The 61,595-nt window shown below is 40.2% G+C and overlaps 1 long non-coding RNA gene across 2 annotated transcripts; it reads left to right on the top strand.

Annotated features, from left to right (window-relative positions):
- Positions 1 to 1,219: 1,219 nt before the first annotated feature.
- LOC137638234 (uncharacterized) lies at positions 1,220 to 26,984 on the top strand. 2 transcript variants are annotated; one of them, XR_011043936.1, is made up of 4 exons: positions 1,234 to 1,316; positions 4,613 to 4,754; positions 21,264 to 21,383; positions 25,634 to 26,984. It is a non-coding gene; the product is annotated as an uncharacterized lncRNA (long non-coding RNA). The 2 variants fall into 2 exon arrangements; XR_011043935.1 differs by lacking the exon at positions 4,613 to 4,754 and having other exon boundaries at positions 1,220 to 1,316.
- The last annotated feature ends 34,611 nt before the right edge of the window (positions 26,985 to 61,595 follow it).

The raw sequence follows: 61,595 nt of genomic DNA, 5'->3' as shown, positions 1-61,595 counted from the left end.
TGGTGATTATGTCATTACGATTCCCACCGGTGAGAAAAATTGACGCTAAAAGCCCATACTTATACATGCTAAGGCTATTCGGCCAATTTCTTCAAAGAAAACTTTGAAGTCCGTTTTCTCGAAGCTTAAAGTTTTAAAAGTTGCATCTACTTTTTTATTATTGACTAAATTTTGCTGGCGGTAATTTTAGTCTTCTGGAAGCGTTTTAGACGTTATAGAGCCTGTCTTAGCAAAGATCTGGCAGTAATTTTAGTCTTTTGGAAGCTTTTCGAACGTAATATCAAAGATCTGGCAGAGATTTTAGCCTTTTCTAAACTTTTTTTACTTTTCGAAGAAACGAAAGACTTTCCCGTGAATAATAATAATATTTAAAGAGACTTCTATATATTGATAAATTCATTTGTAAAAAAATAAGTAAATAAAAAGTGCTATTTTTGCATATCGAATTATATACCAGATGCTTTTTAAAGAAAAGAAGTTAGTTGTGGAATAGAAAAGTAATTTTAGGTAACCCCAAAAAGTCACTACAAAAAGAAATTTCTTAACCAAACTGTATAATTTTTTGAAAAGCGTTATTTTCTTACAGTAATATAATCAAATGAGGCGTCATTAACCTTCGATGTCAGGATGCCAGAGAACTTTGCATCATTCACTCATTGCATCAAATGAATGAGTTACTGGTAAATCTCTAAGTTTGTGCATATGATCTTCACTTCTAATAAAGTGTCAATGTAGGCCTAAATGTAAATTAGGTATGAAATGGAAATGGAGAGGTAAAAACTTATTTATCGAAGTATATATATATATATATATATATATATATATATATATATATATATATATATATATATATATATATATATATATATATATGTGTGTGTGTGTGTGTGTGTGTGTGTGTGTGCGAGTGTGATTTGCATATGTATGAGGACATATGAATGGGTGCATTCTGTATGGGTATGTACAGGAATTTTTTTCCTTGCTTAAATATTTTAAAAAGTCTGGAAGAAAATGTCGGAAAAGTAGTTCATGATATATTTACCCTCTGATCGTATAGCCAGCGGAATTATGTGTGCATTTAAAGTAATATTTGTTCTATCGTTAAATTCATGACATTGAAAAGAAAGACATGCTTAAAGAATGGATAAATAAGAAAATATAATGTTTACACGTTCCAACAATCCTGGGAAATGTATTGTTCCGCAGTCGGGTATGTCATTACACTCCCTGTTATAGATGGAGGAAGACAGAAAACGAGACTATCTCTTCTTGTTTCCGACATTTTCTGCAATTTAAACGGTCCACGTTTTCCAAAGGTTGGTAGCGTTAATTTAGAAAAACAGTTGGGGTGTATTTAAGTATCTTCAGAGTTATTTTCAATTAAAAGGTTGATTCATTGTAGGTTGAAATGTTGATTTAGAGCCGGCAGTCATAGGCCAAGATATTTTGGCAATGGCATAACTAAATAAGTCCAAATCTTATTTTCCGTGCGGTTGCAAGTCTTAGTGTATAATGATTATTGATCATAATAGACCAAAGAGCTTTTGAAACTATTTCAAGACGTATTTAAAGGATTTATCAGTTCGTTCTATGTGAAATTGTTTCATTTTCGAATTAGAAACCGAAATTATGACTGCAAGGGTACTGGAGTATTTTGACCACACTTCGGTTCATCATAAGGTACCTATAAGTATAAAAATAATATACTGGCTATTAATACATTATTTTTTCTAAGTTATAGATCATGTCAATTGAACTCTAATAATATATTTGAATATTATTAATTTACATTTTTTCTTTCATATGACGCTCAGCTATTAGAAATATGTAAAATTATAGGGTTTTATGTATGAAAGCGGCCACCTGTATGTATGATGACGGCTGAATAAGCAACGGGACGTTAGCCCCCCACCCGTTAGGAAAGTAGGTAAGGACATGTCTTGTAGGGTAGGGTGGAGGGCCGGGTGAGTTTAGGTTGGTTGGTGTCCATATTTTATGCTCGCTGGAAGAACTGGCTGCTAATATCCAAAGGCTCCAAATTACATATATATATATATATATATATATATATATATATATATATATATATATATATATATATTTATTTCTAACCGAGACCCAATTAAATTGAAGGTCGTCAAATATTTGTAGTTGCTATGTTTCTTTATGGTAATAGTATAGAACACCACGCTCGCCATTTACTTCAATATAATGTAATCCTGCAGTTCTCACCTTCTTGCACAGTAATTAGGGGGTTATTTAAATTCTAGGAAAGCAATAATTAGCAAAATATGTTGAAGAGGGGGGAAGGGGTTATAAAAAGAAAATAGCTCGGTTTCCTCACTAAACGACTTGGAACTGACATGTCAACAAAGTCAACTAAACAGGATTCGTGATGCCAGTGTGCATAAATAGAAGTTCGTGATGCCAGCGTACATTTGATTTACTGTATATTAAAAATATACTTAATTAAAAATTAATTAATTACTTAAAAGTGTCTTTAAAATATGCAATTTACAAATAGTGACACTTTTGAGTAATCACAATTCTTGATTAAGTATATTTTGAATATACATTAAGTCAAATGTACGCTGTCATCACGAACTTCTGTTTATGTACGCTGGCATCACGATCTGTTTGGTTGGCTATGTTGACGTCAGTTCCATGTCGTTTAGTGAGGAAACCGAGCTATTTTCTTGTTATAACCCCTTCTCCCCTCTTCAACATATCTTGCTAATTATTGCTTTCCCAGAATTTAGATAACCCCCTAATTACTGTGCAAGAAGGTGAGAACTGCAGGATTACATTATATTGGAGTAAATGGAGAGCGTAGTGTTCTATATTACCCTTTTTGTTGTTACAGTTTCAACCAAGTTCGGGTCTGTTATTTCTTTACTTATCAAACATTTTTGAGATTTGTACGAAAAACCTACTCAAATCTTCGGCAAATTAAGGGTAACCGAAATAGAGTCCTTTCAATACACGTCATCAAACTTCCGGTCCGCCATCTTGAAGGGCATACAAAGACGCGTTCAGTGAATAGCTATGGTTGAGCTGTTGAATATTTAGCCATTTCATCACATTCACATTCACACAATGCCCAGTTTTTGCGCTATTGTTGGCTGTGGGAATCGAGGACGAAGAGATGACAAGAGTTTCTACCGCATACCGGCAGTTATTCAGAATCAGGACAAAGATACAGAAGAATTATCCAAGTGCAGACGTGACTTGTGGTTGACCAGAATATCACGGGCTGATCTACGTGAATCCTCACTACCCTAAGCACGTATCTGTTCTGATTATTTCATATCAGGTCAGTCTCGGCTAGGCCCTAAAAGTATCATTATTCCTGTGTAAACATGCTATATCCGATCGCATGGGTGACTTCAAAAGTATCATCGTCAGTTCAGTGTGTAGTGTGTGTGGGGGAGGGGGCATCTCAATTTTTAAACATCAAAAGTGGCATCTCAGATTTACAAAACAAAAATTAAAAGCGCCCATATTGGCTATATTAACAAAGGCTACTTACCTAGGTCTCTTTCGCCAAGGTGCTCATGCCTATATATAATTAAGTGTATATTTATATTTATTTTAATTTGTGTATTAAATTGTGCAGACATACAGGCCTATGTGATGAATAAACATTGATTATAAGTAATAATAATAATATCTGAAAGCTGGTTTAATCCGAAGGGGTCTTCAGCTTATATATGAAACATCGAAAAAATAATTAAACTTGCGCATTTAATTGCAAGGAGGCAAAACGATCATCCAAGAGCATTACAATAGAGTTTGTCCATCATATGTTTATATGTATATAAGAAATTATAGCATTTGTAACCAAACACAAACACAATGGTTAGGCATGAACCGATAAAGATTTGACATAATAATGCAAAACTTTTACATACATTTTGACAATAAAAAATTATAATACACAAGGTTAGGCTAAATGATCAATATTAACATTATAATTATAAACACTCTCTTCATCGGCCCAGTGTTTATCTAATTTTGGACTTAAAAGCATTAAAGGGAAAAACAACAAATTCTGGAAGCAGATTATTCAATGGAAATGTATGCCCACTCATGTTCTGGGTTGGCCAACAGTACCAAGTAGTTCACCATATCAATGTATGAAATACTGGGAAAATCCTCAATATTTTGACTGAATGAATTCTGCATCTGGCATGGATCTAGGCCATCAATTAGATTGAGTTTCTGCTTGTAAAAACGCTTATCATCACCCGACAATTGTTTGACAAAGTCGCTCTCATTGTCCATATTCGCTGTAGCAGCCGCCATGTTTTCGCTTTGTATGCCCTCCAGCATGGCCGCCGGCGATTCCCAGTGACGTCATTGAAAGCACTCTATATTTGCCGTTAAGTATTATTCTTAAACGGTGTCATGTTAGTTTGTATACTGATGATAATGCATTGTGGGTAAAAATGTCTAATCTTCGTTTGTGTTTTGGTTATGATATATGGGTAGGTCTACAGTAAAAATGCTGAAACCTGATTGGTTGTTTTGGTTCAAGATTATCCAATTACTGTAATTACAATTTTGGAATTTATGCCCTAAAAACACAGTTGACTCATCAATTCCATTGCAGAGGTGCAATGGTTGTTACTCTTCATATCTTGACATTATTGGCCGCTTTTATGGACATTACCATGGAACTCCAGAAGTAGTAAAAAGGTTTTGAGTGAACATTCGGTGCTACCTAAAAGTGTTGTGTCTCAAGTGTGATTCTGGTAAGGATTTATTTGTGATTTACTTTAACATAATGTAAGGATTTTATTGTGATTTACTTGCAATTTGTGACCTGAGAAGGGGAGTCCGGGGTCTTGCCCCTGGCTAGGTCCTAGACCTGGGAAGGTTTGTGACCAGAAAAGGGGGATCTGGGAGGCTTGTCCCTGGCTAGGTCTGTGACCTGGGAAGTGGAGTTCGGGGGATAGGTCCGTGACCTGGAACTACTATGTTAGGTTAGGTGGTTTTGTTATGTTATGTAGCCTTTTATAAATTTCGGAAGTGTTAAATAATGTTTTGTCCTGTTTACGCACACCCATAGTCCAAGCTTCCCACTTTAGGTAGAATTCATGGAAAACTATATTCACTCTAGAAAATATATACTTTTATATCGGATATCAAAGTTTGAAACGGATTTTACCATTTATTTTTCAAATGAGATAATGCGGTCCTAAGTGCTACATGTAGGTTTAAGCTAAAGTCAATCTGTTTAGTCTATTAGATCCTTAAAAAAAAAAAAAAAATAGAATAGGCATTATGTTTCGCACGGCCTAAACCACCCAAAAATCGTCTGCATCACAGCTCCCAGATTATGGAGGATTTGGGTGGGAAATCTGGATTTTACAGCAGGATTGAACTCATGTTGAATGCAGTGCACTAATTTAAAAAGGGAAAATTTCATAAATTTCATCATAATCACATGAAACATTATTGTTCATTATGTAGTATTGCAAAATAATGGACAATGTGTATGAATACACCGAGAGCAATAGGGCTACCCTGTCATTGGCACCAAATCCTGGCCTAGCTAACCTGAACTCTTCCCACCGAGTAAAGCCTAAAATAATGCAAATTGAGTAAGGTTAGTTAGGTTCAGCCTGACATAACTTGCATAACCTATCCTGCAATTCTATATACCCAGTACTGCAAATAAATGAATAAATCTTGGTCCCAACATATTTAAGGCAACCCTTTCAAAACATTACATGGTGCTTCCTGTTACATGAAGCAAAAATGGGGACAACTCGTATGATTATACACAAGATATACCGACTTTCCCTACCCAGTAATGTTAACTAACCTTAACCCAACCTAAGATGCTACATCCTTACCTAGCTAGACTAAGACACCACCCCTACCAAAAGTTATTTACAATGCTGTAGATAGAAGCAATTTGAGGATATATATCAACTTGACATACGGTACAATGCTGAAGATAAAACCAAATTATGGATGGATATCCAAACTTGACCTACTGCACGACGCTAGTTCAAAACATAACTCAAACAGTAATCAGAATATTATTTTATTTCAAGTTCTGCAATATTATACACCTTGGCTGGTCAAAACTTTACTCAAGGCACAACTAAAATACTTGCACAACATAATACTTGGTAACTGTAGACTGTAAAAGTTAAATATAATGTAATAACTGCATTTGTTATGAGAAGTGTAGATTGCTGACTATTTGAGCATATTTTGCTCATGAATGTAAAGAGGCAAGAGATTAATAACTTGCATAAAAAGCAACACGTGGAAACTCTCTTTTCCGGGCATTAGAAATCGGTGGTAAATAATCGAGCCTATTACGGGTTTAAGACCTATTAGTCGGTTCGATCTCGGTAGACTACCAGCTTTCTCTTTTGGTGTAATTTATATTTTTCAATATTTAACTTAGCCGGTGATTATAATAGCTGCAACTCTGTTGCTCGACAGAAAAATTCGCCAGCGATCGCTACACAGGTAGGGGGTGTACTCAACAGCGCCATCTGTCGTCCAGATACCCAGTACTCAATGTAAACAAAGAACTCAATTTTCTCTCTGTCGAGCTATCGACAAGACGCTCTTACTCGCTGTTGCTAAACTGGAGTTTTTTCACAACTAATTGGTGAAGTACTTTATTCTAGTTTTGAGCTTTCGCTATGCAGGTGTTTTATCTTCATCTTAAATCTTGAACTCGTTTTGGATAGATTTAATTATGGTGACAAAGAGAGTATGGACTTTCTTTCACTTTTAAATGGCCGACCCTTCCCTTAGACGGAAGTGTGTTTAGGCTTTTAGTAATTATCTTATCACGTTATAGATTTTCCTCTATATATTTTATATCTCTCCGCCTTTATTAGGCCTCTTCGATTAACTTTCCATTTATTATAAACATATAAAAATAAATTTTAATGTTTTGTTTATATAGACCTTTCCTGAGAGTAGGCGGTCCTAACTTGGAAACCGAAGTTAATCAACGAAGAGCTAAGGATTTAAAACTTTTTAAATGTAATATTTTATGAAAGAATTTCTTTTGATAGTCTTCGTACTGTTTTCAAAGATGAACTAACGTTTAGTTTTTTTATGCTACGCAGTTGTTGACGTTCAGGACGTTCAACATGCGCTCTATCGTTACGATAGAGAGAGAGTGTATCACGGTTTCACTTTGCAGTAAGAGTAAATCGATTCTGACGTTTTGTTCATTCTTTCTTAGCTTAAATGTTTTAAATTCTAATTTAAAGGAACTTTTTATTTGATAAACCTTTCAGTTTTTTCCTTTAGTCAAATAACGTTTTTTTTTTGACGAAATATAATTGGGCTCTTCTCTTAGGTGCGAAATCAAGAGAGAAAGAGAGAGAGAGATAGAGACGGAGGGAGAGAGAGGAGAGAAAACGTCCCGTTCAAGCGGGTAACGTTGTTCTCGTGTTACTCGCGTCCCTAGTCGCTGTACGGGGAGGAAGGATAAAACGTTTTTAGGTTTTTATTCTCGTCCCCAGGCTATGTGCGGTGAGAGATTGAAAACGTAGTTATATGAACTAGTGTTTAGTCTCTTTCCAAGCCACTGATTTTTTTATCTTAAAATATGTTTTCTGTTTTTTGCTGGTATTAATGAGCTTGCATTATACGACTGATTTCGCATTAATACCTTTTAATGAAGGGTAGAATTGCGTGTTTCAGGTAGAAATAAGTGCAAAACAGAAAATCGAAGTGATAAAGTGATATGCGCAAAGTGTTACAGTGTTGCGTCCGAGGCGCAAAGTGTTAGTGTTGCGTCCGAGGGTTCGTCTGTTCGTGCCTGTCGTTCACCTAGTCCGGGACCTCTTACATGCTCCCAAGCCCAGGGGAGAAGTAATGTCAAACGACTTATGGGTTCGAGAGGCCTTGACCAACGAACAGACGTTTTTCCCTCTATGGTATCGGGTGTATCTTACCAAGATCTCCCCTACCATAAGACGAGAGAGACGTTGTTTCTCCCCGTCATCCGAAGGCTTTTCGCATAAGAAACCTGTCACAAGGTTTCAAAGCCCTTAAGCGAAAGTCAGTCCTTTCAGGACAGGTCCAGCGTCCTGGTTACAACCATTAGGACAGCTCTGACCCTATGCAGTCATCGGATAACTGCTCGCCGCCTAACAAAAGCGTAACACAAACTCCGAGAGTATTTTTTTGTAGGCAAAGTGTTGCGGTCACAGACGTTACCCTCGTCTCTTACCACAACCATTTAGACTATTCTACCGATTAGTCCGTTGAGTCTAGCCGTTTATCTCATCGATATCCTGGCTTTCAGCCAACCTAACGTTCCTTTGTGCTTACTGTTGACGTTGGCGTAGCTTAGTCACGTCAGTCAGGTTGTTTAGAACCACACTCGATGCGGTCTCGTGTGGTTTTTCAGCTGCATTTGGACGTTAGGCCACTTGCTGATGCTCCTGTTGACGTTCAAGACGTTCACTAACAATCGGAGTTGACTTGTTTTGACGCTGTGCGTCAACCTCCGCATTCTAGAGTTGTTTTGACTGCTCAGTCTAGGCAGTCAAAGCAGTCTCGAGTGGACGCTGTGCGTCCTCATGCACCTGTTGTGGTTGACAGTTCAGTTGTTGACAGTTCACAGACTGTCAAGCAGTTACATGATGTTGCGTTCTGGTCTGCTACTAATGCACCAGTGAGTGTGGACTCTGCTTGTAAAGCATTGCCACCACGGTAGGTCTCTCCCTTGCTTGAGACTCAGCTTTTATCGGACAAGGTTCCTGTAGATGAGGAAGTTGCTGTTCTCCCTCCTACTGATATTCCCTTGAGGACTCTGTCAGATGGAGAGGAGCCTAAAGCTGCTTAGCCTCCTATGGACTTTAATTAAATCATGATGATTTTTTTTTAAGGATCTTTGTCCGGATCTTTTTGGTAACTGCTGCTCCTCGTTCGCCTAAACGTCAGAGCTTACACTAGGCCTAGCTACTTCGAAGCCGTTGTTTTTAAGCTAGTGCTCTCTCGCTCTCCTAGAGAGCGTTACGTTGGCTAGGCGACTGGTTTTTCACCAGGAGGAGTTTGGGGGATACAGCCTTTGCTTTCCCTTCTTTTAAACTGGTTTATAGAGCGAGAGTCTGATATGACACGAGAGAAGTTCTCGGCTTGGGGGTTCATGCCTCTGCCCAGATAGACTTCTCAATTCTTGTAGACTCTCCCTGGCGCCTAGCCAGGAGACGCTCCAAGTTGTTTACAGGTCAACTTCACAGCTGTTTTCGAGCCTTTGAAGTTTTGCTGTACAATTATGTCACGCATAACAAGGCTTTCAGGGATGGTAAACGGTACCGCCTCAGTCGCTAACCCCGTCTGTTGCCACACCTGCTCCCGTAGACCCTAAATGGGCTTTGCTGCAAGACATGCAGTCCAAGCTTGCGTCCTTGATAGAGGACTTTAATGCGGAGAAGGTTGCTACCGAACCTTCTGGCCAACAACCTTCCAACCAGTCGGTTGTGCGCCCTGTTGACGCTGAGGTAACCTACTCGCGTCTGCCAGTTGAGGTGGTTCCTCCACCGATGCGACCCAGTGTGGGTTGCCAGCCGCACGTTGACGTTAAGCGACGCTCGGAGGTGGTTGTTGACGTTCAGGACGTTCAACAACCAGCAGAGGTGACTTGTTTTGACGCAGTGCGTCAACCTCAGCAACCCGGTAGGGTGTTGACTGCACAACCCAGACGGTCTAGACAGTCTCGGGTTGACGCTGTGCTTCCTCGCGCACCCATGGTTGTTGACAGATCACAGACTGTGCAGCAGTTCCATGATATTGCGTCCGGCTCCGTCACACATACACCAGTGCGACCGGACTCAGCGAGCCAGACGTTGCCCACTCCGTTGCTGTTTCCTCATCAGTTTTCGGATGAGGAACCCTCTGATGAGGACGTTGCTGAACAACAAGACGATCAGCCCCCAGAATAGATCAAACCCTGCTATCCATCCAGAAGATGCTGAAGAAGGAACGCTGCTCAGTCAGGCTGTGGATGAGTCTGGTAGGGACGCTGTCATCCGTGGAACAATTTGTGTCACTAGGAAGACTACACCTCCGTCCTCTTCAATACCATCTAGCTTTTCACTGGAAAAAGGACAAGACGCTAGAAGCGGTCTCGATCCCGGTTTCCGAAAAGATAGTCTTGTCTGACTTGGTGAAAGGACAATATCATCCTAAGAGAGGGTCTTCCCCTGGCTGTTCAGACTCCCAACCACGTTCTCTTCTCGGACGCATCGGACGTAGGCTGGGGTGCGACATTAGACGGTCGGGAATGCTCGGGAATATGGAACTCGAGTCAAAGGACAATGCATATCAACTGCAAGGAGCTACTGGCAGTACATCTGGCCTTGAAAAGCTTCAGGTCTCTCCTTCAAGGCAAAGTGGTGGAGGTGAACTCGGACAACACCACGGCTTTGGCGTACATCTCCAAGCAAGGAGGGACCTACTCTCTGACGTTGTACGAGATCGCAAGGGACCTCCTCACCTGGTCAAAAGGTCTAAACATATCACTAGTAACGAGGTTCATCCAAGGCAACTTGAATGTCATGGCAGATTGTCTCAGTCGGAAGGGACAAATAATTCCAACAGAATGGACCCTCCACAAGGATGTATGCAAGAGACTTTGGGCCACCTGGGGCCAGCCAACCATAGATCTCTTCGCAACCTCGATGACCAAGAGGCTCCCAATATTTTGCTCACCAATCCCGGACCCAGCAGCAGTTCATATAGATGCCTTTCTCCTAGATTGGTCACATCTAGATCTATATGCATTCCCTCCGTTCAAGATTGTCAACAAGGTACTGCAGAAGTTCGCCTCTCACGAAGGGACAAGGTTGACGCTAGTTGCTCCCCTCTGGCCCGCGAGAGAATGGTTCACCGAGGTACTTCGATGGCTAGTAGACGTTCCCAGAACACTTCCCCTAAAGGTGGACCTTCTACGTCAGCCACACGTAAAGAAGGTACACCAAGGCCTCCACGCTCTTCGTCTGACTGCCTTCAGACTATCGAAAGACTCTCGAGAGCTAGAGGCTTTTCGAAGGAGGCAGCCAGAGCGATTGCTAGAGCAAGGAGAACATCCACCCTTAGAGTCTACCAATCGAAGTGGGAAATCTTCCGAAACTGGTGCAAGTCAGTATCCGTATCCTCGACCAGTACCTCTGTAACTCAAATAGCTGACTTCCTCTTATATCTGAGGAAAGAACGATCTCTTTCAGCTCCCACTATCATGGGTTACAGAAGCATGTTGGCATCAGTCTTCCGTCACAGAGGCTTAGATCTTTCCAACAATAAAGATCTACAGGACCTCCTTAAGTCTTTTGAGACCAACGAAGGAGTGTCGTTTGGTTACACCTGGTTGGAATTTAGACGTGGTACTAAGATTCCTTATGTCAGACAGGTTCGAGCCGCTACAATCAGCCTCCCTGAAAGATCTCACCTTAAAGACACTTTTCCTGGTATGCTTAGCCACAGCTAAAAGAGTCAGTGAGATTCATGCCTTCAGCAAGAACATCGGATTCTCATCTGAAACGGCTACATGTTCTCTACAACTTGGTTTTCTAGCCAAAAACGAGCTGCCTTCTCGACCTTGGCCAAAATCGTTCGATATTTCAAGCTTATCGTATATGGTTGGAAATGAACTAGAAAGAGTCTTATGCCCTGTAAGAGCTCTTAAGTTCTATTTAAAACGAACTAAACCTTACGAGGCCCGTCTGAAGCTTTATGGTGTTCAGTTAAGAAACCATCTTTGCCTATGTCAAAGAATGCTTTATCCTATTTTATCAGACTGTTAATACGAGAAGCTCATTCCCATCTGAATGAGGAAGACCAAGCTTTGCTGAAGGTAAGGACACACGAAGTTAGAGCTGTCGCAACTTCCGTGGCCTTTAAACAAAATAGATCTCTGCGAAGTATAATGGACGCAACCTATTGGAGAAGCAAGTCAGTGTTCGCGTCTTTTTATCTTAAGGATGTCCAGTCTCTTTACGAGAACTGCTACACTCTGGGACCATTCGTAGCAGCGAGTGCAGTAGTGGGTGAGGGCTCAACCACTACAATTCCCTAATTCCATAACCTTTTTAATCTTTCTCTTGAAATGTTTTTATTGTTGTTTTTGGGTTGTCCGGAAGGCTAAGAAGCCTTTCGCATCCTGGTTGATTTGGAGGGTGGTCAAAGTCATTTGAGAAGCGCCTAGATTAGAGGTTTTGATGAGGTCCTGTTGTATGGGTTGCAACCCTTGATACTTCAGATCCTAGGGGTCGCTCAGCATCCTAAGAGGATCGCGAGGCTCCGTAAGGAAGACGTACTTAAAAAGGCAGAGTAATTGTTCAAGTCGACTTCCTTACCAGGTACCTATTTATTTTGTTTTTGTTATTTTGATAACTTCTAAAATGAAATAAAAATTCTTAGCTCATATGATGTAAACATATTTTGCTGGTCTCTACCCACCCCCCTGGGTGTGAATCAGCTATTATAATCACCGGCTAAGTTAAATATTGAAAAATGTTATTTTGATAATAAAATAAATTTTTGAATATACTTACCCGGTGATTATAAATTAAAGGACCCTCCCTTCCTCCCCAATAGAGACGCAGTGGACCGAGGAGAAAATTGAGTTCTTTGTTTACAATGAGTACTGGGTATCTGGACGACAGATGGCGCTGTTGAGTACACCCCCTACCTGTGTAGCGATCGCTGGCGAATTTTTCCTTAGAGTTTTTCTGTCGAGCAACAGAGTTGCAGCTATTATAATCACCGGGTAAGTATATTCAAAAATTTATTTTATTATCAAAATAACATTTTTCTCAGGTAAAACACGTAAAAACCAGACACTTCTCAATACATTATTCGTGCAAATACATAATAAGAGAGAAAAAGTTAATCAAATTACATCAGGTAGAGAATTTTTTCAAGTAATTTATCTTCAGTGCCACCACAGGGTTGCTCTCGTTACGTTCATATGTTCCCAGATTACATAACTCCACCCTATAGTTCACTGCGGCAATTTTCACCTAAATGCCCAGTAGAGCCACTCACTGAGCCTGGTGCCCTAATAGATATGCTATACCTTCTCTAAATGCATTACTATTGGCTATTAGTTTTTGGCAGGATGTTTGGTTGATGATTAGTTTATTCATGGCTGGTTTATACATGACAATTCAGAATGCTTTTCTCTCCCGTGTTTAAGATCTTTACTTCGAATTGGCCAATCACAGTCAGATATATTTTAAACACAACTTTGATTGTTTTTTTTTTTTCTTGAAATTTGTTAAACAATGCGCTTCACCATTTTTTGTTTATTTATTTCAAATGAAAAGGCCTTAGTTCAGACATGGTTACTCATTGGGGGAGATGTTATTATACTGCAGACGAAGCCATTTTACTACAATTAACTAATAACAAAGAAAGTTTCAGATTTCTAAATCCTTGACTTTCAAGAGGTGCTTTTTAGATCCTATACTGCAGGGAAATCTTAGTATATACGCTGTATGCTCAAATAGTTGATCAGTTTCTTCTTGAATGCCTTAATATCTTGTCTTTTGTATGTCTAGTGGGGGCTTATTTCATTGTCTTTGGGCAGCGTCTTTGAAAGTTCCAGAACGTACAGTAGACATGTATCACGATTCCAATAATTTGATTCCATCGGTTCCCTGTTCTCGTGTCAACACGATTTATTGGCTGCACGATATGTAGCAATTCTTGGATATTTTGGAAGTCCAGTTCTCTTTACCTGATGGGTTAATGTACATTTGTTCTGTAACTGAAATACAAACCACGTTATTTAATAAGGGTTTGTTCAGTAACAAATACAAACCACGCTATTTAATATGGGTTATTACTTCGGCGGAGCTGAATGACGAGCCATTAGATTTTAAATGAGGGTTTACTACCGCACTGCTAGTTAGCGGGGGGGGGGGGGGGGGGGTAGGGAGGGGTAGCTTGTTACCCCCCCCCCCCTTCCCTCACACACCGGTCAATACTTCACTTTACTTTTGGCTCGAGTGGAGAACAGACCTACCTGTGCTCTCTCCCTCGCTTTGACTGCCATTAATCTGTTATACTTTTTCTTTATCAGAGTGTGTGAAGTTGGCCTCTATCATCATGCGTACGTGTCCTGGTTTACCTGACCGCCCTTTTGGGACCTTTTATGTCGGCGGTAGACACGGATCCTCACACACCTTGTGTGCTCGCCATCAACCTCCTGCGCACCAGCAACCTCCTGCGCACCAGCAACCTCCTGCGCGTCAGCGTTCTCCAACGCGCCAGTGCTCTCCTGCGCACCAGCGCTCTCCTGTACGACAGTAATCTCCTGCGTGCCTGTGCTCTCCCGTGTGCCAGTGCTCTCCCGCGTGCCAGTGCCCACGCACAGCAATCGTCTCTCCTGCGCGCCCACGATCTTTGGATCTGGGCGCTGTTGGGAAGTCTAAGGTGACTTCTCCTACGCACCAGCGCTCACCAACTTGCCAAGAGCTGTCTCCAGCTCAAAATCGCTCCGACACATGCAGTCTCCTACTCGCGCCCACGAGGATACGCGCACGCGCGCCCCCGCCCATTCTCTCCTGCAGTTACGCGCCACCATGCTAACGCGCGCACACAAGATGCGCGCCCACGCGCACAGGCTTCAACTTCAAAGCCCTGATCCTGCGCACGCAAACTTTCGCCTACGCGCGAGCAAACATTCGCCTGTCCACCCACAGTCTCTCGCCCGAGCTCCTACGCGCCATCATTCTCCTGCGCACCCTCGCAAACGCCGCACGCATCAGCAGTCTCCTGCGCGGGACCCCGGGTATTCTTCATCGCTCGAGCACCATTACACGCCCCTACGCGAGCATCGATACCGAGATCCTTAACCAGGAGAAGGTTGCGAAGTGTGCTATGCAAGCCACGACATCTGGTTAGGGACCTTAGGTATCCTGATACGTTCGGAGGATTTATCCAAGGAACGTACCAGGAAAGCTGTGGAGAACTTTCTACTCTCAGGCACTCGCATGATCAAGTTTCTGGCCCACCAAGTCTCGAACATGTGGGTGAACACCATCCTGAAACGTCGGGATGCGGTGTCTGAGAGGTTCCACCAGAAGGTCCCTAGCCCCGAGATCAATAGCCTCAGGCATTCTTCCTTAGAAGGAACAAACCTATTTAAGCCTAAGGATGTGGAACAGGCTGCTGAGAGGTGGAGGAAGTCCCAACAAGACTCCTTCCTTGATAGGGCTTTGACATCTAAGCCCTATAAGCCTCCAGCACCCCAGCAGTCCCGTCCGACCAAGACCACGAAACCGTTGGCAGCAGCGAAGACAGTGGTGTCTAAGCCCTTTCCTGTCAAGAATAGGAAAGGCAAAAAGTCTTCTGCAGGAGGTAAGAATCCTAGAGGGAGCAGCTGAGGCCGCAAATCCTAGGATTGGCAGTCCCCCTGCATGTCCACCAGTGGGGAGATGCCTACAAAGTTGCGCAGACAGGGGGCAGCAACTCGGGGCCGATTCCTGGACGATTTCTGTAATCGGTCAGGGATATCGCATCTCGTTCACAATATCTCTACCTCCCCTGACAACGAATCCAGTGTCATTGAGCTCCCTTTCCATGGGATCAGCAAGGGAGCAAGCCCTTCGGGCAGAAGTCCAAACCCTGTTGAAGAAGGGCGCTCTCCAAGAGGTCCTCGGCGGGTCTCCAGGCTTCTTCAGTCAACTCTTTCTTGTAAAGAAGGCGTCTGGAGCCTGGAGACCAATCATCGACCTCTCGGCCCTGAACAAGTTTGTCAAACAAACTCCGTTTAGCATGGAGACTGCAGACACGGTCAGACTAGCAGTGAGACCGCAAGACTTCATATGTACACTGGATCTAAAGGACTCATACTTCCAGTTCCCAGTCCATCCGTCTTCAAGGAAGTACTTAAGATTCAACCTAGACAACAAAGAGTACCAGTTCAAGGCGCTGTTTATGTCTCTCCACAGCATTACAGGTCTTTACCAGAGTGTTCACCCTAATATCTTCGTGGGCACGCAGGATCGGCATCCGTCTCCTCCGTTATCTGGACGACGGGTTGATCCTAGCAGACTCGGTGTCATCCCTCCTTCAACACCGGGACAAACTTCTGAGACTTTGCCAGGATCTGGGGATTATGGTAAATCTCGAGAAGTCCTCTCTGCTTCCCACTCAAAGACTGGTATATCTAGGCATGATTATAGACACCAATCTCCACAAAGCCTTCCCATCAGACGACAGGATAGCAAGGCTGAGGAAGGTCGCAAGCCCTTTTCTCATATGAGAAGAACTTTCAGCCCAATCATGGTTACGTCTCCTCGGTCACCTTTCATCATTGGCTCGTGTAGTTCCAATGGTCGCCTCAGGATGAGATCCCTCCAGTGGCGACTCAAGTCCCGGTGGAATCAAGATTACGATTCCCCGGACGTCCTGATCCCTATGGGACCTGCGGAACGGACGGACCTCCAGTGGTGGGTGACAGACGAGAACCTACGAAGAGGAGTGGATCTTCTTGCTCCCCCCCCCCCCGGATTTGATGCTGTTTTCGGACGCCTCAAAGAAAGGTTGAGCGATCCACGTACTGCACTACACGACCTCAGGCCTGTGGTCAGAATCAGAAAAGTACCTCTATATAAATCTCCTAGAGATGAAGGCTGTCTTCCTGGCCCTTCAACAGTTCCAACAATACCTGGGGGGTCACTCTGTGGTGATGAGCGACAACACCACAGTAGTGGCTTACATCAACAAACAAGGAGGTACCTTTTTGAAGCAGCTATCCCATCTTGCAGTAGAGATACTGAGATGGGTCAAAACCCACTTGATTCTACTATCGTCATGCTTCATTCCAGGCAAAAGGAATGTGCTCGCCGACAATCTGAGCAGAGCGTCTCAGATAGTGAGTACCGAGTGGTCTTTGGATCATCTAGTAGCCAACAAAGTCCTGACTTTGTGGGGTTCTCCGACTGTGGATCTGTTCGCAACAGCCCTGAACTTCAGGCTCCCGCTGTATTGTTCCCCAGTCCCAGACCCCAAGGTTCTCTTGCAAGATGCATACCAAAAACAGTGGGACAACGTCGACGTTTACACCTTTCTCCCATTCTGTCTGATGAGGAAGGTGCTCAACAAGCCCAGAATATCTGTCGATCTTTCGAGGACCATTTATAGCTACGCTATGGCATCACGCAGAATGGTTTCCGGACCTTCCACAACTCCTATCAGAGTTACTGAGAGAGCTCCGTCCACGACACAATCTACCACATGCCAACATCTTTCACAAAGCCGTAGCTTCGACCTCACGCCTGGAGACTATCCAGTATCTCCTCACTAAGAGAGGATTGTCGCAACAAGTTGTGTACAGGATTTCTGAACACCTGCGTAGGTCATCCGCAGGGTCTACCAGCCAAAGTGGCGAGTTTTCTGTGGTTGGAGTCGTGAAGGGGTATCTCTCCACTTGATACCACTATTCCAGCGATAACGGAGTTCTTCGTATATTTGCAGGAAGAATGCGCCTTTCAGTCTCGGCAATGAAAGGCTATCGCTCAACCTTAAGTGTAGCCTTCAGGCTCAAAGGAGTGGACATGTCTTCCTCGCTGGAACTTTCCCTACTCATACGAAGATATGATCTTACCTGCCCTCAGTCGGAAGTGAGACCTTCTCCATGGAACGTGGGTTGAGTTCTCAGGTCTCTTAAGAGACCTCCCTATGAACCATTACACCAGGCATCAGATCGCCACCTAACCTGGAAGACGGTGTTCCTACTAGCTTTGGCTTCGGCCAAGCGTGTTAGCGAACTTCATGGTTTCTCGTATGACATCGCCCATTCAAGGGGATGGGGGGAGGTAACGTTCAACTTTGTCCCTGAGTTTATTGCTAAGACTCAGAATCCTTGGGTAGCGGATCCTCGGTTCGACTCCTTCCGGATTTCTAGTCTCTGTTCTGTAACAGATGACCCAGACCATCTCTTACTATGCTGCAGTCCATCCTCATGTGCCAGTATTATTCGTCAGCACAGGGAGGACTAAGAGGAGGGTCACCAAGAACACCATCTCGGAATGGATTCGTAGGGTGATTCATCTGGCCTTGAATCCAGATCCTCCTCTGTCACGTCGCCCTAGAGCACATGATGTCGGCCATAGCTACGTCCCTGTCCTTCAAAAGAAATTATTCAGTGACGCAGGTTCTTCAAGCTGAGTTGTGGAAGCGTCAGACAACCTTCACAGCCCATTACCTGCAAGACGTGACCCACAGGAGGCTCGATACGTTCTCTATCGGTCCTGTGGTGGCTGCACAACAGCTGGTTTAAAACCCCAAGCTCCTTATTGGACAAGTAGCAGAAGGTTGAGGGCATTGTTACCCAGTTTTAGTCTGCATGAATGAAAAGGTTTGACTGGCCCTTATTCTTTTCTTCATCATCCCCTCTTTTGGGGAAAGCAGAATCCTGGGTTCTCTGCGTAGCTGACCTCAAACCACTGCAGGTAAATCATGTTCCCTTGTGTTCCTAGTATCAAGTTAATACTGTCATGTCCCCATACCCTGATGAGGTGGTATTGGGAAAGTCCTAGTCTACAAGTTTCCTTCTAAAGAACTTTAGATCAACTTCCTAGGATAGGTCACACTTCATTATACCTTCACACACACAGCTTGCGTAGGCTGCAGTTCTTGCGTAGCAAGGCTCTAGCGAGGTGGAGGGACTCCTTATTTCTTGGGTGCTGACACACTCAAATAACGAGTCCCCAGGAAAAGCCAAAAAGCCAGTACTGGCTGGGACGTCCACCCTTCCTAATAGCGTGGTTTGTATTTCAGTTACGGAACAAATGACAAATTCGTAGATAATTTGTATTTTTCCTAACTATACAAACCTTAGCTATTTAATCAAACTTGCCCACCAGCCCTATCCCCCTTGAAGTCCTACCTCCAAGCAAAGTGAGCTCAAGCACAGGTGTGTGTGAGGGGTGGGGCGGGGTAGCAAACTACCCTCCCCTACCCCCGCTAACTAGCGGTGTGGGTAGTAAATCCTCTTTAAATTTTAATGGCTCGTCATTTCAGCTATGCCGAAAGTAATGGCTCTATTAGATAGCTAAGTTTTGTATAGTTAGGAAAAATACAAAAGTATCTACGAATTTGTCATATTTCAAATTCAATTCTTGCTTTAATATGCAGCCAGTACCTCCGTCAGAAATAAAAACTGTCCAAAATGTTCCTAGTTGTGCTCTTTACGTAGAGATCAACAATAATGGCTGTGTCGGTCAAGTTAGACAGACCCTACTAGAATCATACATTTGTTGATAAGTGCTATTTTGAACTTTAACCATTTAGTGTGAGCTAAGGATATGGCTGTCTAAGGGTGAGTGGGTAAAGCCCACACCCCAATAAGTAAGGATGCAGCTTTTAGGTCAGGTTAAGGGTGGAAGTTTGTTAGCTGGTGTTCTTGTGTGTTTGTCCCTTTTGAAATCAGACCATATTAAAGATTGAGAAGTCTATCTGAAAGAAAACAGTACTGGTGTTAGCTGTGGCAATTAGTCCTCTTATTTTTGTATGAAGAAACGTTTGTATCTGTTGAGTTTCTATTGTTTTATTGGTTTCTACTGTTATATTCTATAATTTGTTAGTTTAATTTGATCCAACTCAAAACCTCGATTCCCACCTGGGGTTCCGCCCTTACTGTTGGGAATTGTGCTGGGTGGTGGTAATCAGAAAAGGATGCCTTTGGTTTTTTATGAAAAATTGTTGGGTGGGAAAATACCGAAATTTTAATGTTACTTTAATGCCTATGTATTTGTAGAAAGTGCTTGTGGGGAGAAAAATATATATAAAGATCTTATTCATTTACTTACTAGCCGTCACGTCTGTAATGAGTGCTTTAACGGGAGTGCAATCTAATTATAATGACATTTAATTAGTATGTGATGTACATAACCTCGTTTTAAGGTTTTGTAAGTGATATAGCATCACCAACAAACTGGAAAGTTACAAAGGGTGAAGTCTCCAATCAATGACAACTAACTAGTACCTTAGACTAGGTTAGGTGGGTATGACATTAGACATAATGCATCCCACTCAGTTTTCCATGGCACACTTGAGTTATGAATTTTTCTAGCAGGTATTGATGGGATTTATGCTTATATGTCATTTGTATATGGTATGATGCACTTGTTTTTATGGTATCCCCACATTTTAAACATTTTCCCTGCCTCCCATTCAGGCTGACCCATATGAGGAAGGTCCTTGCCTTTAGAAAGCCACTTGCCTCTGCCAGAAGGGAGTAATGGAGCTTATCCAACCGTGGGTACCCTTGTAGCTCTAAAAGCAGAGAAAGATCCTGTTTTGGTAGCCATGGATGTTACACAGGTTTCTGATGAATTTCCAGTCCCACACTGATCCATTGCCATAGGGCTGATATAGGTAAGAAATATGCTTCTCTTGGAATCCACTCACCACCTCAAGAAAGAAGTTGAGCTAACCCTTTGACTGTTTCCCCTAGATTTGATCAGCTAGGGCATGAGTCTAGTATTTCAGATATTACTGACATGCAGGAAGTAGGAAATGGTTCAAACACCCACTCCATAAAGGCAGGAAGGAGGAAATGATCATAACACCATTAAGGCAGAAAAAAAAAGGAAATGTCCAAGCACCCAGTCCTTTCTGGCAGAAAAAAAAAAGAAAAGGGTCTAAGCACTCACTCCTTTCCGTAAAATTTGGAATATGTCTACCTTCCAAACCTTCCTAAATTCTGCGGAATACTCAGTGGTGGTCTTAATCATATTGATATCCTTATCTGATAGCTCTTTGATTAGGTTCCTAGCGTCACGAAGTGGCCAGGCCCTTCTCTTTTGTCTGAACTTCAGTGCCCCGTATCTGTAAGTTGCTGTACCCTACTGACGGAGATATCCCTTCGTTCAGCTCTAAGAGCTATATTTATCAGTGTGCTATTCTTAATGATGGGTATCATGGGTGGTAGATACACAGGCTTTTTTTTTAAATGTTTTTATCAAGAATAATTTGATCTGTAGATATTTGCCTACAAAGAATAGGAGTTACATGATTATATATTATTGTTCATTGAAAAATATCTGTCAAAGGGTAAATTAGGATATTTTTTAAACTAGATTTTTATAGATAAGTCAATTCATTAATAGCCTACCAGTGAATGGGTAATATATTTTGAAAGGTCATTTTAGATAACTATAAAAGCAAGAAAGTCATGCTCAGTTTCATTAAATGATTATACAAAATGGTTAGCGAGTTTTTGAAATGTTTTCACAAATTTTCTTTTATTTCAGGTTCATATTGAGTGATGAGATATGGGAGACTGAAAATGGGAGGTCTATGATTTTCCTGTTCGTCAATGAGAGATTGGAATTTGTAACAACCAATAAATAGCAGTAACTGGAATTATAAAAGTAAGGCTGATAAAGAGCATTGTGCATAATATTTTAATAGCATTATAAAAACGTCGACTTGTTAGTAGATTGACTTTTAAGTAAATGTTAATTGGGTTAGCCCTTTTATGAATTATGATGATTATAAATTGTCAATAGGTTGCATTGGGACAAATAGATATATGGATTGAGTAGGATTTAACTTAAATAATTTTATTTGTAATTAGTCATTCAGTGTAGAATTTACGTTTTAGTAGGTTGCAGTAAGATTGGCTTCTTGTATTGCATTGACGATTGTAAGTTGGACGAATATATTTTATCAAATGAGGGTGTCAAATGTGTTAAGTGCTCTTGTTAGAAGGTATTAGTAGAGATTTAATTGAAAATTTTATTATGAAAGTGTTGAATTCCCAGTGTTTGTTTCTACACAAATACTAACCATCGTTCTTTAATAAGAGTAATTTCAGCCTGGTTGGAACTCAGCTGTCAGAATTTATAGGGTGTAATCAGTTACTGAAGTGTGGCAGTGGAACCTCCGTCCACTTGCCAGCCCACCGAGAAGCGACTTCAATCATCAGGTTATACAAACATGTACTCAGAAATTACCAGAGATATCTTTTATGTAGATATTTTATTGGTATAATAAATAACATGACTAAATTAAAAGCCAGGTGTCTTTTTATGGAACATGTGGAAGAACTTAGGGAATTGACTTTTAAATACTGTGTACTGATGGCTCCAAATCTGATTCTGTCATTGGATTTGAAGTATATAGTAGTTCTTTTAAATGAAGAGGTGCACTTCCTCTAATATCCTCCATATTTATTGCCGAACTTTATGGCATACTAACCACTGCTGAGAAAATAGCATTGATGTAAGGTGGTAATTTTACCATTTTTTAGTGATGCAAGGAGTGTCCTTCAAGCTTTAGAAGTTTTTAATTCCAGTAACCCTTTAGTTTTAAAGATTTTAGAATGGCTTTTTATATGTGGGCTGAGAGGTATAACAGTTCAATTTTGTTGGGTTCTAGCACATGTAGGTGTGTCTGGAAAAGAGGAGGCCGATTCACTGGAAAAGAATGCCGCAGCAGAGTTACTACCTAGAAGATATTCCATACCCTGTAATGATTTTTTACCCACAATTAAGCATATTATTTATACTAATTGATTATTAGGATAGTTTAATTGAAAATAAGAGGAGAGAAATAAGTGTGTAATATCCCCTTGGAGGTATAATAGGATACCCCGAAAGTGGGAGACCACCTTTTGTCACCACCGCATTGGTCACACTCGGGCGACACACGTTTTTTGTGGCTGGCCAACACCAACTATTTTGTGACGGCTGTTTAATACCCCTGACAGTGAGGCATTTGTTGACTGAATTCCCCACTTATAGTAGCGAAAGAATTGGATATCTGTTTAAGGCTCGAGGTGAGGATGGCAGGTTCATCCTTGCCAAAATACTTGGACATGATGTATCGTACAATGCTAGTGGCATTTTTAAAATTTATTTCAGAAGCAGGTCTTCTAAATGCAATTTAACTTCGATAACATATTTGTTTTTATTGATTTAATTGAATAGTCTTTTCCTTTTTTATTATAAACGATATCGGCGTCAATGACCTTTGATGTCAAGATGCCAGAAAACTTCATATTCATTCATTCATTCATCGTGTGCAAGGTATTTTAATGAAGACAACAGTTTTTCATTTATATCTTATAACTGTAGCTTTGGGACAGCTGTGTGACCCTCCTACTGACTCCTCCTTGTTCTTGTTGTTGTACAGTATTACTGTTTGCTGTCTCCCTCATTAGTATGGCCGTTTGACGATAACGAATCCTCAGGGAAGGTCAACTCTTAGGCTACGATGTACATTCATTGAAAGAAGTTATTGCCATGTGGGATCAGAAAGGATGCCACCCATCCCCCTTCGTTCCATGTCTTCGTGATATTAGTAAGATGCTAGGGACATAACCATGTTTCTGCCTCTTTTCTGTCTTTCCCAGTGAGTTTCTTCATCGGTCTTTGCAACCCTGTGAAGGCAAACTTCAGATCATTTCCTCCTCTACCTCTTCTTTGCTAGAGCCCTGGCTGCAATTTCAGGAGAACAACAAAGAAGTTTTAGAAATCCAGTAAGTTTTACTGATAAGACTGAAGTTTGTTTGACTACAATTTCTCTCCCCATGGGAGTGTGTGGGGTACCTATTTCCATACGATTGCCAGTAATTCTCTTACAAAACGAAACATAGCAAGCACGTAAGATCTCCAATTGCAGAATCTGTTAGTGAGAAATTCAAATTTTAAAGAGAGCTAGCTAGCTCTGTGTTAAGTTGCAGTCTCCCTGATCGGTTAACAATTATGTACACTTTTCAATAAGAAAATTCTAGATTTTGCTTTAGACTGCACATTTTTCTCTTGATATTTTAACTTGTCTTTAATAACTTTAGATGCTCTAGGTAATTCATTATTTATTTAGTATGGTTGTATATACACCCATGTAACATCATATACTTCATTAAATGCTTTATATTACGGATGGAGTTATATAGAAATTCACTTTATAATCCTGATATCAGTACACAAGTCTGTGAAAGATAAACTGCCCATTTACCAAGTGGAATACAGAAGATTAAGTCCTAATTTATGATGATATTCTTATTAATGCTTAGGGTAATTGGGTAGATGACATAACCCAAACAATTGTTTGTTAATAAATCATTAGGTAAAGTATATAGCCCTGAGGTTTAGATTCATACAAAGGAGCACTGAAATTTAGGAGCTTCCAATTGTGAGTGCCATGCCGACTCTTTGTTAAAGATTTGGTGATATAAACACACTATAATATCCTGAACAATAATACATTGTTAGCTGAAGTAAAATAAGATTAGTATTTTCATTGAACAATAATAGGTATGTCAGGGGACAAAGGCAGTATAGGGCAGCTAATGGTAGGTGAAGGCAGGATCATATAATTAATGGATAAGCTTGGATATATTTTACCTTGATTTAAGGTAAAATTGTTAATCATAGGCAAAACATATATAATGTTGTTCTACATTTAATAATGTTAAAGACGTGAGTCTAATAAAACCAGGTTGTCAGTTTGTGTTGGATAGGTTAGTCCATGGGTGAAGTATGCCCAGTAAGCAGGGCCCCTAGGATTCAAGCTTCTATGAGCCCCTTGACACCCCATAGCGACCCCCTCACCCCAGCATATTTCACGATCTCTCGTAAAATTTATTAAGAAAATATTACAACTGTAGTAAATATAAGTTTTCACATTTAACACTAAAAATAAACTTTCATCCCTGGTGGCCCCTGCTCTTGGTTTCAGCTAAGTCAGCCATATGGATAATGGGCCCTGCCAGTAAGTCAAAGAAATAAATGTTGAATAAGACCATAAATTAACTAATTAAGACTAGTTTAGTGAGACATTGTGTGTATGATAAGTTTTTCCATATTCCAAGGCAGGAAAAGTAAGACGGTGAAATTGGGTAGAATAAGCTGGTTCATTAATTGAAAGCTAACCAGAAAAACCACTAAGATGAATTAATGATTGTGATAGGATACTTGGAGTTAGTTTATGGAGGATCCATACAATATGCACTACAAATTTAGTATGTCATTTCAATTACGAAAATGATAAACTTACTAGATAAATTTAGAAAGTTACATGTCTTTTAGGAGAGTGAGAACACCACATTAATTACTGTTTTGCACATTACTATACTCTTGTATACTAAGAAATATTCTACACCTGACACTATTAGTGTGGCAATAAATCTATTTTTACTCAGAATTTTTATATTTTTCGATGATTTTTTCTATGACTAGGCTTGTGTGTGACCTGGTATCCACTGTGGTGTAAGGTAGAATATTTTATTCAGAGAACTTTGGTTTATTGAGTATCCTTTGAATAAAATTGCAGGGATTAATCGAAGGATTACTGGAGTTCCTGTTTGTCATTGGATTACATGAGGCTAATCATTAGATTATTGTAGTGAAATAGGATTTAGGAGGTAATGCTTTTCCACTTTTCAAGATATACTTTTGTATGAAAAATTTGATTTAAATGTCATGGATATGTGTAGTTTGGCATTATTTTCACTATTTAATTTTAATACATCAGAATATTTTGTATTCTTTGTAATGTAATTCATCATGCAGAATATTTGACTAAAAACAGTGATATCGATATTGAAGTGCGTATTAAAATATTCAATGAGTAAGACATATTTCTGTACAATTAACATCTTTTATTTATTTTTCAGACTAAAATTGCCAGAAGAGAAGGAAATTATTCTAGCCTCCTGCTTAAAATAGAAAATTAAACTGCAAATATACACTAATGATGAACATCGATAGAGGATAATCTCGGAATTACTGCAGAAAAAAAAATCAGAAAGTTTCCAACGAAGACAAGATATCAATTTTATTAGCTTCTGATTTCAAAAGGAACATCAAGTAGTCTCGCATGAAGTGATCATTCTATTGTCAAATGTTTCTCAAGTATAAAAAGACCCTTATGAGAAATAATATTACAGTATTACAAATATCTTGAAATGTACAATTGACCAGATTTTGGGAGGTGGTGTTATCTTAGTCACTCCATTTATATCTCGTAAGTTCAATAACAATGACTAACTGAAGATAGAAAGGAGTAAGGTTACAGTAAATAAAAAATTAATTTTTTCAATAATGATATTACCAGATTAATTCTAAGTTTATCGAAGTGTCGTTTTTTCTGTAAGCTGTGAACTTAATTATTTAAGATATTAACTTTTATTCAGTTTAGTAGCAAGTATTTCATTTGCCATTAGTTTTTACAAAGTCAGCTCATATAAAGTTAATTTAATTAGTTTTTAATTCTATTTCTAATTAATTTTCTAATTATATAGAAAAAATAAAAAAAATTCCAAGTACTGTAAATTCTAACAACCACCTAAAATCTTATATTGAAAATTAGGCACAGAACGTTTTGAGCTTTATTGATTTTTTGAAAAAAAATTCAGATAGCACTTTTCTAATTATTATTTGATAAACAACCATAATCATTCATTTATATACCTGTAACCTAATTTGCGAATACGAAAAATACTGAATGATAATGGATTCCTATTACCTCTTAAATTAACAGGAATTATTTTAGGTAATGTCAAATGTATTGTTTTATGTATTGTAAATGTTTTTTTTAATGAGGAAATTTAACATTAGCGAATAATTTAGGCCAGAAAATGTAAATGAGAAAGGAAATTTGCTGCTAATGCTTTTCAGTTTCCATTGACTAGATTTTAAATCGAATGTCAATTTCCTTTGGACCTCTTTAACATATCATTTTAGAATTGTGTCAGTAAAGTACTGTAAACAAGTTATCTAAACGTGGGACTGAAGGGGGATTAACTTTATTCTTTTCTAGCGTTAGATTAAAATTAATTCTACTATTCATACATTAAAATATAGTACATTAATTGGATGTGAATATAACCTGAGACTAATTATTCTAACTGTGTATCATTTCATCTATGTCTATAGTATATGCTATCTTATATCTTGTATTTTGAGATTGTCATCTAGTTATTAGCAACTGTCACTGAATTTTTTTTGCATAATTTCGAATATAGGCTTATGGCGCTCTAAGTAACCACATCTTTCCAGTATTGTTCTGTCACTGTTTTATTTTGGATAGAAGAATAGCTTATCATGTTCTAGCTATCAACACTAGAGATATAAAAAAGTATTAATAGATGAATTTGGGTTATGTGTTTCAAAATAGAAGTATATTTTTGTCCCCCTTGCAATAGTGACGTATTTTGCTTATCTAAAAATCTATTTTAAAGCCAAAGTACTAGAATTATTTATCCTATATTTCAGTTAAGGTGAGAACAAAGTATGCTTTTTAAAGAATTTGTTTTTATACTTATCAAATAGGTTTACATATTGTGCGAGCAAGTAATCCATTTATCTTGTATAACAAGAAGAAAAGAAAAGTCATCAATAGAATAATAGTGAGTAATTGTCAAGGGAATCGCTGCATTTAAGTTCTTAAATAGTATTGCTAAATTTCAGAAAGCTAATTCTCTCTCTCTCTCTCTCTCTCTCTCTCTCTCTCTCTCTCTCTCTCTCTCTCTCTCTCTCTCTCTCTCTCTCTATTAGAATTAAGGTTATATTCACAATTAAAAATATACCAAATGCTAATTAAGTTTACATAGTTAGGCAACCCTATGTCCCAAGGTGTTTGTAAAGTTATTTTTAAAACGTCATATCAGATGTTTTAATAATTTTAGTTGTTATTGTTTACAAAATATCAATATTTTATTTATTCCAGTCATGTATGACATTCCAAATACTTGTTTGTAGTAGCAGAAGCTATTTATTTATATTTTCAAAGAGAGCTATTTTTTTCAAAACTTTAGGATGATAAAATTGCCATTCAAATGATAAATTCTCTTTGTCTACTGGTTCTAAGCTTTGCATATTTTATATACAAAAAACGAAATTAACTGGTTTGTACTTTAGTATAGAATATATATAGGTATATAGCCTATATACTTAATAGTTGTACTTTGGAGCATTTTTCAAATTAAATTTATATTGAATGTTATAAGAAAGGAATAGTAATTTGAGTTCCAGGGAAGCATGAGTTTTTCCATGATAGTCTTAAAAGAGGGAAACCATCAATGAAGTATTTTAAAAATTGCATTCATGGAAATGTTCTTTATGTGGATATTTTAGTTTTTTGTTATGTAAAACGATTTAATACTGAAAGGCATAAAGTAGTAGTTATATATAAAGGGTTAAGATAATATATGGTGAAGAGAATGCCCAGACACATCTGGTTCTTGAGATGTAGGCTAGATTTGAAGATATACAGAAAGGAGTTAACTGTACGTAAGGTGGTACTTTGGAGGAGAAAAAATAGTCAGGTTGTGATGCATCATTTAGGACAGTTACTTATAGGGATGTTCAAAGAAGAAAAACGGGTTATAACAATTTTGTGATTGGCTGCAAGATTCCTCTCACCATAGCGTTATGGAGGAGTAATTGGAAAGTTAGTACTTTTAAAATACGATTTAAGGAGATTTAGGGAGTACTAGTCTGATAGAAATTTTCAATTGTAATAGATAGGTAGATTTTATCTTTTAAATTGGTGGAAAATTGCCTATTGGGTATAATGGACTTTTCCCAATTGAGTGAAGTAACTTCATAGATAGGATGTGAACTGAGAGTTGATAATTATTGATTTTTATTTTTCACACTTGGCTAGAAAAACAGGTATCAAAGCTTAAAACCAGTTGTTTTGTTATGTAATTAAATACTATGTTTTGTCATTTACAGTCTGTTAAATACAAATGTTAATCACTAAAACTTAGTGATGTGAAAAGCTTGTATAACTTGTAACTGTACATTGGTTTAAATGATTATTTCAAAATATTTCGGTTTAAATGATTATTTCAAATATTTTGGTTGTGAATAATAGACGCTATGCAATAATGTAAATTGCATAAGACAAATTGGTTAGATGAAAATACAAAGATACATGATCTAGGGTCCTGAAAGATAATTTATGCCAAAAAGTGACATACCAGTGCTAGTAGTATAACTACATTTATCTAAATAAATTAGGTAGATGGCCCAGCATTGGACGTCAGTTGATAGTAATATACTACAAACACTTTAGTCATATTTAGGTCCATTATAGTCAAGAGAGCTGGTGAGGATTTATTCATGATATCAAGTACAAGCTATTTGAATGGTTATTTATAATAAACTCAGTCGTAAATAACAGAAGTGAAACAAATTAAGTTGAGCAATCTTTGGTTATAGCTATGTGAGGTCATTTCATAATATCACCCATAAGAAATGTTAAAGACGTTCAGTTTGGTTTGTTTCTCAAAACTGAGATAGAAAGATAAAAGTAGTCCTATATGAGAGATGAACTGAAGAACCTTAGTTCCATAAAGTATTTCCTAAAATGCTTAATGATATGCTCAAGTTCATTGTTAGTAATATTGATACTAATGTCAATGGTAGACATACTTCGTGTGCCTGTATAAGTCAAATGAGGCCTTTCTAAGAATACTTTACTGATTAAAAGTTTGTTTCAAAATCAAACTATCATATGAGACTGGTTTTTATCTATCTCTCAATATTGAAAAGAGCAAAATCTTAGGCTTTACCATTTCTTATGGGGAATATTTACCACAAGATTGCTCAACCTTAGAAATTTCATTTCCGGTATTGATGGAGGAGTTTATTCTAAATAGCCATTTAAATACCTTTTACTCTATATTACGAATAAATCCGTCCCAGCTTTCTTGACTATAATGAACCCAAGATATAACTGAAGAAATTAATAATGTTCATATTACTAGCTATTGACCTGATATATGTAGTTATACTATTAGCACTCAGTTTTGGCAATAAATTATCTTTCAGGACCCTAGCTCTTGTATCTTTAAATAGTTTCGTGTATACTATCATTCTCAAGCTGTTATTTACAACAAAATATTAGAATTTTGTCTGGTATTTGTGCTGCTTAATTTGATGTATGTAATTATTATTTTTAGTATACCATGAAAACATATGGAACTTTATCTGTCAAGATATTTTTCCCATATTCAAACAATGTAACATAAGGAAACCCATAATAAAATGCGTATGAAACTTATTAGAATTTTTTATTTAGTTTCCCTGCTATATAAAAAAAAACGATAAATAGAAAAGTATGAAACGGCAAATTAAGAAAATAGAAAACGCGACATGGAAGTAAGAAAAAAAAATCAAATTCAATGCCACAGAGTATTCTCCCTAAGCGGCCCCCTACCCCTTCTAGTATCACCAAATGCCTTATTCCCTACGAAAAATGGGCCAAAAGTCTCATGAAATAGTCCTTTCTCCTAACTAGTCACTTGTCCATTTAGACTTATTGATCCCCCATATACTGAGTTTGTTCACCCACTCCCCCCAACCATGGGGGTTAGAGAGCAGCAGTAATAGTGTTCTATGAATATAAAATACAAAGTCAAGATGGCCGGACTCTATCTCTGTAATTCATTTTGGACCAAAAATTCCACTTCTTAATTCAGCTATCTGCTATGTAGGGTTTTTCCCCCCTGACAAATAAAGTCTTGATAATAATGGGATTGCTATTTCCATTAGTTATTACTCAAAAGACTCTTATTCATTCTTGAAGCCATTCAAATGACATTTTAGGTACAGTCTATCTGGATATAAAAAAACCTTAGAAATTCTTTAAAGACTTTTATTGTAGAAGATTGAATGTCAAACATTAGACAGGTTTCAGTATAATAAGTTAAGCCATATAATTAATTAAAATGCAAATACTATAAAGTCAATGACATTACATCAAATTTGTGAAACCCCATTTTCTGAAAGCTTCAAACGCTCTAGATTCAAAGAAAACTCAACGTTTGTCATGCATTAACCTCACGATTCGACCAAGAAAGGCTTTTAGGTGAGTCCTCCTTCATCTAACATGATGCACTGAGTGACAAAAACTTCGTTTTCTTTCTTTACCTGGACACTGTACGTTTTCTTTTATAGAAAACTGCAGATGCGTTTGAAGCTCAGCGTTTGAGGTTACACATTTCATGATTGTGTAAGTAAGCAGTGTTTTCTCTAATAGAGAGATGAAATTATTAATAAAAAATGGAGGAAAAGGAAAGCCCACCAAGGCCATCCCCTGTCCCACCTAGTAACCGGTAACTTAAAGCAAAGTATTCTTCTGAAGAAGCAATGTTACTAGGCCCTTGAATGCTTTCCTTTTCCTTCTTTTTTTGAATATTTTATTAATAATTTTACATACAATGATATGTGGATTGTAATTTAATAACTCCAGGAATAGTTTGGAGCTCCTTTGAAGTTAAATGGTAAAATATTTATATATTTACATTACTATAAAACAGGTTCCAGCGATTATGGAGTTACGTTAGTTCTTTAATGAAACAAAATTATAGTTAGACAGGGAAAACAAATCAGTAATACTGCTAGAAAGGAAACCAAATAAAAAATCTAAGATAAGCAAGATAAGTCATTTTGAAGCCTTATTGCGCAATTTCAGAACGATCCATTACTACAGACACCTGAAGCTCGGTCAAAAGCAGACAAGAATCACAAATGCCAAGTTGCCTCCCAGTCTCGGGCCATTCCATGCACATGATGGAGTCGGGTAAAAGAGAAGAGAGGTGCAAGACTACTGCCCTGACCATCCTTGCTACTTCCCCCAGCAGACAGTCAGATCGGACCGAAGTACGCATTCATCTTACACATCGACACCTAAATCACTTTAGCTGTGTAATAAAGTTCTCAAATACAAACCCTAGAAAAAATTGCGTTGGAATGAGAGTTTAACATGGAACACTTTATAAAGCTAACGTTAACATTCTAAAAGAAATATAATACATATTTTATGTAAACATGACTGAAAAAATAACCGAATGAAAATGGCCTTCTTTTTACATTTAAATAGACGGTGTTATACAGCATATGATTCTAATTGAATATTTACCTACAGTTGAGGTAGATTAACTTTTAATTGAAATTTGATATAACTACTAATAACAAACGTAGACCTACAACCAATAAAACCCCGAAATATACAATGCTCCTAGAAATATAATAGTTTTATAAACCTATACAATTAGATAAAGTCAACCCCACTAAACACTATTCTCAGCTTATAATGTTTTGATATACTATCTTGAGCTTATAATTCCTCACTACAGTGTAGTATCCTCAGCATTAAGCCCTTAATTTGCTATTATCGTCTTATAACTATAGATAAAACTTCTTTTATAATCCATTACTATACTATAACGAGCATATATTCCCTTACTAAGGAATCCACAATCAATAATTAAAGGAAATTATTCTTTAATACGTATTTAACACAGGTCCTGTCTATATTGATATTTAACTACTAGTTACGATCAATATAGTTATGACCAAGAAATATTTAGTAACTAAAATTTTATATTTTCAGGATTTTTGTTCCGAACAGACTTCAGATTAACTCAACCTGAAATTAAGTTTAGAATGCTTTTTTAAAGTTACAAGAATGAACTTAGATACGAGAGACAGACAGATAACGTTCTTGGAGTACAATATTCTCTACTGAAATCGGACATCAGATGAACGGATGTTAAATAACAGATATAATTTTAGCATTGTTAGGAACATGAACGACTTTGAGCTACTAAATGCTTATCAATATAAGGTAGTTAAAATAGATACCAACGAAAGCAAATATATCGTTAGATTTCTAGACAATTATCTAGAATATCCAGCAGTTCATCAGGAAAATAACTTTTAATAATAATTAATTAATTTTGCGTTTTAATTCGGAAAAAAACAAAAAAGAGGACCCGCAACTATAACTTCTATAAAATTTGATTTAGGAAAATATATACTAATAAAGAGAAAGGACGAAACTTTATGAACAAAAAGGCTTTATAATCTTCTATCATTTATCGACTTTGTGAAGCTAAAATTTCCTCCTAGATTGTTCAACAAATCGCACCAATTAATACTTCAAAACTAAAGAATCGTTAAATTAATTTTCTATTTGAAATCTTTTATGATCTAAAAAATGTACTAGAAGTAATAAAATTCGTAGATATTATATAGTTTCTAAGATAATTATGATTTACATTTACAAGTTAGGTTTTTACATGTGTGTGTGTATATATATATATATATATATATATATATATATATATATATATATATTTATATATATATATATATGTATATATATATATATATATATATATATATATATATAAATTATATATATATATATATATATATATATATATATTATATATAATATATATATATATATATATAAATATATATATATATATTATATATAATATATATATATATATATATATATATAATATATATATGTATATATATATATATATATATATATATATATATATATATATATATAATATAGATATATTACATAATATATATATATATATATATATATATATATATATATATATAGGCCTATATATATAAATTCATGTAAAATCTTAACATGTAAATTCAAATCATAGTTATCTTAGAAAATATAAATATTTAGGCATATACGTTTAAAACTTTCAAGGGATTATTCTCTCGAAACAGTTCTAAAATTATAATGCGAGCTATTTCACAAACTTTAAATAGTAATCTTTTTATATGATATGTTTTACTGAAGCTGAGGATTCCACACTTTGGAAAAAATACTTTTTCAAGGAAACTCAATTTTGAGTCTTGCCAATGGTCTGACTGACTGGGTGTTGAAATTTCGTCAAAAGATAAACTATATAAATTTCAATACAAAACCCAGCTTAATTCTACCTGAAAAACCTACAATCCTAATTAGTGCCTCTCTTCACAAAAAATAAAGTTGTAACTAAAATTCATTGAGTCTGATCTCTTTAAGGAAACGGAAAAACTGACTCCCCCCTTTATTTACCTTAGGACATGATCTACTGAAGGGAAACAGGCATAAGAAGGACCCTAACTTCCACATAAGAATCTCACACCAGTCACTCAATACTAGCTCAACAATCCCCCATTCCTTATAGCGAGTCCACAACAATTTCAACATACAAAATCCCAACATTCAATATTTGCAAATTCTCATCCCACATAAACCAGACGCTGATATCAAGGATGAAAATTTACTGGGTTTTGATAATTTTGCTATACTGATGTGCGATTAATAACTATCTTAAGAAAGTAAAAGTGGCTTAAAATAAGAGTTCATTACCAATAAAAATTAGAAGATAAATCATCATTTGACTGTGAATCCAGCGATTAGCATTTACTTAAGACGCAGATTGGATTGAATTTAGTGATATAGCACAGCAGGCCTTTTAGGTCATTCAGCACCTAAGTACAACCGAAGAAAACCGTGCAGGTACATTTTTGTAGTAAAAGTTTTATAGTTTATATATCAAAGATCTGTTTTATTGTTGTGACTGTTCTTTAGTTGATTTATTTTGATTGTCCCCTACTTCTCATATAGTTTATTTCCTATCCTCACTTGGCTATCTGTCCCTGTTGGAGCCCTTGGGCTTTTATCATCCTGTTTTTCAAACTAAGGTTGTAGCTTAGCTAATAATAATAATAATAATAATAATAATAATAATAATAATAATAATAATAATATAAGAGTTTGGACTGTAAGATGGAAGAAGGAAAGGAAGAGGAGGTAAAATTAAAGGCTATAAAGTAAGTGCAGCTACAGTAGGGCCAGAGGGAACGGTGCCAAGGCCGTTATGTAACGTCTGAAAGAGAAACCTGGGACGTATACCGATGGTACTACTTCCTTCTGGTTTGAGAGAGAGAGAGAGAGAGAGAGAGAGAGAGAGAGAGAGAGAGAGAGAGAGAGAGAGAGAGAGAGAGTTTGGAGGGGGAAAGACTTTGGAGAGAGAGAGAGAGAGAGAGAGAGAGAGAGAGAGAGAGAGAGAGAGAGAGAGAGAGAGAGAGAGAGAGAGAGTTATTCTATTCACTTTGGGAATAAAAAAAGCATCACTAAGGTAGCTTGGTTATGCAATATCAAATTGCTTAAATTCTATTTTAATTAGTTTCGCAGCTCCATTAATCATCTTATAATTCTCCATTTAATGCTCAACTTGCTCTAGCCTTACTAAGCTCTGATTAATCTTTAAGAGTAAACAACTAAACCAATGGTATTATTGCTGGGCATAAGGACAGAAATAATTACTTAAGGTCAGTAGTGGGCACTCTCTATTTCGGCAAAATTAAAAACTTAAGAGACATCAAAATCCATAACCTTTAATATTGTACTTTAATATTTTGAGTTGTACTATCTTTAAATATGACAATTGGAGATTAATCACTTCATTAGCTTTGCTAGGGACATCCATAGATATTTTACTTCTTTGTTCTTGAGCTATTGATTACTAAGTAATATTTCAAATAGGATAATTGATACCAGTTATCAAATGAATTAAAGGAAATATTTGCCCAAGTGCCAGGCAACCTAACAAAAGAGCAAAACCTAAAATGGCTACTAAAAAAAAAAATAAATAAATAAATAAATAAAAAAAAAAATCTCAGGTCTGAATCTGCCAATAATTTTGAAATATCATTGTATATTCAAGATATCTATCCATAATCGTAGTTAAGGGCTTGAAAATGAGTAAGGCGTATTATAAAGTTATTTATATTTAGGGCCTGGACGAACTTTTGAATACGTTATTCCAATTATTGGGAACTTTGTGGTGTAAAATATCTAATTGGTCTCTTATAATGTTATGAATTTCCCCCAAGGAAGGATATTGTTTGAATATAGGAATATTTCTGCACATAAGTATTGCAATAACTGAAAAAGCTACCCAGAAATGAATGATTCTTCAAAACACAGCATATGAGGAGACGTAACCCAGTGAATTTATGGAAATGGGACTTTCATATATTGAATTAAGTAAGGTAATAAGGAAATATTTGCCATAAATACAGGAAATTTTGCATTGAACCCACAAACCTAACGAGATTCTTTCCACTGATTTATAAACCTATTCTTCATACCAAATCAACTTTCACGCATCCTAACATCTTTCACGTCAACGACAAGATACAACCTTCGAAAACTTATTACACAATTTCTGTAAAATGATTAAAAGTGTTATTTATCCCTTCTTTATGTCAGGGGCACAAATGACACGAAACAAGAAACGAAGTGGAATTTATGAACCGAGCTGTGCACCTTTTCAGAGAGCCCAGGTATCTCGCTTTAATAGAAAGCTCTGAAATGCAAGACTTCAAAATGACCCTCTTACCAAGTTCTTTGAAATAGTTACGTTAAATACACTTATCCTTAATCGTTAACATTTTAGTTATACTTTAACTTAAAAGTTTTTATCAAAAACAAAGGAAATGATTTACCATCGGTTACACATTAACTTCAAGATGATCATAAACATGTCTGGAGTATATTAAATCACAATCATTTTACATTAGATACACTTTCCACTACTTACATTACACAATTCTTAACAAATTTGATGTTTTTGTCATTGATATAAGTTCATACAACTTTACTGAAAATGTAAATGATAGTACCAAAACCTGTACATTTGACATTATAACCTCCTACAATGCAAGCCTCTTAAACAATCTGAAATATTTTATTTGAATAAGATAGTTTATATCAAATTCTAAAATCTGATAAACCACTACAGACTTCAAGAATTTGAGGTTTTGAGCAAACTAATAATGGTATAACACACCCATAATTTTTCATGACTTTAGCTGTCAGGATAAAACCTGAACTGACAAGACAGCTGAATCAACAGACCAAAATCCAATATGTTTACCAAGACAGACTGTCGGCCTTTGACAAGTACAATATATTCAAGCAAACACATTGAGCTACAGCTCTCAAGACACCAGTAAAAGAATGAACAAACTCTGTATATAGGGAATAAAATAATAGTCTAATTGAACAAGTGATTACTCTAGTTAAGATCAGGATTTACCTCATGGACCTTTTAGCCCATTTTATGGTGAGGAATAAAATGGCAAATGCTGATGCTAAAAGAGGAGGGGGGCAGTGGGAGACTCATCAGCCATATGAGGCGAGAATCTTTGGGTTTTTTTATAACATTTCCAAATTTGGGATAAGGAAGGATCAAGGATGGGGAGTGGGAGATCTGAAATTGGAGGTGAGCATCAGGTTGAAATAAAAGAGAACTTCTTGATGATTGACCCTAATTGAAAACTTTGCACAAACTAACCCATTTCTTTAACAATTAGCATATTATTCTTCAAGGTATATTTATGTAGCCTGGGGAGAGAGAGAGAGAGAGAGAGAGAGAGAGAGAGAGAGAGAGAGAGAGAGAGAGAGAGAGAGAGAGAGAGAGAGAGAGAGAGAGAAACTAGATTACTTAAAGTACCTGGAAATTTCAGGTGCTTCTTTAGATTGGAGTGGCCATTATATGTATCTAGTTTATAATGCATCTATTCTATACCTAATCACAAATCTACGTTCATCTTCACAACCACATGATTCCAAACTCTTCTTCCTACTTTAGCTAAACAGAAACACTTTACACTATGGTTTTATTGGCCCAAGAAATTAAAAATTTTATTCAAATATAATCAATTCACTCCACAAGTCTTGCAATAATCAACAGCTTTACTGAGGTCACCTTTTAAAACTCCTAAATAAAGAAAGGTCCTTTCTAATATCAGCTAAAGGTCCCACTATATAGATTCTTTTATTTTATGCAATGATTCTATAGTTAGTGATTCATAAACAAACAAACAAACATAGCTTATTTCCTTTTACCAAAATCATCACGAACACTTTATCAAAAATACTTGTTTCACTTAAATCTATAACATCAACCTGACCTTATAATCTTTAGTATTATTATTTTTTTACTATGAGCATATTTTCATACATAAATATGTAATGCTTAACTGCAAATGGTGGGTACCCCTACACATAATCCTCCAGTTACACTGTAGTGAGAGATATTTTTTGGAAAAAAAGGGGTAAGAAAAGAAGCGGGAATAGAGTTGCAGTAGAAGAATATAAAGTAAGTGTACCTAGGGCCAGAAGGAACATGCAAGTGCAGGTAGGGTCAGATAGAATGTGCAAGTGCAAGTAAAGCCAGAAGGAACATGTAAGTGCAAGTAGGAGCAGAAAGAACGTGCGAGTGCAAGTAGGGTCAAAAGGAATGCGTAAGTTTAGGTAGGATCAGAAGGAAAAGGATAGTGCATGTAGAGTCAGAAGGAAAGTGTGAGTGCAGGTAGGGTTAGAAGGAACGTGAGAGTGTAAGAAGGGTCAAAGGCATGGGAGAGTGCAGGAAGGGTCAGCAGATAAAGGCGATTCCAGACAGCATCAGGAAATACGTGCAAGTAGGCTCAGAATGAACGTGCAAGTGCAGGTAAGGTCAGAAGGAACATGCAAGTGCAGGTAGGGTCAGAAGGCACATGCGAGTGCAGATAAGCTCAAAATTAAAGTGAGAGTGGAGGTAGGGTAGTCAGAAAGAGAGAGACAGAGTGCAGGTAGTCAGAAAGAAAGAGAGAGTGCGGGTATGGTCAGAATGAAGGTACGAGTTTAGGTAGGATCAAAAGGAAAGTGAGAGTGCAGGTATAGTCAGAAGGAAAGTGCAAGTACAGGTATGGTCAGAAGTAATGTATGAGTGCAGGTAGGGTCAGGAGTAATGTGTGAGTGCAGGTAGGGTCAGAATGAAGGTACGAGTTTAGGTAGGATCAAAAGGAAAGTGAGAGTGCAGGTATAGTCAAAAGGAAAGTGAGAGTGCAGGTATAGTCAGAAGGAAAGTGCAAGTACAGGTATGGTCAGGAGTAATGTATGAGTGCAGGTAGGGTCAGGAGTAATGTGTGAGTGCAGGTAGAGTCAGAAGGAATGTGCGAATGCAACTTAGGTCAGAATGAACGTGAATACAGGTAGGATCAGAAGAAATGTGTGAGTGTTGGTAGAGTCAAAAGGAATGTGCGAATGCAACTTAGGTCAGAATGAACGTGAATACAGGTAGGATCAGAAGAAATGTGTGAGTGTTGGTAGAGTCAAAAGGAATGTGCGAATGCAACTTTGGTCAGAATGAACGTGTGGAGGAGCAGGTAAAGTCAGAGTGAACGTGTGAGTGAGGATAAGGTGAGAATGAACGTGTGAGTGCAGGTAGGGTCAGAAGAAACGTTGCAAATACAATTAAGCCATGGCTACAATACATCGGAAGAAATGTACTGAAGGCACTACACCCCTTAGGAAATTATATATTTTATTTCATATCTAGCCTTTCAATAACTTTAATACTATGCCCTGAAGATTCCCCAATCAATATTTCATAATCCTTTTATTCAATACATGTTTATTGACCAATATTACATTACTTTCTTTATCATTTAAGCTATTAAGTTTCATTACCTAGCCCCTCCATTACTGCTAACTCACTTCAAGTCTCTCAACTTCTCTCAAGAGAGAGAGAGAGAGAGAGAGAGAGAGAGAGAGAGAGAGAGAGAGAGAGAGAGAGAGAGAGAGATCAACTGTTGTAAAGTAATACAAAATGTCAAAAAGAGGATGAGTGTTGGGACGAAATTATTCACATTTCAAAGAATATGAAATACAAGATACCATAGTATTTTTTATATTCATTATTTAAAGCTCAAGAGGTTTTCTAATTTGTTTTCATCTTTAGCAAACATAGAATTGCAAAAGGGGCATACATTATTCTTATTGATAGGAAGCAAAGGTTTATTATTGTGCAAGGTTTTCCCTTATCAATATGAAAGATTTACAGAAGATTGTGCTTTTGATATTTTATTACTTAAGAAATTAAAGGGGATGAAGCAAATTTATCTCTAGTTTTGTGATCTTTTGGCAGAGAGCATAGGAAAAATAACTTTAGGGGCTACATGTAAGCAACATACCTTGAAATCTATTGATACAGAAGTTCTCTTTTAAATTTCCCTAATAAAATGAAAGTAAGAATATTAGAAATGTATAAATCTTAACCCCACAAATGACATAGATTTTTCCATTACATCTTAATTCCCAGAGCAAAGGCAGATAACTCTGGAGCTTAAAGATTGACAAGAAAATTAGAGCTCTTTAAAACAAGAGTAATTGAATGAAAAATTTAATTAAGGAATTGCTTATAAAGAAAAAAGAAAGCAATGAGGGACATCAAATATCCAATCCAATGAGTCTAAAGCAATAGCTCATTAGACCGAGGTGTGTAAAGGATAACTCCATACACAAAAGATTGCTCTAAATAATTCATTAACCAATGTAGTGTTCCAAAATAACTTATAGACCAAGGAATGTCACAGATAGCTTCATTATTCAATGAGTGTCCAAGAAAACCCCATAGAAGTGGTTTAAAGAATACTAAAGACGAAAGTGTCCAGAATAACTTCCAAGACCATGAATGGCTATGAATAACTGAATGGATCAAGAAATAAGACCGAAATAACTCCAGAGAAAAAGTGTGTGCTATAAAAAAAAAATTGCAAACGAAGGAATAGTAAAAACTTGTAAATCAAACAAGTGCTCAGATACCATATTGAATCAAGAAATAACTGGAATAACTCCATGAAGGATTCCAAGATTACTGCATACACTTAATAACTATATCAAATTAAAAAAAACATACAGAACATGAATTTTTTCACAATTCATGACTAAGGCGTTCCTCAAATAACTCTATAAACCAAGGAAATCGGAACTGAGAAGTTTAATCACGAAAAGTTAGCGAATCAAGGCATTGCCTAATAACAAATCTTTGCTCTGAGAAAATTCATAAAATAAGAACTCTGCAAAACTTTTTGAAATATAAAATAATCCCAAAAAGACTGAATACTAAAGAGAGACCTTTATACAACAAAGTGACCGAAAAATGTTATTTTTATAATAAAATAAATTTTTGAATATACTTACCCGGTGATTATATAAGCTGCAGCTCTGCTGCCCGACAGAAAAACTCTACGCTCAAAATCCGCCAGCGATCGCTATGCAGGTAGGGGGTGTACTTCAACAGCGCCATCTGTCGTGCAGGTACTCAGTACTCAATGTAAACACAGAACTCAATTTTCTCCTCGGTCCACTGGGTCTCTATTGGGGAGGAAGGGAGGGTCCTTTAATATATAATCATCGGGTAAGTATATTCAAAAATTTATTTTATTAAAAAATAACATTTTTCAATATTAAACTTAGCCGGTGATTATATAAGCTGATTCACACCCAGGGGGGTGGGTAGAGACCAGCATTATTTGTTTACATTATTATGAGCTAAGGATTTTGTATTTCATTTTAGCAGTTATTCAAAATAACAAACATAAAATAAATAAGTGCCTGGTAAGGAAGTCGACTTGAACAATTACTCTGCCTTTTTTAAGTACGTCTTCCTTACTGAGCCTCGCGATCCTCTCAGGATGCTGAGCGACTCCTAGGAGCTGAAGTATCAAGGGTTGCAACCCATACTACAGGACCTCATCAAAACCTCTAATCTAGGCGCTTCTCAAGAAAAGAATTTGACCACCCGCCAAATCAACCAGGATGCGAAAGGCTTCTTAGCCTTCCGGACAACCCAAAAACAACAATAAAAACATTTCAAGAGAAAGATTAAAAAAAGGTTATGGAATTAGGGGAATGTAGTGGTTGAGCCCTCACCCACTACTGCACTCGCTGCTACGAATGGTCCCAGGGTGTAGCAGTTCTCGTAAAGAGACTGGACATCTTTAAGATAAAAAGACGCGAACACTGACTTGCTTCTCCAATAGGTTGCGTCCATTATACTCTGCAGAGATCTATTTTGTTTAAAGGCCACTGAAGTTGCGACAGCTCTAACTTCATGTGTCCTTACCTTCAGCAAAGCATGGTCTTCCTCATTCAGATGGGAATGAGCTTCTCGTATCAACAGTCTGATATAATAGGAAACTGCATTCTTTGACATAGGCAAAGAAGGTTTCTTAATAGAACACCATAAAGCTTCTGACTGTCCTCGTAAAGGTTTAGTTCGTCTTAAATAGAACTTAAGAGCTCTAACAGGGCATAAGACTCTTTCTAGTTCATTTCCAACCATATTTGAAAGGCTTGGAATATCGAACGATTTCGGCCAAGGACGAGAAGGTAGCTCGTTTTTGGCTAGAAAACCAAGCTGTAAAGAACATGTAGCCGTTTCAGATGAAAATCCGATGTTCCTGCTGAAGGCGTGAATCTCACTGACTCTTTTAGCTGTTGCTAAGCAAACCAGGAAAAGAGTCTTTAAAGTGAGATCTTTAAAGGAGGCTGATTGTAGTGGCTCGAACCTTTCTGACATAAGGAATCTTAGTACCACGTCTAAATTCCAACCAGGTGTAGCCAAACGACGCTCCTTCGTGGTCTCAAAAGACTTAAGGAGGTCTTGTAGATCTTTGTTGTTGGAAAGATCTAAGCCTCTGTGACGGAAGACTGCTGCCAACATGCTTCTGTAACCTTTGATAGTGGGAGCTGAAAGAGATCCTTCCTCAGGTATAATAGGAAGTCAGCTATTTGGGTTACAGAGGTACTGGTCGAGGATACTGATACCGACTTGCACCAGTTTCGGAAGACTTCCCACTTCGACTGGTAGACTCTAAGAGTGGATGTCCTCCTTGCTCTAGCAATCGCCCTGGCTGCCTCCTTCGAAAAGCCTCTAGCTCTAGAGAGTCTTTCGATAGTCTGAAGGCAGTCAGACGAAGAGCGTGGAGGCCTGGGTGTACCTTCTTTACGTGTGGCTGACGTAGAAGGTCCACTCTTAGAGGAAGAGTTCTGGGAACGTCCACCAGCCATTGAAGTACCTCGGTGAACCATTCTCTCGCGGGCCAGAGGGGAGCAACTAACGTCAACCTTGTCCCTTCGTGAGAGGCGAACTTCTGCAGTACCTTGTTGACAATCTTGAACGGGGGGAATGCATAAAGGTCTAGATGGGACCAATCCAGTAGAAAGGCATCTATATGAACTGCTGCTGGGTCCGGGATTGGTGAGCAATATATTGGGAGCCTCTTGGTCATCGAGGTTGCAAAGAGATCTATGGTAGGTTGGCCCCATGCGGCCCATAGTCTCTTGCACACATCCTTGTGTAGGGTCCATTCTGTTGGAATGACTTGACCCCTCCGACTGAGGCAATCTGCCATGACATTCATGTTGCCTTGAATGAACCTCCTTACTAGAGAAAGGTTTAGATCTCTTGACCAGGTGAGGAGGTCCCTTGCGATCTCGTACAACGTCATAGAATGGGTCCCTCCTTGCTTGGAGATGTACGCCAAGGCCGTGGTGTTGTCTGAGTTCACCTCCACCACTTTGCCTTGAAGGAGGGACTTGAAGCTTTTCAAGGCCAGATGAACTGCCAGTAGCTCCTTGCAGTTGATATGTAACGTTCTTTGATTCGAGTTCCAAGTTCCCGAGCATTCCCGACCGTCTAATGTCGCACCCCAGCCCGTGTCCGATGCGTCCGAGAAGAGAACGTGGTTGGGGGTCTGAACAGCCAGGGGCAGACCCTCTCTGAGGTTGATATTGTCCTTCCACCAAGTCAGTGATGACTTCATCTTCTCGGAAATGGGGATCGAGACCGCTTCTAGCGTCTTGTCCTTTTTCCAGTAAACAGCTAGGTGAAATTGAAGGGGACGGAGGTGTAGTCTCCCTAACGAAACGAACTGTTCCAGGGATGAAAGCGTCCCTATCAGACTCATCCACTGTCTGACTGAACATCGTTCCTTCTTTAGCATGTTCTGTATGCATCATTGGGCTTGACTTGTTCTGGGGGCCGACGGAAAAGCCCGAAAAGCTTGACTGTGAATCTCCATCCCTAAGTACACTATAGTTTGGGATGGGACCAGTTGGGACTTTTCCATATTGACCAGGAGACCCAATTCCTTGATCAGATCTAGAGTCCACTTTAGATTCTCCAGACAGCGACGATTGGAAGAAGCTCTTAGAAGCCAGTCGTCCAAATAGAGGGAGGCTCTGATATCCGCTAAATGCAGGAATTTGGCAATATTCCTCATTAGCCTCGTAAACACAAGAGGAGCTGTGCTTAGGCCAAAGCACAGGGCTTGAAATTGGTAGACAACCTTTTCGTAAACGAATCTCAGAAAAGGTTGGGATTCTGGGTGGATGGGGACGTGAAAGTATGCGTCCCTTAGGTCTAAAGAGACCATCCAGTCTTCCTTCCTGACCGCTGCTAGAACGGACTTTGTGGTCTCCATGGCGAACGTCTGCTTTGTGACAAAGACATTCAGCGCACTGACGTCTAGCACCGGCCTCCACCCTCCTGTCTTCTTTACCACTAAGAAGAGACGGTTGTAGAAGCCCGGGGATTGATGGTCCCGGACTTTGACTACCGCTCCCTTTTCTAGTAAGAGAGACACCTCCTGCTTCAAAGCTAGTCTCTTGTCTTCCTCTCTGTACCTGGGAGAGAGATCGATGGGAGACGTTGCTAGAGGGGGTTTGCGTACAAACGGGATCTTGTACCCTTCTCTGAGCAACTTCACAGATTGTGCATCTGCGCCCCTTTTCTCCCAGGTCTGCCAGAAGTTCTTGAGTCTGGCTCCCACTGCTGTCTGAAGAAGGTGGCAGTCAGACTCTGCCTTTAAAGGACTTGGTACCTTTCTTCTTCCCACGTCTCCCTTCGGCACGAGCACCTCCTCTGCTGGAGGCTCTGCCACGAAAGGGCGGAATGAATCTGGACGCTGGAGTGTCCATCCTGGGTCTAGACAAGGTAGGCAAAGGGGTGGCTTTGCGGGCAGAGGACGCAACCAGGTCATGGGTGTCTTTCTGAATCAAGGAGGCAGCAATCTCCTTTATCAAGTCCTCTGGGAAAAGGCACTTTGAGAGAGGAGCAAAAAGAAGTTCCGATCTCTGACACGGTGTTACTCCAGCTGACAGGAAAGAGCAAAGGTTTTCCCGTTTCTTGAGGACCCCGGATACGAACGAAGCCGCAAGCTCACTGGATCCGTCACGTATGGCCTTGTCCATGCAGGACATAATGAGCAAGGAAGCTTCCTTGTCAGAAGGGGAGATCTTCCTGCTCAAAGCTCCCAGACACCAGTCCAAAAAGTTAAAGACCTCGAAGGCTCTAAACACTCCTTTCAACAGATGGTCTAAGTCTGAAGGAGACCAACATATCTTAGAGCGTCTCATGGCTAGCCTGCGGGGAGAGTCTACTAGACTTGAGAAGTCGCCCTGGGCAGAGGCAGGAACTCCCAAGCCGAGAACTTCTCCCGTGGCATACCAGACGCTCGATCTGGAAGAGAGTCTCGCAGGGGGAAACGTAAATGCTGTCTTCCCAAGGTTCTTTTTGGACTGCATCCAATCTCCTAAAACTCGTAAAGCTCTCTTGGACGAGCGGGCGAGGACGAGTTTCGTAAAGGCAGGCGCTGATGACTGCGTGCCTAAAGCAAACTCTGACGGAGGAGAGCGTGGAGCCGCAGACACAAACTGATCAGGAAACATCTCCTTGAACAGTGCAAGAACTTTTCTAAAGTCCAAGGAGGGTTGCGTGGTCTTGGGTTCGTCGATGTCCGTATGTGGGTCGTCAATGTGTGCAGCGTCGTCATCATCAGAGAGTCCATCATCTGAAAACTGAGGAGGAAGCGGCAAAGGAGTAGGAATCGGCTGGTCAGCTGAGTCCGGCAGCACGGGTGCACGCGTGACTGAACCGGACGCAACGTCATGGAACTGTTGCCCAGTCTGTGAACTGGCAACAACCATAGCAGCGCGGGGACGCAAAGCGTCTACTCCAGACTGTCTAGTCTGTTGTGGGCGAGTAGAGGTAACCACACTGGGTTGCGGAGGTTGACGCACCGCGTCAAAACAAAACAACTTAGGCTGTTGTTGTACCTCGCGAACGTCAACGGAAGGTTCCGTGCGTCGCTGAACGTCAACATGCGGCTGGCAGGGTACACTGGAACGCATGGGTGGCGGGACTCTCACAGCTGGAGTGCGGGAGAAGGTAGCCTCAGCGTCCACCGGACGCACAACCGTGGGTGGTTGTAGGCTAGAGGTTGGTGCAGCGTCAACCTTCTCCGCACGAAAGTCCTGCATCAATGACGTTAACTGTGACTGCATGGACTGCAGCAAAGACCACTTAGGGTCTACAGGAGCAGGTGCGGCAACAGACGGTGTTACTGCCTGATGCGGTACCGCTTTGCCTCTCTTAGGAGGTGAGCAGTCGTCGGAAGACTGCAGCGAGTCCGAACTGACCAAGTGGCTACAACTGGGCCGTTGGACTTGCGCGGAAGGGACCGACTTGCGCTTAAGAGGCCGCGAGACCTTGGTCCATGGTTTCTTACGAGAAACCTCTTCCGCAGACGAGGAATAAATGGGCTCTCTCGTCTTCGTGTGGGTGGGGCGATCTTGGGTAGATACGCCCGAAACCACGGAGGGAACGTCTGTTCGCTGATTAAAGCCTCTCGAACCCTTTGGTCGTACGACATTGCTTCTCCCCTGGGCTTGGGAGCTTGCAAGAGGTCCCGGACTGGGAGGACGACAGGCACGAACAGACGAACCCTCAAGCGCAACACTATCCACAACACTATCCACAACACTACCACTCACTTTATCACTACCCACTGCACTCTTGCACTTCAGCTCCTTGACGTCTGCCATGAGCTGGTTACGGTCACTAGCCAAGGACTCGACTCTCTCACCCAGAGCCTGAATGGCACGCATCATATCTGCCATCGAAGGTTGTTGAGTGCTAGAAGGGGGATCAGGAGCAACCACTACAGGGGAAGGAATAGGTTGTGGGGCATGAGGAGAGGAAAATTCAACGGAGCGAGATGAACTTCTCCTGACTCTATCTCTCTCTAGCCTACGTGTATATTTCTGGAATTCGATAAAATCGAATTCCGAAAGCCCAACGCATTCCTCACATCGATCTTCCAATTGACAGGTTTTATCCCGACAATTGGAACAAACGGTGTGAGGATCGATAGAGGCCTTCGGAAGACGCCTTGAACAGTCCCTAGCATTACACTTCCTGAATTTAGGGACTTGAGAAGGGTCAGCCATTTTGAATTAGTCAAAGGGGAATTAAAAAAACTATCCAAAGTCGTCAACAAATAATCCGATATCAACAAAAGAATGCAAGGATGTATTGAAGATAACGTCTGCAAAGCGAAAGCTCAAAACTAGAAATGTGTACTTCACCAAAATATGTGAAAACCAATCCAGTAAGCAACAGCGAATTTAGTAGGTCTTGCCGGTGGCACAACAGAGAGAAAATTGAGTTCTGTGTTTACATTGAGTACTGAGTACCTGCACGACAGATGGCGCTGTTGAAGTACACCCCCTACCTGCATAGCGATCGCTGGCGGATTTTGAGCGTAGAGTTTTTCTGTCGGGCAGCAGAGCTGCAGCTTATATAATCACCGGCTAAGTTTAATATTGAAAAATATATTTTTTAAAACAAAATTATCTGATAAAAATCTGTAAACAAGGATTACTCATAAGAGCAATGACAGCCCAAAGTAACTTAGCAGACCAAAGAACTAACAAACAGAATATAAGAATCCACTTTTATGAAATATTTTAAATCAGGTCGTATCAACAACTTCACAAAAACAAGTCAGGAAGATTTTAAATTTCTTAAAACCAACCTGACATTTTCAAAACTGTCTGATAGACTGGACTAAAAATTTCCCCTAATCAGGCATATTCTTGAAACTTAGCAAAGCCTTTTAAAACTCTGCAAACCTAAGTATCAAGGAAAATATTTTGAATTGATATGGGAAGATCATAATAATTTACATCATTTTCCTAAATGTTTTCACAACTAACAAGAAGTCCAAAAGAAGAAAAGCATAGACACACTTAAATATCCTTAGGGTGAATATCCCAGGAAACCAACATAAGTTATGACCATTATTGAGTAGTAGTTATTAGTTGCTAGGTATTTTATGAAATAATTTACTTCTCCAGATATCTAGAAATATTCTAAATCTAAATCTAACTTCAATACTTTCCTCCAATAATAAGTGGAGAAAACTCATTTTAACAATTCCTTAAAGCGGAAAAAAACAAAGCCTTTAGAAAAACTGATATCTAAAGGAAACTAAGCTGTGAAATCATCATTAAATTAACAAAAGAGAGCCATATTTTCCATACAAAAAAACAAAATAAACCTATCATGAATATAAAACAAAATTTCATGAGAGCTAAAATTATTGTTTTAGGACTTGATTAGGAATAAATTCTCAACCTATGATAGCCTTTGGATTTTGTATAAAGCCTTGACTCCTTAAAAACCATAGCATTTAAAAATCATCAAACAATGAAAAAGATACTACAGAAGACTTATGGTAAAATATCAGACTATAGATTCTCAGAGAGAATAAATTTCTGGAGAAAAACTTCATATATGATTAGTTACTAACAACATAAACTTCATAGCTTAGCAAAGTTTACCATCGTTCATTAAAACCAGTAAAAAACATAAGATTATAATCATGATCTACCCAAGTAATTTTCCAGATTATACAGCATCATAAGCAGGTTTCAAATCAAATAGAACAAGAAAAGTGGAACTAGATTACTGCTGAAATCTAGTTATTCACAGAAATGCAGCATCTGAGCAGAGAATTCCAAAAAAGAATAACAATCCTCATAGGTTTCATCTCATTAAGGTACATGTGATGTGTTCTAATTAAAGGCAAAGCTTAATGACCAACCAATATCTACAGAATAGGAAGGCCTAATGGGAATTAAGGATAGAAACTTATAATACCATAAGCTAAAACTTTAGGTCACACGTTCCCACTAGACATAAAAAAGGCTGAAAATATCAAGACTTTCAAAAGGACGCTGCAGACATTCTTTTGAACTAAATGCTTCGATAATGTCGATATGACAATTAACTCAGAATATGCTGAGTGGTACTCCAAACACCTGAAAATGTGATCAACAAACAGATCTTGTAGGTCCTGTATTGCATAGGGTTTCCGTGTATGAAAGGACCAGAAAAACACATGGTTAAAAATCCTGAATTGATAAGTGGCTTTCCAATCTATCAGCCTTAATCCAATATCCACAGGTGCCACCAAGAGTATGGCAGCTTAGAAATACAATGTAAAATAGAAAAAAAAAAACACTAAAAATCCTTGAATTGTTAAGTAGAGAATCTATCAACCTTAATCCAGTATCCACAGGTGCCACCAAGAGCATGGCAGCTTAGAAATACAATGTAAAATAGAAAAAAAAGACTAAAAATCCTTGAATTGTTAAGTAGAGAATCTATCAACCTTAATCCAGTATCCACAGGTGCCACCAAGAGCATGGCAGCTTAGAAATACAATGTAAAATAGAAAAAAAGACTAAAAATCCTTGAATTGTTAAGTTGAGAATCTATCAACCTTAATCCAGTATCCACGGGTGCCACCAAGAGCGTGGCAGCTTAGAAATACAATGTAAAATAAAAAAAAAAGTCTAAAAATCCTTGAATTGTTAAGTAGAGAATCTATCAACCTTAATCCAGTATCCACAGGTGCCACCAAGAGCATGGCAGCTTAGAAATACAATGTAAAATAGAAAAAAAAGACTAAAAATCCTTGAATTGTTAAGTAGAGAATCTATCAACCTTAATCCAGTATCCACAGGTGCCACCAAGAGCATGGCAGCTTAGAAATACAATGTAAAATAGAAAAAAAGACTAAAAATCCTTGAATTGTTAAGTTGAGAATCTATCAACCTTAATCCAGTATCCACGGGTGCCACCAAGAGCGTGGCAGCTTAGAAATACAATGTAAAATAAAAAAAAAAAGTCTAAAAATCCTTGAATTGTTAAGTAGAGAATCTATCAACCTTAATCCAGTATCCACAGGTGCCACCAAGAGCATGGCAGCATAGAAAAACAATGTAAAATAGAAAACAAAAACTCTAAAAATCCTTGAATTGTTAAGTAGAGAGTCTATCAACCTTAATCCAGTATCCACAGGTGCCACCAAGAGCGTGGCTGCTTAGAAATACAATGTAAAATAAAAAAAAAAGACTCGAGATCCCTGAATTGTTAAGTAGAGAATCTATCAGCCTTAATCCAATATCCACAGGTGCCACAAACAGCATGGCAGCTTAGAAATACAATGTAAAATAGAAAAAAAGACTAAAAATCCCTGAATTGTTAAGTAGAGAATCTATCAACCTTAATCCAATATCCACAGGTGCCACAAACAGCATGGCAGCTTAGAAATACAATGTAAAATAGAAAAAAAGACTAAAAATCCCTGAATTGTTAAGTAGAGAATCTATCAACCTTAATCCAGTATCCACAGGTGCCACCAAGAGCGTGGCAGCTTAAAAATACAATGTAAAATAAAAAAAAAAAAAGACTAAAAATCCCTGAATTGTTAAGTAGAGAATCTATTAACCTTAATCCAGTATCCACAGGTGCCACCAAGAGCATGGCAGCTTAGAAATACAATGTAAAATAGAAAAAAAAAGACTAAAAATTATATTTTAATTATAAAATAAATTTTTGAATATACTTACCCGGTGAATATATAATAGCTGCAACTCTGTTGCTCGACAGACAAAAAACAGTAAAAACTCGCCAGCGATCGCTATACAGGTTGCGGGTGTGCCCACCAGCGCCAACTGTCGGCCAGATACCACTCTCTCAATGTAAACAAAGACTCAATTTCTTCTCATCCCACTGCGTCTCTATTGGGGAGGAAGGGAGGGTCGTTTAATTTATATATTCACCGGGTAAGTATATTCAAAAATTTATTTTATAATTAACATGTTATTTTCCTTAGTAAAATAAATTTTTGAATATACTTACCCGATGATCATATAGCTGCATCCCTGCTGCCCGACAGAAAAAACCTAAGGCGGAATACGCCAGCGATCGCTATACAGGTGGGGGTGTACATCAACAGCGCCATCTGTCAAGTAGGTACTCAAGTACTCGATGTCAACAAAGAACCAATTTTCTCCTCTGTCCACTGGGTCTCTATTGGGGAGGAAGGGTGGGTCCTTTAATTTATGATCATCGGGTAAGTATATTCAAAAATTTATTTTACTAAGGAAAATAACATTTTTCAATATTAAACTTACCCGATGATCATATAGCTGATTCACACCCAGGGGGGTGGGTAGAGACCAGCATTACATGTTGACATTATTATGAGCTAAGTATTCCGTATTTCATTTTAGCAGTTATTCAAAATAACAAGCATAAAATAAATAAGTACCTGGTAAGGAAGACGACTTGAACAATTACTCTGCCTTTTTAAGTACGTCTTCCTTACTGAGCCTCGCGATCCTCATAGGATGCTGAGCGACTCCTAGGAGCTGAAGTATGAAGGGTTGCAACCCATACTAAAGGTCCTCATCAAAACCTCTAATCTAGGCGCTTCTCAAGAAATGATTTTGACCACCCGCCAAATCAAGTAGGATGCGAAAGGCTTCTTAGCCTTCCGGACAACCCAAAAATATTTCAAGAGAAAGATTAAAAAGGTTCTGGAATTAGGGAATTGTAGTGGTGGAGCCCCCACCACTACTGCACTCGTTGCTACGAATGGTCCCAGAGTGTAGCAGTTCTCGTAAAGAGACTGGACATTCTTAAGATAAAAGACGCGAACACTGATTTGCTTTTCCAATAGGTTGCGTCGAATATACTTTGCAGAGATCTATTTTGTTTAAAGACCACGGAAGTTGTGACAGCTCTAACTTCGTGTGTCCTTACCTTCAGCCAAGCTTGGTCTTCCTCATTCAGAAGGGAATGAGCTTCTCGTATTAACAGTCTGATAAAATAGGATAAAGAATTCTCTGACATAGGCAAAGATGGATTCTTAACTGAACACCATAAAGCTTCAGACGGGCCTCGTAAAGGTTTTTAAAATAGAACTTAAGAGCTCTTACAGGACATAATACTCTTTCTAGTTCATTTCCAACCATACGATAAGTTTGGAATATCGAACGATATTGGTCAAGGCCGAGAAGGCAGCTCGTGTTTGGCTAGAAAACCAAGTTGTAGAACATGTAGCCGTTTCGGATGAGAATCCGATGTTCTTGCTGAAGGCATGAATCTCACTGACTCTTTTAGCTGTGGTTAAGCATATCAGGAAAAGAGTCTTAAAGGTGAGATCTTTCAGGGAGGCTGATTGAAGTGGTTCGAACCTGTCTGACATAAGGAATCTTAGAACCACGTCTAAATTCCAACCAGGTGTAACCAAACGACGCTCCTTCGTGGTCTCAAAAGACTTAAGGAGGTCCTGTAGATCTTTATTGTTGGTAAGATCTAAGCCTCTGTGACGGAAGACTGATGCCAACATGCTTTTGTAACCCTTGATAGTGGGAGCTGAAAGAGATCGTTCTTTCCTCAGAAATAAGAGGAAGTCAGCTATTTGAGTTACAGAGGTACTGGTCGAGGATACGGATACTGACTTGCACCAGTTTCGGAAGATTTCCCACTTCGATTGGTAGACTCTAAAGGTGGATGTTCTCCTTGCTCTAGCAATCGCTCTGGTTGCCTCCTTCGAAAAGCCTTTAGTTCTCGAGAGTCTTTCGATATTCTGAAGGCAGTCATACGAAGAGCGTGGAGGCCTTGGAGTACCTTCTTTACGCGTGGCAGATGTAGCAGGTCCACCCTTAGGGGAAGTGTTCCGGAAACGTCTACTAGCCATCGAAGTACCTCGGTGAGTTATTCTCTCGCGGGCCAGAGGGAAGCAACTAGCGTCAACTTTGTCCCTTCGTGAGAGGCGAACTTCTGCAGTACCTTGTTGACAATCTAGAACGGAGGGAATGCATATAGATCTAGATGTGACCAATCTAGTAGAAAGGCATCTATATGAACTACTGCTGAGTCCGGGATAGGTGAGCAAAGTATTGGGAGCCTCTTGGCCATCGAGGTTGCGAAGAGATCTATGGTTGGCTGGCCCCAGGTGGCCCAAAGTCTCTTGCATACATCCTTGTGGAGGGTCCAATATGTTGGAATTATTTGTCCCTTCCTACTGAGACAATCTGCTAAGACATTCAAGTTGCCTTGGATGAACCTCGTTACTAGTGAAAAGTCTAGACCTGTTGAACAGGAGAGGAGGTCACTTGCGAACTCGTACCATGTCAGAGAGTAGGTCCCTCCTTGCTTGGAGATGTACGTCAAAGCAGGGAGTTGACCGTGTTCACCTCCACCACTTTGCCTTGAAGGAGAGACCTGAAGCTTTTCCAGGTCAGACGTACTGCCAGAAGCTTCTTGCAGTTGAAATGCATTGTCCTTTGACTCGAGTTCCATAATCCCGAGCATTCCCTACCGCCTAATGTCGCACCCCAGCCTACGTCCGATGCGTCCGAGAAGAGAACGTGGTTGGGAGTCTGAACAGTCAGGGGAAGACCCTTTCAAAGGTTGATAAAGTCCTTTCACCAAGTCAGACCAGACTTTATCTTTCCGGAAACCGGGATCGAGACCGCTTCTAGCGTCTTGTCCTTTTCCAGTGAAAAGCTAGATGATACAGAAGAGGAAGGAGGTGTAGTCTTCCAAGTGACACAAATTGAACCACGGATGACAGTGTCCTAACCAGACTCATCCACAGCCTGACAGGGCAGTGTTCCTTCTTCAGCATCTTCTGGATGGATAGCAGGGCTGGGGGTTGATCGTCTTGTTCAGCAATGTCCTCATCAGAGGGTTCCTCATCCGAAACTGATGAGGAAACGGCAACGGAGTGGGCAACGTCTGACTCGCTGAATCCGGTCGCACTGGTGGATGCGTGACGGAGCCGGACACAAGATCATGGTACTGTTGCACAGTCTGTGAACTGTCAACCATGGGGACGCGAGGAAGTACAGCGTCAACCCGAAACTGTCTAGACTGTCTGGGTTGTGCAGTCAACCCCCTACCGGGTTGCTGAGGTTGCCGCACTGCGTCACAACAAGTCACCTCTGCTGGTTGTTGAACGTCTTCCTAGTGACACACTGAACGTCCACAACCACCTCCGAGAGTCGCTTAACGTCAACGTGCGACTGGCAACCCACACTGGGTCGCACCGGTGGAGGAACCATCTCAACTGGCGGACGTGAGTAGGATACCTCAGCGTCAACAGGGCGTACAACCAACCGGTAGGAAGGTTGTTGGCTAGAAGGTTCTTCTCCGTAAAAAATCCTCTATCAAGGACACAAGCTTGGACTGCATGTCTTGCAACAAAGCCCATTAGGGTCTATGGGAGCAGGTGTGGCAACAGACGGGGTTAGCGACTGAAGCGGAACCATTTACCATCCCTGGAAGCATTGTTATGCTTTAATTAAAGTCCATAGGAGGCTAAGCAGCTTAAGGCTCCTCTCCAAATGACAGAGTCCTCAAAGGAATATCAGAATGAGGGGGAACAGCACTTTCTCATCTACAGGAACCATGTCCGAGAAAAGCTAGGTTATCTCAGTGAGGGTTTCACTGGTGCATAAGCAGCAGACCAGAAGGCAACGTTATGTAACTGCTTGACAGTCTGTGAACTGTCAAAAACTGAACTGTCAACCACAACAGGTGCGTGAGGACATACAGCACTGGTGCATTAGTAGCAGACCAGAAGGCAACGTCATGTAACTGCTTGACAGTCTGTGAGCTGGCAACAACCAAAGCTGTGTGGGGAAGCCTCAACTCCTGACTGACTAGTCTGCTGCGGGCGAGTGGCGGTAACCACAGTGGGTTGCGGAGGCTGACACACCGTGTCAAAACACGGCAGCTTGTGGTAGCTCACGCACGGCAACGGAGTGCTCCGTGTGTCTGTGGGAGTCAGCATGCGTCTGGCAGGGTCGACTGCGCATGGGTGGAGGAGCTCTCACAACAAGAGTGAGGGAGCAGGCAGCCATGCTGGGCGCACAACCGTGGCAGGCTGTAGGCCAACGGGTGCATCGTCAACCTTCTCCGCAGTCGGAGTGTGGGAGCAGGCAACAACCAAAGCGGAGTGGTGGTGCGTGGTGGGGACTGCCGTGGGTTGCGGAAACTAACGCATCGCGTCAAAACACGGCTTCTTGACTCCACCTTCCCACTGCTGATGCGGTAGCTCACGCATGTTAACGGAGGGAGCCGCACGTCGGCTAACGTTAACATGCGTCTGGCAGGGTCGATTGCGCATCGGAGGTGGAGCTCTCCGCAGCCGGAGTATGGGAGCAGGCAGCCTCAGCGTGAGCTGGGCGCACAACCGTGGCAGGTTGTAGGCTAACGAGAGCAGTGTAAACCTTCTCCGCACGAAACTCCTGCATAACCGCAGCTAACTGAGTCTGCATAGACTGCAGTAAAGACCACTTAGGGTCTACAAAAAACGGCAACAAACGGAGCTACTGTCCGTTGTGACTGAGGGTCTAAAACAGCTGGTGCGGCAACAGACGGAGTTACTGCCTGTTGCGGTACCACCTTGCCTCTCTTGGGAGGTGTGCAGTCGTCGGATGACTGCAGCGAGTCCGAACTGACCCAGTGGCTACACCTAGGCCGTTGGACTTGCGCGGAAGGGACCGACTTGCACTTAAAAAGCTGCAAGATTTGGTCCATGGTTTCTACGAGAAACCTCTTCCGCAGACGAGGAATAAATGGGCTCTCTCGTCTTTGTGTGGGTGGGGCGATCTCACGTCGGCAACGTGTGTAGATACGCCCGAAACCACGGAGGGAAAAACGTCTGTTCGTCGATCAAGGCCTGTGGAACCCATAAGTCGTTCGACATTACTTCTCCCCTGGGCTTGGGAGCTTGTAAGAGGTCCCGGACTAGGTGAACAACTGGCACGAACAGACGAACCCTCGGACGCAACACTGTAACACTTTGCGCATATCACTTTATCACTTTTGATTTTCTGTTTGCACTTATTTCACTGAAATCGAAACTTTAACTGATTTCTACCTGAAACACGCAATCCTATCCTTCATTAAAAGGTAGTAATTGCGAAAACAGTTTTACAATGCAACAGAAAAACATAAATAAAGATAAAGAATTCAGTGGCTGGAAAAGAGACTAAACACTAGATCAAATAAACTACGTTTACAATCTCTCACCGCATAAAGCCTGGGAACAAGAATAAAACTCTAGAAACGTTTTACCTTCTTCCCCTACAGCGACTAGGGAGAAGAGTAAAAAACGAGAACAACGTTACCCGCTTGAACGAAACGTTTATTCTCCTCTCTCTCCCTCCGTCTCTATCTCTCTCTCTCTCTTCTCTCTTGACTTAGCACCTGAGAGAAGAGCCCAATTATATATCGTTAAAACATGTTATTTGCTAAAGGAAAAAACTGAAAGGTTTCCCAAATAAAAAGTTCCTTTATTTAGAATTTAAACCAATTAAGCTAAGAAAGAATGAACGAAACGCTAGAATCGGTTTACTCTTACTGCAACGTGAAACCGTGTACTCTCTCTCTCTATCGTAACGATAGAGCGCATGTTGAACGTTCTGAACGTCAACAACTGCGGAGACTAAAAAACTAAACGTTAGTTCATCTTTGAAAACAATACGAGACTATCAAAGAAATTCTTTCATAAAACATTAAAATTAAAAAAGTATTAAATTCTTAAAAGGTTAAATACGATATGACGGGCTCAATGTTAATTAACTTCGGTTCCAAGTAAGGACCGCCTACTATTAGGAAAGGTCGCATATAAACAAACATAAAAATTAATTTTTATAAGTTTATAATAAATGGAAAGTTAATCGAAGAGGCCTATAAAGGCGGAGAGATATAAAATAAATAGATCTATAACTTGTTAAGCAAAATTACCAAAAACCTAAACACACTTCCCTCTAAGGGAAGGGTCGGCCATTTAAAAGTGAAAGAGAGTCCATACTCTCTTCGTCACCAACACTTCCGTCTAAGGGAAGGGTCGGCCATTTAAAAGTGAAAGAGAGTCCATACTCTCTTCGTCACCATAATTAAATCTATCCAAAACGAGTTCAAGTTTTGAAATGAAGATAAAACCCCTGCATAGCGAAAGCTCAAAACTGGAATAGTGTACTTCACCAAATCGTTGTGAAAACAAATCCAGTTAGGGACGGCGTATTTAGTAGGTCTTGCCAGTGGCACGACAGAGGGAAAATTGGTTCTTTGTTGACATCGAGTACTTGAGTACCTACTTGACAGATGGCGCTGTTGATGTACACCCCCACCTGTATAGCGATCGCTGGCGTATTCCGCCCGTAGGTTTTTTCTGTCGGGCAGCAGGGATGCAGCTATATGATCATCGGGTAAGTTTAATATTGAAAAATATAATTTTTAAATATTCAACTTAGCCAGTGAATATATAATAGCTGATTCACACCCAGGGAGGTGGGTAGAGACCAGTTAAATATGTTTACATCGTATAAGCTAAGAGTTTTTTATTTCATTTTGACAGTTATCAATATAACAAAACCAAAATAAATAGGTACCTGATAAGGAAGTCGACTTAGACGATTACTCTGCCTTGTAAGTACGTCTTCCTTACGGAGCCCCGCAATCCTCTTAGGATGCTGACAGACCCCCAGGAGCTGAAGTATCAAGGGCTGCAACCCATACAACAGGACCTCATCAAACCCCTAATCTGGGCGCTCTCAAGAAATGACTTTGACCACCCGCCAAATCAACCAGGATGCGAAAGGCTTCTTAGCCTTCCGGACAACCCATAAAAACAACATTAAAACATTTCAAGAGACAGATTAAAAGGATATGGAATTAGGGAATTGTAGTGGTTGAGCCCTCACCCACTACTGCACTCGCTGCTACGAATGGTCCCAGTGTGAAGCAGTTCTCGTAAAGAGACTGGACATCTTTCAAGTAAAATGACGCGAACACTGACTTGCTTCTCCAATAGGTTGCGTCCATTATACTTTGCAGAGATCTATTTTGCTTAAAGGCCACGGAAGTTGCTACAACTCTAACCTCGTGCGTCTTAACCTTAAGCAAAGCTCGGTCTTCCTCACTCAGGTGTGAATGAGCTTCTCGTATTAACAATCTGATAAAGTATGACAAAGCATTCTTTGACATAGGCAAGGATGGTTTCTTAACCGAACACCATAAAGCCTCAGATTGGCCTCGTAAAGGTTTAGTACGAGCTAAGTAGAACTTAAGAGCTCTAACAGGGCATAAGACTCTTTCTAGTTCATTGCCTACGATCTCCGATAAGCTGGGAATATCGAAAGATTTAGGCCAAGGACGAGAAGGTAGCTCATTTTTGGCTAGAAAACCAAGTTGCAGAGAACAAGTAGCTTTTTCTGACGAAAATCCGATGTTCTTGCTGAAGGCATGAATCTCACTGACTCTTTTAGCCGAGGCTAAGCATACCAGGAAAAGAGTCTTAAGAGTGAGATCTTTCAGGGAGGCTGACTGTAAAGGCTCAAACCTGTCTGACATGAGGAATCTTAGGACCACGTCTAAATTCCACCCAGGAGTAGCCAAACGACGCTCCTTAGTGGTCTCGAAAGACTTAAGGAGGTCTTGCAGATCTTTATTGTTGGAAAGATCTAAGCCTCTATGCCGGAAGACCGATGCCAACATGCTTCTATAGCCCTTGATAGTGGGAGCTGAAAGGGATCGTCCTTTTCTCAGGTATAAGAGAAAATCAGCTATTTGGGCTACAGAGGTACTGGTCGAGGATACAGAAACTGACTTGCACCAGTCTCGGAAGACTTCCCACTTCGATTGGTAGACTCTAATGGTAGACGCTCTCCTTGCTCTAGCAATCGCACTGGCTGCCTCCTTCGAAAAGCCTCTAGCTCTCGAGAGTCTTTCGATAGTCTGAAGGCAGTCAGACGAAGAGCGTGGAGGCTTTGGTGTACCTTCTTTACGTGTGGCTGACGTAGAAGGTCTACTCTTAGAGGAAGACTTCTGGGAACGTCTACTAACCATCGAAGTACCTCGGTGAACCATTCTCTCGCGGGCCAGAGGGGAGCAACTAACGTCAACCTTGTCCCTTCGTGAGAGGCGAACTTCTGCAGTACCTTGTTGACAATCTTGAATGGTGGGAATGCGTAAAGATCCAGATGTGACCAATCTAGGAGGAAGGCATCTATATGTATTGCTGCTGGGTCCGGGACTGGAGAGCAATAGATTGGAAGCCTCTTGGTCAGCGAGGTTGCAAAGAGATCTATGGTAGGTTGACCCCAAGTCGCCCAAAGTCTCTTGCACACATCCTTGTGGAGGGTCCATTCGGTTGGAATTACCTGACCTTTCCGACTGAGACAATCTGCTAGGACGTTCAAGTCGCCCTGGATGAACCTCGTTACTAGGGAGATGCCTCGATCTTTTGACCAGATGAGCAGGTCCCTTGCGATCTCGTACAACGTCAGTGAGTGGGTACCTCCCTGTTTGGAGATGTACGCCAAGGCCGTGGTGTTGTCCGAGTTTACTTCCACCACTTTGCCTCGAAGGAGATACTCGAAGCTTCTCAAGGCCAGATGAACCGCCAAAAGCTCCTTGCAGTTGATATGCATGCTCCTCTGACTCGAGTTCCACAGACCTGAGCATTCCCGACAGTCCAGCGTCGTGCCCCAGCCCAAGTCCGATGCGTCCGAGAAGAGAACGTGGTTGGGTATCTGAACTGCCAGGGGAAGACCCTCTCTTAGACTGATATTGTCCTTCCACCAAGTCAGACAAGACTTTATCTTTTCGGAAATCGGGATCGAGACCGCCTCTAGCGTCTTGTCCTTTTTCCAGTGAAAAGCCAGATGGAATTGAAGAGGACGGAGGTGTAGTCTTCCTAGTGATACAAATTGCTCCAGGGATGACAGCGTCCCTACCAGACTCATCCACAGCCTGACTGAGCAGCGTTCTTTCTTCAGCATCTTCTGGATGGAGAGCAGGGCTTGATCTATTCTGGGGGCCGACGGAAAAGCCCGAAAAGCTTGACTGTGAATCTCCATCCCTAAATACAGAATAGTTTGGGATGGGACCAGCTGCGACTTTTCCAAATTGACTAGGAGTCCCAATTCCTTGGTCAGATCTAGAGTCCAATTGAGATCCTTCAGACAGCGACGACTGGAAGAGGCTCTGAGAAGCCAGTCGTCCAAATAAAGGGAGGCTCGGATGTCCGATAAGTGGAGGAATTTCGCCACATTCCTCATCAGCCTCGTAAACACGAGAGGAGCTGTGCTTAGGCCAAAGCACAGGGCCCGAAACTGGTAAACCACATCTTCGAAGACGAATCTCAGAAAGGGTTGGGAGTCTGAGTGAATGGGGATGTGGAAGTAGGCGTCCCTTAGGTCTAGAGAGACCATCCAGTCTTCCTTTCTGACCGCTGCTAAGACTGACTTTGTGGTCTCCATGGAAAACTTCGTCTTTGTGACAAAGACATTCAGAGCACTGACGTCTAGCACCGGTCTCCAACCTCCTGTCTTCTTTGATACTAGGAAGAGACGGTTGTAAAACCCCGGTGATTGAAGGTCCGAGACTTTGACCACCGCTCCCTTCTCTAGCAAAAGAGACACTTCCAGTTTCAGGGCTTGTCTCTTTTCTTCCTCTCTGTACCTGGGAGAGAGATCGATGGGGGACGTCGCTAGAGGGGGTTTGCGTACAAAAGGGATTTTGTACCCCTCTCTGAGCAACCTCACAGATTGTTGATCTGCGCCTCTCTTCTCCCAGGCTTGCCAGAAGTTCTTGAGTCTGGCTCCTACTGCTGTCTGAAGTTGCGGGCAGTCAGACTCTGCCCTTAGAGGACTTGGATCCTTTCCTCTTCCCTCGCTTCCCTTCGGCACGAGCACCTCCCCTGCTGGAGGCTCTGCCACGAAAGGGCGGGATAAATCGAGACGCTGGAGTGTCTATCCTCGGTCTAGCAGACAATGTAGGCAAAGGGGGAGCTTTGCGAGCCGAGGACGCAACTAGATCGTGGGTGTCCTTCTGTACTAAAGACAAGGCAATTTCCTTAATCAAAACTTCCGGAAATAGGCACTTGGACAAGGGCGCAAAGAGTAGCTCAGATCTTTGGCATGGCGTCACTCCAGCAGACAGGAAAGAACATAGAGACTCTCGTTTCTTCAGGACTCCGGACGTGAATGAAGCGGCAAGTTCGTTGGACCCATCACGGACGGCCTTGTCCATGCAGGACATAATGAGTAAGGAAACATCCTTGTCTGCAGAAGAGATTTTCCTACTCAGGGCTCCTAAACACCAGTCTAGGAAGTTAAAGACTTCGAAAGCCCTAAATATACCTTTAAGAAGGTGGTCCAGGTCCGATGGTGACCAACAAATCTTCGAGAGTCTCATGGCAAGGCGGCGGGGAGAGTCTACAAGACTTGAGAAGTCGCCCTGGGCAGAGGCAGGAACTCCCAAGCCGAGAACTTCTCCCGTGGCATACCAGACGCTCGATCTAGACGAGAGTTTAGATGGGGGGAAGGCAAATGCTGTCTTCCCTAAACTCTTCTTGGTCTCTAACCAATCACCCAACAGCCGCAAAGCTTTCTTGGATGAGCGAGAGAGAACGAGTTTAGTAAAGGCAGGCACGGAAGCAGGAACGCCTAATACAAACTCTGACGGCGGCGAACGAGGAGCCACAGAAACAAAGTGGTCAGGGAACAACTCCTTAAACACAGCCATGACTTTTCTAAAGTCCAAGGATGGTTGAGCTGCCTTAGGCTCATCAAGTTCTGAAGGTTGATCCTCTTGTGGTTCAGCAACGTCCTCATCTGACAGTTCCTCATCCGATAACTGATGAGAAAACGGCAAAGGAGTGGGCAACGTTTGACTCGCCGAGTCCGGTCGCACTGGTGCATGCGTGACGGAGCCGGACGCAGCGTCATGGAACTGCTGAACAGTCTGGGAACTG

Source organism: Palaemon carinicauda, chromosome 3 (assembly GCF_036898095.1).
Source record: "Palaemon carinicauda isolate YSFRI2023 chromosome 3, ASM3689809v2, whole genome shotgun sequence".
NCBI lineage: Eukaryota > Metazoa > Arthropoda > Malacostraca > Decapoda > Palaemonidae > Palaemon > Palaemon carinicauda.
The sequence above is the reverse complement of the archived record's forward strand: the minus strand, read 5'-3'. Positions and strand labels throughout refer to the sequence as shown.